Source organism: Lepisma saccharinum, chromosome 27 (assembly GCF_977018435.1).
Source record: "Lepisma saccharinum chromosome 27, izLepSacc3.1, whole genome shotgun sequence".
Lineage (NCBI taxonomy): Eukaryota > Metazoa > Arthropoda > Insecta > Zygentoma > Lepismatidae > Lepisma > Lepisma saccharinum.
Genome location: NC_139255.1, coordinates 54,100,014 through 54,172,102, shown reverse-complemented (window position 1 = coordinate 54,172,102; position 72,089 = coordinate 54,100,014). Strand labels below are relative to the sequence as shown.

At 38.1% G+C, this 72,089-nt stretch overlaps 1 protein-coding gene and 1 non-coding gene across 2 annotated transcripts; one reads left to right on the top strand and one right to left on the bottom strand.

Annotated features, from left to right (window-relative positions):
* Positions 1-36,602: 36,602 nt before the first annotated feature.
* Positions 36,603-62,557, bottom strand: LOC145980087 (serine hydrolase BPHL-like). Its single transcript, XM_083113085.1, has 6 exons — positions 62,282-62,557; positions 56,066-56,163; positions 51,719-51,885; positions 47,608-47,761; positions 46,086-46,341; positions 36,603-37,158 (listed from the first exon to the last, which is right to left on the bottom strand). The coding sequence occupies exons 1-6, from the start codon at positions 62,407-62,409 to the stop codon at positions 37,068-37,070; spliced, it is 894 nt and encodes a 297-aa protein (XP_082969211.1). The 5' UTR covers positions 62,410-62,557; the 3' UTR covers positions 36,603-37,067.
* Positions 62,558-65,853: 3,296 nt separating this feature from the next.
* TRNAT-GGU (transfer RNA threonine (anticodon GGU)) lies at positions 65,854-65,925 on the top strand. The gene has a single exon. It is a non-coding gene; the product is annotated as a tRNA-Thr (tRNA).
* The last annotated feature ends 6,164 nt before the right edge of the window (positions 65,926-72,089 follow it).

Genomic DNA, 72,089 nt, shown 5'->3' with positions numbered 1-72,089 from the left:
GATAATAAGGAGTACAAAGCCATATCCGTTTAACTGTGGGAAGAACGAAATGCGAGTATCAAGATAATTCTCAATCGTGCCGATTCGGAAGAAACTGGGACTCGAGGCGAGCCTAATTGCCAATGTTGCCAAGTCACGAACCTCAGAAATCCCTAAAACCTCAGTGATAAATAAACTCCAAAAAGGAAAGAAAGAAAAAAACGGAATGAGTGTGAAGCAGTGGCGGATTCAGGAATTGCACTTGAGAGGGGCGATTTTTCCGCGAAAGTCCACTCATTTACATTCCGTGGCCTACAGGGATTAACATGCACAGCTGGAAACAGAGACTGGGTCCGAATCTAGCATTAGTAAAGGATGTTTATTATTATTTTTGCCATCATTACTATGCCGCCCTCTGTGGGGGAGTGGTTAGCAGAGCGCGCTACGACGCTACGGGTCACAGGTTCGAATCCCGGCCTGGGTATGAATCCTATTCGTGAGTGTTCCTTCACCAATTTCATCATATCATCACTCATCCTCATCTTCGCGATTAGCCAAAAGTGGCAGAAAGCGAAGTAAAGAAAATCAATCCATCATTATTATATGTTTCCATTTCCGTGATATGCGAATAAAAAAGGGGAATGAAGGAACAAGGACCTTTTCTATAGAATCATATCGCCCCTGTTGTGTATATAGCATTAAGGGTCGTTTATTTATTTTTATAATTTTGATTTGGAATACATATTATTAGCAGACGACCTCAATACAGGCTTGGGAACAAATAATAATAATAATAATAATTATTATTAATAATAATAATTGAAGTTCGGTATTACTATATTTATAAAATATTCATAATAACCATCCATAATGATAACACCATTAAATAAAGCAGAACTTACATATATAATACTGATATGTAATTGAAATATGTAGTATTATATATAATGTATGCCTATATAGTCTAATCATTTGATATGGGAGGGGCCCCCATCGCTAGGCTTACCATATTTTTTTGGGTGCAACCCAGGACATATTCGCGATCAACTCGACTGCTGAATTTCAGTTGTTTTTTTTACAAAAATAAATTGAAATTACTTAAAAGCCTTAACATTTTATTGGAACATTAGACTATAAATTGTACAAGAAAAAATACTTATTAACGTTATTTTCTAAAATCAATCAATTAATTTTTAAATCTTTAATTGAATAATACATTTTCTGATGTTTAGGAAACCTCTGTTCTAGGTAGCATTATTTGTTAGTTGACTCAGCTGTAGTTTTCAGAAATGGCTTGTTTGTTTTAATAACATCATAAAATTCACAACATGAAAGTTCTGAATTAATTTTAAGATTCAGCAGATGTTTAACAGTGGATACTAGAAGTCTACCTCTTTCTGCAGACACACTTTTTTTGCCCATTGCCAAATGCAAAGCCCTTGTAAATAGTTATAATTATCAAAAACGTGTAGACGAGTTACTTCACACGCTTGCAAGACCAACAAGACGCTCACGGAAGTCGATTTCTCGAAGAAAGAAATGCTATAATCGATCCTTATAATCGATCGATCCTTGCCGGTCATAAATTCTGGTCGTGAATATTCAATACCGGTAGCTATTTTCATGTTCATATTCTCAAAACCCCGGACATAACCCCGGAGAGCACTAGAGAAACAGGACTGTCCGGGCTAATCCCGGACGTATGGTGGTAAGCCTACCCATCGCCCTCCCCGTGGATCCCCATCTGAGCTATGGAGAATGAGAATGTGAACAAAATATGATAACTGTCGTTACAAAGGGGTGAAAGAAATGAGCGCGAAACAAGAATAATCACTGAAACAATAACATCAAAATCGAATTAATCGCGAACGAATCTGCAAAGCGAGACACAAGATATAGTGACAAAGTTGCCGAGTTTGAAACTCTGATAATAACTTGGTTAATGTCAGCATTCGGGAATTCGCGTCACGAACAGTTTTCGGCCAACGTATGCATCACACCTGTGCACTAATTCGGACCGAATGCGAAGAGAATGCAAGGTTGGGAGGAAGGATGGGGGGTGATGGGAAGATGCTTCTATCTGATTACAGGCAATCCATACTCATTTATGAGTCTCTTGGAAAGAGGTCAGCAGAGAAACCGTTACGCCCACTTATTCGACCGTAAAATATCCACATGTGCAATGACTCCAAATTATCTTGGGAGTCCCAAACAAATCACCTATGTTCTAAACTTGCCAGGCTGGTATTTCTACTTAGAAAGCTTAGAACATGCATTAGCAAGGATTTGTTGGTGCAATCATATGCATTTTTTCATAGCCTTCTGACTTATGGAAGTCTCTTCTGGGGAAACTCATCTGGTGCTGCGGATGTATTTATCTGGCAGAAAAAAAATTTAAAAGTGTACTTCAACTTTGGTTAAAAGAAAAGGTCTTCTACAAACTAGAAGAATTCGAAATCCATCCCAAAAATGATTTAATATTCTAGAATGTATTGTATTATTTCCTATTTTATGTATATTATATATATATATATGCCATATTTATATTATTTCATCATCTTTAATATTATAATTGTCCTATGTCTACACACTCTTACTTTATATACGCATATACTCTTATCAGGAGCGTATATTCTAGGCTAACTAGGCTATTTGCGAAGCCTGGAGTCTGGAGAGGATACAGGAGAAAAATTGATCAGAAATTGTAAACAAAATTATTCATATCAGTGAGATTGATGGTGATTCTGGAGTTGGCAACCTGATTTCTTATGAGTTGGCAACCTGATTTCTTATGAGTTGGCAACCTGGTTTCCTATGAGTTGGCAACCTGATTTCTTATGAGTTGGCAACCTGATTTCCTATGAGTTGGCAACCTGATGTCCTATGAGTTGGCAACCTGGTTTCCTATGAGTTGGCAACCTGATTTCTTATGAGTTGGCAACCTGGTTTCCTATGAGTTGGCAACCTGATTTCCTATGAGTTGGCAACCTGATTTCTTATGAGTTGGCAACCTGATTTCTTATGAGTTGGCATCCTGATTTCCTATGAGTTGGCAACCTGATTTCCTATAAGTTGGCAACCTGATTTCCTATGAGTTGGCAACCTGATTTCTTATGAGTTGGCAACCTGGTTTCCTATGAGTTGGCATCCTGATTTCCTATGAGTTGGCAACCTGATTTCCTATGAGTTGGCAACCTGATCTCTTATGAGTTGGCAACCTGATTTCCTATGAGTTGGCAACCTGATTTCCTATGAGTTGGCAACCTGATTTCCTATGAGTTGGCAACCTGATTTCTTATGAGTTGGCAAATTGATTTCCTATGAGTTGGTAACCTGATTTCTTATGAGTTGGCAAATTGATTTCCTATGAGTTGGCAATCTGATTTCTTAGGAGTTTGTAAACTTATTTCTATTCATAGTCTAGGACCACGTGACAGTGAGATAGCCCAGATCTTGGACTCATAATACGCCACTGACTCTCATATTATCTATATCATATTGTAGTTCCATGTAATCCCTCTCTATATATGTAATTATATATTTACATATAACATGTAACCAATAACTGACGACATCTATTGCATTGTACAATGTCTAACGATGAATAAGTGTATTGTATTGAAGCGAACGCATATCCAGAGATATATGTAAGGGGCTGAATCAATCAATCTTTTTAGCTGTAATTTGTTTCCGGAATGTCGATACGTATTGCATTAATAATATTTTTTTAAGCAAGAAAGAACGACATGGAAACACATACGGAAAAATATAATTATAAAACAATAAAAAAGCTAGAGTACTGTAGTAGAGTACTCTAGAATAATAGAGTAGTAGAATAAATTGAAACAAGGTGAGAAAAAGAAAACAGCAAGAGAAATATATATATATATGAAAAGAGAGATAGCAAGAAAGTAAAAGAGAGTGAAAAGAAGTGGAGTTGAAAGACGGAAATAGACAAAATGAAAGAAATATGAAACATCAAAGAAGAAAACTGCGTGAGCACAGATGGAGAAAGAAAGGAAGGGAGGACGATAGAAATAGTTTAAGAGAGAGAAAGCAATAGAAAGGGAGAGAGAGAGAGAGACATATAGAGAGAGAAAGATATAGGAAACAGCAAGAAGGAGAGATATAGAGAAACAGATGGAGAAAGAAGTACGATGAACAATAAGGAAAGTCACAAGAGAGAGAGGAAGATGAAGGAAGATTAATGGAATAAATAGAGAAACAGAGAGATAAAGAAACCAGAAAGAAAGAAGGAAACAGTAAGTTAAAAGGCAGGAAGAAAGGAAGAGAGGTAGAGAAAGATAGAATATTAGCAGCCGAATGACAGTGAAGCCCATCTGAATCCAACCGAACAAAATCCTTTGGCGACGTAACTACATGTAAGACAGGCATAAGAACCATAAGCAAATGGTCGCTGCGAGGATGACCCCTTCAGAAATGCATTTCTAGAAAACGTCAACGTGCCTGAGTACAACGAGCACCCATTGCTGATAATTATCCAGATTCGTGTCCCAAGAGGCTGTGCGTGAGTGGGGCAGGAAGGACCAAGCGACGTGACCTTCTTCGAGCAGAAAAGCAGCCGCCATTAGCGCTAACCTTCAGAGACCATGCCATCCCTTTAAAGTCTCAATAGAATGATGGCCTCCGTGCATTGTGGTTGACATAATGCTGGTTTCGTACCACGCGCTGGAGGTTGCCTTGTAAAACGCTTCCCGTAACGCCTAAACGACCAACAAACGAGCCAAATTTCAACCAGATGCAAATCTTCATCCTGCGATGTCTTCGTTTCCTGCGGTGATTCTAGCTGACGTCATTCCCCCTTTATGGCCTAATGCAGGACGAGCGACCTCGGTCTGGGCGGAGGAAAACGTACACGTCACTTCTTGCAGCCTCTGCAAGACACCCACCGCCTTCTGGAAGCAGTACATGGCCGTTTTCTCTTCAGATACTACGAGGCAAGTGCTTCATTATCCAATAATAAGGGACTACTCCTCTCTTCCGTGTTGTTCATATTTAGGTTGAGCAATATCACTCGACCACACGGTATTGGTCAGAGGAAGGAGGCATGGTTTTCCATAAGATACAAGTCTATATTAGTGCTGTCAAATGTAGAAAAAAGTAGAAAAATCAGAAACAGAACATAGTAGTCATTTTACACTGTAATTGTCAATGACAAAATCAACAAATTACACAAAATATACAGATTAACAAAATTAAATCTAAGATGGCATGATATACCGTACTTAACTGAATATAATAGTACTTTTTTTTGGGTGCGGTGCGGAAATGGTTAACCTCTCTTCCACCCTGTGTTGTAGTACACCCTGAACTGCATTCTGTAGACTAACGAGGTTTTGGCGTCTTGACTCACAGCCAGTATAATTTTCTGACGTCCATGTGTGTTTGTGATTGTCCTTTCATCGTATCACCTTTCATCCTTATCTTCGCTATCAAGGGGTCCCAGGTTCGATACCCGCTGGAGGGACATAGTGGTTCGGATCCCTTTTAAACTGTAGATCCTATCTGTGCATAACTAACAAACTCTCTAGCCTTCTTAAACCCGAAGGTTTATGGCTGCAGCAACACAAGCCTTCCATCTGTCCCTCTCCTGGGCAAGATCAATCCACTCTTTTCCATCCTTTACCGATTTCCTTTAGGTTCATCTCAACATTATCCCTCCATCTTCGTCTTGACCGTCCTCACTCACTTAGTCAACACACTTGTAATGCCAAAAATTGATTATGCTTCCCCCGTATTTATAAACATCCACAGTGCTCTAAATTACAAGATACAAAAACTTCAAAACAGTTGCATAAGATTTATACTGAATGTCAAAAGAAGAGAACATATTTCCCCGTACTTACAGGAACTTAATTGGTTAAACGTTAAGAATAGGAGAAATTTTTTGGCGTTGTCTTTATTGTACAGGATCCTGAACAATAAGGAACCAAGATATTTATATGATCAAATTGCTCCGTACAGGAAGAGAGGAAAACAAATTAACCTTCGTCAAAAAACACACTTCACGATTCTTGCACACAGAACAACATTCTATGGGAATTCTTTCATAGTCACCGCAATAAAAGAATGGAATGACCTCCCCCCACCACTGACCTCAGGGGAGCTCCACCCTGCAACACTCAAAATACATCTAAAGAAGCATCTGCTGTCCAAACAATAGTGCCTGGCTTTGTCTTTTCTGTAATGAATGGGAATGAGGTATTGGTTGTAGTTTTAGCTGTAATAATTGTATTCTAATTGTGGTTTTAGATTTAACTCTGTACCTTCAGTACATTAATTGTTTACATTATAAGTAGGAATGTTTTTTTTTATTTCTTTTTCTTTTTTATTTTTTTTATTTTTATTCTTTCTACTGCAACAATGATTTTCAAGAAGTGGAAAGTGTCAATTGTAATATGTTTTTTAAAGGGTTTCTTGTAAGAACGGCCCGCGAGGCCGAAACACGCCCTCTCAATAAAGACGATATTATTATTATTATTATTATTATTATTATTATTATTATTATTATTATTATTATTACAGGTCTCTTACCATCAGGTTTCCCAACAAGAATCCTGTAAAGTCTTCTTTCCTCTCCTATTGGAGCCACATGGCCTGCCCACCTTGATTAAAATATTCTAATAATATCTGGACATCAATACAAATTATGTAGTTCTAAATTATGTAACCTTCTCCACTCACCAGTCTCTTCATCCCCTTTAGGTACAAATATTTTTATAAGGATTTTATTTTGTAAAAATATTATCTGTGCATAAAGTGGACTTAAAACTATAGATACATAAATTGAAACTCAGTGATGACAACATTTTTCTTAAAGACACGTTTCTTCATTCCCATTTTCTTCTGTACGATCAATCAATATTTTCAGATTCTTATGTATTAAAGTAAACGTCCGATTTAAATATTTTTGTCCAGTTAAGGTCATGCTCTCGTCCAAGATACTTTCAATATCAACCACTAGATGGTGCTAGTTGTGAGTTTTCGCTTTTCAACTTTTTTAAAATAACTTATTTCTCCTTTAATATTTCTTCATATACTATGAGTATAATAATGAACAACCCATGTAAGTTATTTAAGTGAACGGTATGTAACGTATGGTTGCTTGTTGCATTCTACATAACAGCAGAAGAAAAAAAGGGGAAGAATTCTTCGTCAGTATGTCGTAATGGGTTATGCACCAACCTATTTCCCCCTTGCTTATTGAACCTGGAGAATTACCGAAACGAAACCAGACGTTTCCTTTTCTTTAAAGTTAATTAATACCCAATCTACCACACTCTCAGCAAAACCACGAGGCGTCAACATGCAATGCGTTTACGCCTTCGCAGTCACCAGACAGGTAACGTCACATTCTCTGCCTCGGCTCTAAAAAAAATGAGGTGATGTGATTGGCAACGTGCTCCTAGCGTTATCTCCTCATACGAGTGCTAGAGCATGTGTGCAGCTATATTTGGAAGGGGGCGATGACGTCATTTAATATAGCCTAGCTGCCACGCAGGAGAACCAGATTCGATACATGGGATGGATGGTCCTAGGTAGAAATTTCTCATTAAATATCCCTCTACACACGAGCCTCCATATAGTAACGCCTCGTAATCATGTTCGATTTCTGGTTTTGTGGTTCTGATTAGCTTGAGGGTCACTCAACCTGTCTGGTAGTGAAAGCAGATGGAGCTTGTGCTGATAATATGGGCCGAGGTCGAGAATGCATAGAGCCGTACCTCCACATTCCATGTGCCTTCAAGGCAGGGTGAAATGGACGTGCAACAATTGTTATTTTTGTTATACGGGGTGTCCCAGAAGTCTTTCCCTGATTACAAACATTCATATCCGCTATATGCAATGTAGAGATGTGAAAGTGGTGCCATGATGTTGGAAAACTAACCAAGTTTATTTGTTGCAGGTTTCAGTAGTGTGGCTGTAGTGTAGAAGTGTCAGTGCCAAGGAATCCGGAATTAATGTTCTTCACATCGGGTGGCATCTTTCCATACAATGGACTTGACAGGATTTTGGAATGAAGATAAATTCCATTTTTTAAATACCAACTTATTGATGGCAGATATTCTAGATGAAATAATTCTGTACATTTGAAAGTTCCTCTACACTGTTATTGGTGACCGGGTCTCGTGATACCAGAGGACATGCTGAGCTTTTTCCTGATTTGTGAACATTTCTGGTTTTCTGTGCACTGACACTGCTACACTACAGCCACGTTACTCAAACCTGCAACAAAAAAAAACTTTGTCAGTTTTCCAACATCATGGCACCACTTTCACATCTCTACCTTGTATATAGCGGATATGAATAAAGTTTGTAATCAGGGAAAGACTTCTGGGACACCCGGTATTTGTACTTAACTTTTTTACTTTGCTTGACTATGGAAATGAGATCAGAAGTTTAGAGATTGCTACTCGGTCACTAAGGCGACTTATTGTTGTCACGAGCTGCATCATCATCATCATCATACCCTTGAGGCATTCTTTCTATTCAACCAAGAAAACTAACTAATTTTTTCTTCAGTTTTCCCACATTTCATAACTTCCGTTACGAATCTTACCCATTTGAATCAAGGAAAGTCTCCATCAAAGGAAAACTCTATTGTGGAACTATTTGTTTATTCCCGCCTGTATTTTGTTGCATATCATTTATATTTGTTTTATTCACAACATATATTCGTTTTATTTGTAACATATGGATGTTCTTTGTTATCAATTTTATCATATCATGACTCATCCTAATCTTCGCGATTAGCCAAAAGTGGCAGAAAAGCGAAGTAAAATAAACCAAATCAACCGTTGTACATCGTGCTTAGATCAGGAGTTCTAAAAATAATTCTGATGCAGCAGTACCACTTTAAAGGGCGGAAGTGCGGTAGATGCCGAATGACGTAACCGGAAGTGCACCGTGTACTTCGGCAAGCAGCAATGACGACGCCCATTTTTCTCTTTTTTCTTCTTTTCTCCCGCCGTCAATCTTCCATTTTTGTTTCTGCACTACAGTTACATTCTTTTTTTATTGTTTTATTAGCAAGAAAGGCCTTGGAGTGCAGGAAGCGCCTGTGCTTTCCTTGGAAGGAGGCGATTAGTGTGTCGGCACACGAAGACAGAAAAGCTTCTTTGGATGACATAATAGCGGACATACGTTATTCGCGCACAAGTTGTTTTACGTCAATTTCAGCCTGGATTCATTACATATTGCACGCATGAAATGCTTGTCTCTGCTTATTGGAGCATTCTCTGGAGTATGAGCATGCTCGCGGAATGGAACAGATTAAGTGTGATTGGGTACAAGTTACACTGTTAACGTAAAGGGGGCAGCACTCAGAAACGCGGATGCCTATACAATTAAACAAATAAACAATTTTGACTGTCAATTAATAATGACACTAGAGAGAACACACACACACACACACACACATACAGTAAAGACGGACTTGTTTCAATTAATAAAAGACGTTTAGATAAGCTTTTTAGCAACCTTAAACAAAATATTTGATAGCCTGTACTAAATTGGGGTAAATTGGACTAAATATTTGATAACTAAACAAATACGTATGCACGGTTAATTAAAGGAATAAACAATCATTGTCGACTATTTAAGCAAATTTTGTCACGAGAAACTATACTTTGGTTGTACCAAACATAGTTTTTTTCTGCGTGTAATTTTTTTACTTTTAGAAAATACTTATGAAGCAAACTAGAAATATAAGTTTCTGCACGTTAAACAATTTAGATAATCTACCTGTAAATTCAACTCAATTTGAATATCTGAATAAGTCGAAGATAAGTAAATAAATAACTCTTCTATTTAGGATGTATTTAAACGACTGCAATCAAATATTTAGCACATTTTGTTCTTCCAATATTCTCGTTTGAGTTCTCTTAACTTAATAAATAACAACGCAAACGTGACGTCATTTATTGACAGTAAATGTTGCTTCATTATCGTTTATTGGCCAACTTGTATGTAGCTACTTTGATTATAATGCGTAAATCTGGCAACATGGCCCTCGGTTGCCATGGCAAACGGTGCTGCCATCTGTTATCGAAAAATTATCACAAAATTGCCTTTAGTACGGCCTTAAGTCTAATTTACCAAAAATCTGAAAGAAGGTCTCGTTCTCTCTCGATTTCTGATCGATTGGCATACGCGATTGTCATCAGGTATCATTCAATGCTCCCCTACTGGCCCAGTTCTTATTAATAGTTGCGAAAACTGGAAACAGGAAAAAAAGAAAATGAAAATTTAGTGATGGTCTATGACATGGAAATACTGGAAACAGGAAAAAAAGAAAATTTTCATTCTCTTTTTGTCCTGTTTCCAGTATTTCCATGTCATAGACCATCACTAAACACACCTTTTGTTGCCTTCAAACATCAACAGTGTTGCCACCGTAACTCATATTTTTTTAAAACACCCATTTGGACCGGTACGCCTTTACGAGGCATTTCAGGATTGGCTATACGCGAAAACAATCGGTTTTCTTCTCTGAACTATAGATGGCGAAATAGTCCACCTACCCAAGGTGGAAATTGACGTTCAAATTTCCGTACGAATGTTTGACATGCAATTTTCCATGCTTTGTGGAAAAATAAATTTACACTTTCACTTACATTTGGCAACACTGCATGAACAACACTGCACCCCGTTTGTTGTTTCTATGTTTAAAAATATCTACTTGGACAAGGCTAACATTTGGTGTATGACTTATGTATGTACAGGTTTCGGTTACATAACGCCACTCTTAATTCCCAGTTGCGCCGTTCGTGGGACGCCCTGTATATGCACAGATAGGCTAATGGAGAATGGACCTACAGTTGAAAGTAGGATGTCGTCGACCTTTGTGGTGGAGTGATTAGCATCGATCCAGGGTTCGAATCCTGAACAAGGCATAGGTGTTCTCTGTGAGTGTCCCTTCATCAATTGCATCACTCATCCTCGTCGCGATTAGCCAAAATGCGAAGTAAAACAATCCGATTGAATCAGTTCTGTGACACCAAGTATAGGTTAAATCTACGTATATACTACCCTGACGGCTGGGTAAGCGTCTGGTTAGCTTTTATCTATGGTAATAAAACTAAAATTACCAAATATTGCAGTCTGCAGACTTATAGAGCTTACCTCTCTCCACAAACAACCCATTTATTTATTCAAGAACAAAATTGAAATTATTGCAAAAACTGAAGAAAAAAAAATGTCAAATTTATTCTCATAGGCTCACATTAAAGTGTTCGTAGTTCAAGGATCTGGCTCTCTGCCTTTGGGTACAGACCTGGTTGTCAGAGGAATTCCCCCGCCCCCCAATAGAAACTTTGTCAAATACCACACTGCGCAGGGAGGGGATTTGGCACTAGGCTATCCTCGGCTATTGCCTAGGGACCGCAAATCCAGGGGGCCGCACAAAAATGGGACGCTGAAGGGGCAGAAGTGCAAAATAAAACATTACTTGCTTATTACATGAAAGAAGGCTGCATTTCACAAATCTTGACAAAGCTTACAGAATTTTCGTGAGTCTTTCACCATCAAATGCCAGTGGGGAGCTGTCGTTCAGTATTCTAAAGAGAATTAAAACGGCCCTCAGAAATTCAGCGTCAGGTAGCAGACTTTCTAGTTCTGGCATTCTTCGCAGCCAATGATGTCCTGGAGTGAGTTTGCTGCCATGAAAGCCAGAAGGAAACACTTTTAGGTGAGGGTTCTCTTGTTAAATGTAAGTGTATTGTTTTATCGAAGATTAATGAATAATTTTTAATCAGATGTGTCTATAATTTAAAGCTTACAAGTGCTAATAATACAGAGCATGCAATTAGTGGAAGAAAACTGTTAATAGTAATTATGATAATGTCGGTAGGGCCCAGGGACGCTGCGAAATATTTCACTGAAATTTCACTTACATGTTAGTCAATGATCTCATTGTTCCAAATACGTATGTGCTTATTTAGTACTCCCTCTGTCCCATAATTATAGTCCGGTATGCGAAAATGGTAACTTTTTATTTATGTTCTTTTGGATACTTGATCGGCCAATTTGTACTGATCATGGAGTAATAACGTTGTATGACTCATTCCCGTGTTTCATTTTCTTCTTCTGTATACACCAATGTCACAGTTTGCATATCAGACAATTATTATCGGACACCAAACAAAAGTGTACCGGACAATAATTATGGGACAGAGGGAGTACATTTTTACACATAAAAAATGTTTCTGAATTTGAAATATGTGTTTATTTTGTAACTTAAGGCAAGCAACGTAACCGAACTAACTGAGCGTTGCAAGTTAGATAAGCATATATGTATTCTGACTTGGGTGCCGCCGAAAAATTTTGAAACACTAAGGGCGCCGTGAAACGAAGAAAAAAACTAGGGGTCCAAATTTTATAAATCCCACCCTGACACTGCATATAGACAATACACATATTCACGCAGACATATTGTCTTCTGCAATGCATCACTGGCCCAGTCCAGTCCAAGCCAGTGTTGCCACAGTATGAGGGTGTAATTTCCCTTTCCAAGGGTCAAAATTTCCCTTTTTGGACCAATTTTTCCCTTCACCTAAGCAAATTATATAATAATTAGTACTAGTAGTAGAACCAGCAGCATTATTAGTGGTGGTGGTGGAAGCAGTAGTAGTAAGTAGTTAAGTATTCCGTTGACTTCGTCATTCGTTAGAATACAAATTATTTTTTTTAAAAAAATCTCATTTCAGTTTCATCACTTCCTGGCCAGATGTCCCTGGTTTGAATCCTGGTTAGGAATCCATTTAATTGTGAATCCTCATCGTTACTATTCATCTAAAGATGCATAAAAGCAACGTACAATAAACTTAAAGGAGCAGAAACAAGTAGGAATAGTAAAATAAATAAATAAATAACATAAAAATGTGGATATGAAATTCGAAATTAACATAAACTGTAATAATGTAGTCACATGACCTTAACATTTCCCTGCAATTGTGGTATTTTTCATCAAAATTCCCTTTTCCCTTTTGGCTAAAATTTCGGTCCGAATTTCCCTGCAAAGGGGAAATTTCCCTTCATGTGGCAACACTGGTCCAGTCCAAGCAGCTTATCTGAGTTAAAGACTGACTCATTCCTTCCTGCTCCAAAAATCGTTGCGCGTTCCCGAAACCGATCACGTGATAGTGACTCATTCTGCTCCTCACCAATCGCCACCCTTTGCCCCATTAAGCTTAAATGCAGCTCTGTGATCATTCAGAACCCATTCATTATAACCCGCACGACGATTTGAGCCACCACTCTGTCAATTCTTCGAAGTTTTTGTCTTGGAAAAGAAAAAAAAACCTTGTTCAAGGCCCGACACGCTCTTTCCAAGCCTCCCTTCGCAGACTCTGAGGAGCCCACGAAATCGATCCCGAGTCCCCCTGAACCGTTTCCATGGCAACCGGAAATCCAATTTGACGTTGCCTGGGTCTGTGGCAGCAGACCCTGGACATTACCACTGCATTAATTCTTGTCTTTGCAGCTCCGATTGGCACGTCGATATCGCTCGAGTGTTCATTAGTTCGCCTCGTTGGTTAAGGTCACGTTCCGCCTTGCTGACTGCATTATCGTCGATATAAGGGGCTACAGATTCTGTCTCGAGTAAGGCTGATATGATAGCTAGCCTATCTGCAAAGCCTGAAGTCTAGAGAATAAAATACACGAGAAATATCGATCAGAAATTGTAAATAGTAATATTATTTATATCAGTGAGATGATGCTGATTCTGGAGTTGGCAACCTGCTTTAATGAGTTGGCAACCTGCTTTCCTATGAGTTGGCAACCTGATTTCTTATGAGTTGGCAACCTGCTTTCCTATGAGTTGGCAACCTGATCTCTTATGAGTTGGCAACCTGATTTCTTAGGAGTTGGTAAATGTATTTCTAATCATAGCCTGGGACCAGTGACATAGTGAGATAGCCCAAATATTGGACTCAGTATACGCTATTGAATCATGTGTGTGTGCGTGTGTGTGATGGTGTGTGTGTGTGTGTGTGTGTGTGTGTGTGTGTGTGTGTGTGTGTGTGTGTGTTTGTGTCTGCAAAAATTAGCAGAACACAATGACACAACCTAGCAAAGCTTACTGCAACCTAACGTTATGAAATCTCTAAAGAAACTGAAGCAACTTCTGATTTAATCCACGTGTAGTTCTTAAAACGGACGCTATTGATGGGAAAAGTTTGAGGGAAGGATATACTGGGCTCCACGTGGACTTGACATATGGTTGTCAGAGGGGAAACTGACTTTCGGAACTTTCTTTGAAGTAAAGTGACGTTCGAATCAGGACTTCAACTACAAGAACGAATTTGAGCCTCCCCGATGGCGCTGTGGTAAATTCGTCGCCTTGTAATCAAGGGGTCCCGGGTTTGATACCCGGTGGAGGCACATAATGCTTCGGATCCCACTTGAAACTGTTGGTCCAGTCCCAATTAGCCTTACTGTGCATAAAGTGGACTTAAAACAACAAATGAATCAATCAAAATCAACAAGAACGATTTTAATGTAAACAAAACCACGTGACTCCTAAGAAATAGTTGCTTTCCTATTTGATACTTGGAATCTATCTTGATTAAATATATTCGTCGCCCCCACCCCCCGTGGCGGAGTGGTTATCACATCACGCTACAACGCCAGGGGTCCCGGGTTAGAATTCCGGCCTCGGCATGGGTGTTCTCTGTGAGCGTCCCTTCATCAATTTTATCACACCATTACTCATCAATCATTTTCGTCACCGAAAGTGGCAGAAAAGCAACATAATATAATCTAATTCAAGTCAGTCTTCAGTACATCGTTGTGATTAACCTACAGAGAGGAAAACAAATCCGGCGATATTCAAAATAAAACAGAACTGAAGTGGTGCAAATAAACATTCGATAATATTAGATAAAGACAACACTTTTTACCGTTCCTTTCCGTTTGAGGGGACAGAATCAAGACGAGCCAAATCTTAAAGCAGAATTAAACTTGTACCTAATTTTGAGGGGCGGAATCAGACTGGGCCTATTAATTTTGAGGGTGTACAATCATACTGGGCCTATTAATTTTGAGGGTGTACAATCATACTGGGCCTATTAATTTTGAGGGTGTACAATCATACTGGGCCTATTAATTTTGAGGGTGTACAATCAAACTGGGCCTATTAATTTTGAGGGTGTACAATCAAACTGGGCCTATTAATTTTGAGGGTGTACAATCAAACTGGGCCTATTAATTTTGAGGGTGTACAATCAAACTGGGCCTATTAATTTTGAGGGTGTACAATCATACTGGGCCTATTAATTTTGAGGGTGTACAATCATACTGGGCCTATTAATTTTGAGGGTGTACAATCATACTGGGCCTATTAATTTTGAGGGTGTACAATCAAACTGGGCCTATTAATTTCGAGGGTGTACAATCGTATTGGGTCTATTAATTTTGAGGATGTACAATCAAAATGGGCCTATTAATTTTGAGGGTGTACAATCGTGTTGGGCCTATTAATTTTAAGGATGTACAATCAAAATGGGCCTATATTATAAATGGGTTATATTCAAAATAACACAGAACTGAAGTGGTGCAAATAAACATTCGATAATATTAGATAAAGACAACAATTTTTACCGTTCCTTTCCGTTTGAGGGGACAGAATCAAGCCGAGCCAAATCTTAAAGAAGAATTAAACTTGTGCCTAATTTTGAGGGGCCAGAATCAGACTTGCGGCCTAATTTTGAGGGGGTAGAAACAAACTTGGGACCTAATTTTGAGGTGGCAGTATCAAACTGGGCCTAATTTTGAGGGGGTAAAATCAAACTTCGGGCTTACGTTTGGGGGAAGAGACTCGAAAAGTTTTTCATCCAATAAAAACAGCATTCAGAATTTTTTGCAAAATAACTGTGACGTTTGCGAAATCAGAAATATTGTTATCTATTACTTTGCTCATCAGGTCCCCTAACTTGTAAATTTTAATAAATAAACCTAAAATTTTGGGGGGGCAAGTGCTCCTCCTAGCCCCCGCCAAGTTACGCCTGTGCCCAGCACTTTCCATTATTTTCCACAACCGAGGCCAAGCGAGAAACCACTCCTCTCGCTTCGAAATTTTTCGGTGTCACAGAACGAGAACTGCCCGCATGACGTCATCAACCACAACGGGGTACCGTATGGCCTGGGTTCAATGCCCTGGCAGCCCTGTGCCAGAATCCTCTATGGAGCCCAGACCGCCGTATCGATCTAACAGATGGAGACACTGCATGGCGCATTAAACCGACGTTGCCAACTTTACTCAAGCGTCTGCCAGAAATATTTGGGTTTGGTATTCTTGGTAACCTGATGATCACCGAAGGGGTATTCGGTAGGTCGTGGCTCCAGGTCAGTCATCTTGGGCAATGTTGCCAGGTTGGATCGTTTGTGCTCTTACTGGATTAATAAAATCCCTAAATGTTCCAAGGAGTTTTCTAGCTTCACGCATTGGAAGGAGCGTAGAATCAGGGATTTATCCAGAATTTTCAATCTTTTGGGGGTGTAAGTTCCTACATAGGAGGGTGTAAGTGTACATTTAGAGTCAAAATTACCACAAATTGTGCTTTTGTGTAAATTGATCGATTGTGCTTGCTTTTAAGTTCACTTTATGCACAGAAAGACTAATTGGGACTGGACCTACAAAGTGCGAGCGCCGGCCTGTAACGAAGTGGTTAGCACAGCGCAGTAGGGGTCACGGGTTCGAATCCCGGCCTGGGAGTGAGTATTCTTGGTGAGTGCCCCTTCATCAATTTCATCATATCGTCACTCATCCTCATTTCCGCGATTAGCCAAAGTGACAGAAAAGTGAAGTACAGTGGGTCCCTGACAACCACCGGGTGTCGAACGCGGGATCCCTTGATTACAAGGCGACGGTAATACTACGCCATCGTATAGGCCCCACTTTTGTGAACGCTTTTTCGTGGTTTGTTGTTGTTTTAAGTCCGCCTTATGGACAGAAAGGCTAATCGGGACTGGACATACAGTTTTAAAGTGGAATCCGAACCACTGTGCCATGTGCCTCCGCTGGGATCATTTGATTGCAAGGCGATGACGCTACCACTATGCTATCGGGGAGGCCCCGGTTTTTGGTGGTGTTTGGATAAAGGGTGTGTAAGGAATATTCTTCCAGGAGGGGCAAATTGGGAATGTTTCTCAATACAACGCTGCCCATTTAAAAGAGCACGGCTTCAGTTTGAAGTTGTAGCGTTCCTGACACAACCTTCTAACCTGTCTTATCAGTTCCTCATAACAATTAGCACAAATTGCAGCCACTGAAATGAAATTATACATGTGAAATACATAATTTTAGCTTTGCATTCACTTTCCAGGGGGCGTGGTCTCCCCTTGCCCCCTCTTCCGGACGCCCATGCCACTATAAATAATCTTCAAATAATTGATTTTCCTTCCATCTTGTTAACCACATCTAACCTTGGTTGGAAAGTTCCGCCTCACAACCAACAGGATGAAAAAGAACCAAGCATGATCCTAACATTAGTGCTGGTCTTTTAATATTTAAAACGCAACCTAGATAATAATTATTAGTATTAGTTGCTTAATTGTGCAAAAAACGCATCAATCTTGATATGCCCGTCCATTGAAATAACTACCTCGCAGTAGTTTTTGTGGAAGTGTTCAAAAGGTAATATTGTTTTTACAAAATTACATAACCACGCACATAACAGGTAAGGTTGGTTGCTGTGCTGCAACACTGATTGATGGATTTGATTGACGATGCTTATTTGTAATGTTATGTTAGGCCGTGTCCCAAAGGCGCAAGACCGTACTTGAAGCGAGCATCCTCCGAGTATGGTCTTGAGAGTGCTGTCTTGAAGTCGTGGACTGGAAGTACACGTCTTTCGAATTGCACTTCGACTGCAGCGCCAAATACGACCAGTAGATAAAACTGAGTACTCGTTGTTTTCCCCACGTTTTAAACACTTGTTTTTCACCATAGAAATCACTTTTCATTTTCAAATGTTCGTACACATACATTTCCACACATTAGAAGCACTTTAACCAACAACTTGCTGACCCATAATGTATATTTAACCCGTGTTGCTGGCTTTCTATCTCCGCGATTTTAAACAAACGAACAACGAGTGTGGAAATCACGTGACCGAGTCAGCTTCCATCTGCACTGCGAGCTATGCACTTGCGTATTCCTGTTCTTGGCGCTTTCGAACTGTACTAGGTGACGTCACTTCCGCCAAAACCATGCTTCAAGTACGTACTTCGTACCTTTCGGACAGAGCCTTAATTTAGACGACGAAGAGAGGCGGTTAAGGAAGGAAAAGGTCAAAGAAGTAGGAGGAGCCGTGTTTTTTTTTAAAGGTATCGTTCCGTACGGTATTTCATAACTAGAATTAATTAATTAATTTTCGGAACTTTGATGCAATGAATGAAAATATCAGACAGTGGTTCTCTAGGAACATCCTTTGTCAGTGCTCAGGTAAAATTTGGAAATTTTCTGTCGACTGGTTCTCGAGACAATCCTGACCAAAGTTATCCTGTAAGCTTACACACGGATTTATAGGCATTAAAAACCTCTCAACTCAACCTAAAATCCAAAATGATGAAAAGAGGCACTTAAAGGCACTAAAATAGGCATTGAACATGAACTTGCTTTTTCAATTTTCTTCTTCCGATGCACAGGTGTACTGTGTTTTGAATGAAATTCGCCTTTGCGGGGAATCGTCAGTTAAAAGTAATTCTAACAAAGAGCGCCAACGATTGCGCCAATGTGAACAAATACCCCAGTTGCGTGCACAACTGTTCACAAGTGATGAGAAAAATAGTTTGCAGTCTTTTATTATTACTCCTCCCTTCCCCCCTCCCCGGTGAGCACTCCTTGCGATGTCCTTTGGCATTGAAACACATGATATCTCCACAGATACAGTAATCACCTTACGTACTGATTGACTCTTACAAGCTTTCAGCTGGAAAGGAGAGAAGGGGTGGGTTGGCGCCGTTTTGTCCAAGTATGAGTCACCAACAAGTTGTTCAGTTTGCTCACACTGATTAAACGAGCCATGCGTCTCCTTGGTATTCTGTACAGGTTCCCTATGTTTTACTACGAAATGAACAAACAATGCAAATAGGCAAAAACTCGCATCCTACCGATGAATGTACGTAGATGTAAATTGAATTTTAAAGCGACTATCGCTACATCGGGATGAAAATCATACCACTGGTAGGTGAGGAATAACAACGGGAACTCTCATAATCACAGAATCCTCCCCAAAATTGCCCATAAAGACGAAGGCAGGGCACATTTTCTTGCGCTCTCATCGCGTCAGCAAGGCAGCAGTTGGTTAAAAAATATAGGTATATGACCTATAGAATGTCCTAAAAATAGGAAAAAATGACGTAAAAAAAATGCAAAAAATGACCATTAAATTTGTTAGTTTCAGGTTAAAAATTGAAATGAAAAGGAAATTAAACAAAATGCAATCTTGCTTGAAAAAAAAGGCGCCAAATGATACCACATGCAAATTCAATTAACATATGCAACGAGGAATTCCAATGGAATCAACTGAATAATTTTAAAACAATTTAATGAAAGGTTCGTATACACTGAATGAATTGGTGTAAAATGCATTAATTTCCCGCATCTATGCCTGGTGATGTAGTGTGGTGTGTTCCTGTGGCACTATAAAGGAAAGAAATTATCACGATCCACGTAAGACAATTTTTGTTTAGAAATTTAACAAATTGTATAAAAAATAGGGAAACCAAAATCAGGGACGCATCCGGGAAAGGGTTCATAGACACGCACACCCCTCCAGAAAAAAGTGCGTCGGAAAAGTAATTTCAGAAATTGTTTGAAATATCTGAGTTTGCCCCAGACGGGCACCTGGTGGTTTTCCTCGATACAACAAAGACTGTCACCAGTTCAGCATTTCTTTTGCTCGTAAATTGCAATCCTGGGAGATATATATAGGCCCATGTTCACCTTGGTGAAAAGACTCAAGAAGATTACCAAAATGACTGAAGTGACCAACTATGACGAAACTATACACTGAATATTGCGAAAAATGACTGAAAAATGCCGAAAATCGAAGAAAATTACCTAAAACATGAAAATTGGCACAAAAATGCACTTTAAAATTATCTTTTTTGGTTCTGGACGAAGTGTAACTTTGTATATTTAATGGGCATCGTGTCCAAGATGTCAGAAAAAAGATGACATTTCATGAACTTCCTCTCCCTAGTTATAAATGGCACAAGCACGCAACTTTCCTGCCTTTCTCAGATTTCCTGTGAATTATAAACCTCCTGGAGATAGTTTTCTTGTAAACAACATTTCACACATGATGACACAGGCACGTCTGTCATCGTGACAGTTCTGGTAAACCACTTGTTCGCACAAATCCCGAGAACAGGATTATGCAACGACGTTACATCATCGCTAAACTTGTTTCGGACACAGTTCTCTCAGCAACAAAACGAGTGGATGGGGTCAAACGTGCTACGAGGCAGTTCGAAGTCTGTCCTGACTTCCTTTGTATCTTTCTTCTCCCTCTGTTCTTATTTCACCTTATATTTTCTCTCTCTCTATTTTATTTACGACTTCGCTTCTTTCTCGTGCTAAGAGAGATGAGAGAGTGGAGAGAGAGAGAGAGAGAGAGAGAATAAATGAATAATTTACGCTTTTCTGTCACTTTTGGCTAATTGCGAAGATGAGGTTATGAACAGTAATATGGGTACAACGACCATCACAAACACACATGGTCAATACACGACACGAGCCTCACAGACATGGTGACCATACGTGCCGTTTTGACCGGGACAGTCCCATTTTAGAAGCGTGTCCCGGTCGTCCTGTTGATATTATTAAAAACCACTATTTGTCCCGTTTTAAGTTAAGTTGAAAACCAACTTTAAATTTGAGAGATACTTCGTGCTAAAAAAAATGTATTGCTTCGTGCGTGTTCCGTTATTTGTACAGCAGTGAATAAGGCCAAGAAGCGTACATGCACTTTCAATACGGAATTGCAACAATAATTTAGATTCCTGCGTCTTGACACAAGCTCACAAGACAAATCTCGCGTTGTGTGTCTGATATGTGGGGTAAGGTTTTAACTGTTCGTGAAGGATAACAGTGCTCTCAAGATGATTGGTACAGTGGGATCCATGATTATTACCGTGCAAATTGTCCATGACTATTTTCATTAATTTTTTTCTTACATCGTATGTGTTTTTAAGCGATGGACTTTTATGTATGCTGGTGCAGAAGTTGTCAACATCTTGTTTGGAGTTTCCTTTTAATTCAGCTCTTGTTGGGTCAAATAAAGTGCACGAACATGGTGATGGACAATTTGCACGGTAATACTCATAGATTCCACTGTACTTCTGATACTCTTCAATTTCAGTGAAGGACTAACGCCAAAGGTTGGTCAGAAGGGACCACAAACACTGTGTAAGTCATTAACACCTTTTGACAATGGGTGATCATATTTCACTTATTGTTTATGATGCATCAGGATCACTTATGTGATCCATTCTTTTAGGGTACGGGACTTTATGTCCTATAAAACTGTAAAATATGTATGTAATTATGTCATATAAATTGGAAAATATGTCATGAAAATTTACAAATATGTCAGAAAAATGCAGAAATATTCTCAGTAAAGCCAAAAATATGCACAACAGTACTCTCGAATTTCTCCCATACCCGATAGAGTAGAGTAGGGGCTGTAATGTACCGAATGTTATTTTTATTTTTGACTGATTTTTGTGAAAAGCGAAAAAGGCAAAGAAATGAGAACGAAACTTCTTTACTTCCCGTGCAACAATGAAAGAGAACATTTTGCCTCAATAATGTTTGCATGGCTATCAATTGTCGGCGGGATAAAAAAGTGGGGTATTATTGTTTTGTACTAAGAAAAGACGGCATCTTTCTTCCTAACGTAATTTCCAGATCCTGCCATCGACAATATGAACTATCCGTTGTGCTAAAGCTACGAAGAAAAAAATGAAATAACCGATTATGTGCGAGAGAATTACGAAATTATACAGAAATATGTCTTATTACAATAAAATTGAAGAAACATGTAAAAACGCGAAATTGGTGAAATATGTCAAAATATGCTTTGTCAAGTTTGTCTATTTCGGCTGATTTTCATCAGATATGTAAAGATCTCACCCCAATATTAGATCCGAAGCCAATTGAAAAATATGTTATAACATAAAGTCCCGGGCCCTAATTATAATAATACTTTAATTACTACCAATTTTTAATTAGGCCTAACCGATTTTTTCAGGAAAGGAGGGGGGTTTAAACTGATCTTCTTGAGATATCCTGTTTTTTGGGTCAAAATATTATGGTCACCCTACTCGCAGAGCATTATACTGACTGTAAGTCGAGACGCCAGAGTATGCATAATGAGGCCCAATGTATACTATGGAATGAGGTTGACATTCGGTGACCCCTTGCACTCCGAGATAGAGAGAGGAAACAGTGAGGGAGATAGTGAAAGATGAAAATACAAGACAGAAAGAGGAGAGAAAAAGAGAGAAAGAGAGGGAGAGATATGCCAAATTTGTTTCTTAGCTTTCTGTTTAAAGGATTTCAGGGCGTTGCGGACGGTTGACATGTCCAAATGGCAACACGTGAAATAAAGTACGGATGAGCCTAACATGGTGTCACAGCACAGCTAGCCTGTTACGTAAATTGGATGTACAGGGTCCTTTCGTGATCATCCCGTTTACGAGCATGGGAGTCCAAGGTTTTTTGCGGCGGTGACAGCACGCAGTCAGTGTATCCATATTCTGAAAGCATAATTCCCCGATAAGACGTAAAATATTTCCCTTCTAGAGGTTTTTGTAATCAACCGGATTCATGCTGATTAAAATAGGTACTGGCAACAGTGGAAATGTTTCTTCCGGGGAAATGAAATAGAAGGAATCTGTGTAACAGCACACACTGAAGGGAAAGTGGCCAATTTTATGACAAAGATGAAGACGATACATGATTTGATGAGAAAAGGGTGCGAAATTGTGTTGTATGTACAGTGGGATCCATGAGTATTACCGTGCAAATTGTCCATGACTATTTTCATTAATTGTTCTCTCACATCCTATGTGTTTTAAAGCGATGCATTTTTATATACTGTGGTGCAGATGATGTCAACAGCTTGTCTTGAGTTTTATATTAATTCTTGAAGCTGTTATTGGGTCAAATAAAGTGCACGAACATGGTGATGGACAATTTACACGATAATACTCATGGATCACACTGTACCTGACTGGCACACGAGACTCGGGTTCGATTTTCGGGGTGAGTGATTTTGATATGGAAATCATCTTTCGATGCCTATGTCTACCAACACAGGCTGGGTATCTCAGCAATAACACGGTATTCCAGAGACAGGGGTTCGAGTCCTGATTGAGCCTGTATTTTTCGCTGAAATATCTACATAGGTAAGAAAGAACATAATAATACATTACTTTCATGCGTGAGCTTTTATCTTAAATATTGAACAGTGTATACATTATTTTTTGCACTAAACTCATGCACCAGTAAGCATAAAATTCAAATGCTCTTATAATGCGGTCCTATGCAAAGCAATGAGGACAAGAATTTTAGAATGATGCGAATTCTCCAGGCCATCACCCTGCATAGTACGCCCATACAGTAGGGCCAACTTTTGAGAAACATTTGCTGGCTGAACTTGAGATTTGTTTTATAATTTTATGCAATAATATTTTTCATAAGCTGAGGATTTGCCCTATCCTATAATGCCTCTTTTTTCTTGTTCCTTGGCCAGAAAATGTAGGCTTTTATATAAAAGAGAACCTTTCAGACCATTTCTGAAGAGAGCCTACTATTTTTTTCTATTTCACTCATAGGTGCCTATTTCGAAGATAACTGCCTTTTTGGTGCCTAATCCGGGAAAATGATAAAAAATCTGTCAATTTTCATCAATTTTAGTGTCTATTTTGTATTTTCGGTGCTTTTTGCCGATCTATTTTTAGACTTTTAAGTGCCTATAGGTAAGGATGTGAAGTTTTCGTTTTAACGATAACATCGAAAATTTGAGGAAAGCAAAATAAAGAGTTTATTTATTATTATTATTATTCATTTATTATTTGGGTAGGTTAAGGAGGCAAGTTTTAGGCGTTTCGGAATTGCGAAAAAACGCGAATTATGCCATTTTTCAGAATAACACCGAATTTTACATTTTATTGCGAAAAACGCCGCGAAATATGCAATATAAACTGGGAATACCACATCTTTTGTTAAAAAAGCAACTACCTGAAGCGTTATTCTGTTATTTGTAGTCTAGCTGGTGACAGTTCGATCCAAAAAAGATTATCACGGTTCATTTATTGCAGTTCGGTGCAGACTTGACTAACTGTGTTTAGCAGGAGCGTATATTCTAGGATATCTGCGAAGCCTGAAGTCTAGAGAATAAAATACGGGAGAAAAATCGATTAGAAATTGTAAATAATATTATTCATATCAGTGAAATGATGATGGTGATTCTGGAGTTGGCAACCTGATTTCTTGTGAGTTGGCAACCTGATTTCCTATGAGTTGGCAACCTGATTTCCTATAAGTTGGCAACCTGATTTCCTATGAGTTGACTACCTGATTTCCTATGAGTTGGCTACCTGATTTCCTATGAGTTGGCAACCTGATTTCCTATGAGATGGCAACATTTCTTATGAGTTAGCAACCTGATTTGAAGGAAAATTTCGTAGGAACCGGAAAATTATTATCAGGGAGAAACCTGTTGTGTTTCAGAGAGGAGGGGGGGGGGGCGGTATTTTGTGGTCGCAAAAGGATTTTTTGGCATTGTTAGGGGAATGTTATGTGTATGATTATGTTCAAAGATTTGGGTGTTATCATTCAATAAACATGTCATTGCATATTTAGTGGTTGATGAGATGAAATATTTTTCCAAATGGAAGCAATTTGGGCATTTCTCACAAAGGTAAGCCATATAAAACTAAAATTTTGTCTCAATTTTCTAGAACTAGAACAATGTGAAAATCTTAAGCATAGAAGGGACAGTATAAATGCATGTAAAAATAACAGATTATAAATTAATAATACAGAATTTTACCCTAAAATGCGAAAAATAATACCAAAATTTAGTTAAAAATAAAACGAAAACTTCCTCATCCTGGTTTTAAGTCCTTTTCCCCCTTACTTTCATAATAACGATGTGATCACAGATAATGTAAATAATATAGGACACTGAAGAGTATCACACTGAATATGTATCAAATTATTAAGTTGTGAGAATGCTTTAAATGTGTAATAATGGAATATTTTGATTTTATTTCTAAAATAAGATCTAATAAGATCCCATGTAATGGATGGGCTTGAGCCTCAATTTCCCAAGGTATACCGCGTTTGGTAGAACCTGTCCCGCTTCCCGTGCTAGGGAGCGCTCAACAGTTTCGGTGCCAATGAGAAACGAGGAAAAAATCGTCTGCTGGGCAGCGAGGAGCGAATGAAAGCCAGAAGAGAGGTGCTTACGTAGACGCTGTTGCGACGTTGCGTATTTTAATTGGCTGCCTGGCTTTGACTTTCCCCAGCACCGAGAAAAGACAGGGAGCAACTAGCGCGGGAACCGGGACAGGTTGTAACAAACGCGGTATAGATAAGGTTTAGCATAGTGTCGGGGTAAAGGTGGCAAGAAGTGGAGGGGGGGCAATTGTCCCCTTCACCGCCACTGTGCGAATGTATTTGCGTTTTGCCGAAAGACTTGGTTTTAAAACCGATATAATCAATATATTTACCGGCGGATGAATAGGTAATTAGGTCATGCAGGAATAGGATAATAGGTAAACGAACTTACAGCTGGTTTATAACCAAATTGTCCATGACTATTTTCATTAATTTTTTTCTTACATTCTGTGTGTTTTTAAGCGATTGATTTGTATGGATGCTGGTGCAGAAGTTGTCAACAGCTTGTTTTGAGTTTTCTTTTAATTCATGAAGCTCTTTTTGGATCAAATTAAGCGCACGAACATGGTGATGGACAATTTGCACGGTAATACTCATGGATCCCACTGTACGTATTTACCCCGACTGCGATAACAGGAAATGCTTTCGTTGTAATCGGGGGATCGACTTTTAAGAATGGAATTTACCTGGTCGCAGACTGAGAAACAAATGCTGTAGAGAAAAAGAGAAAAGGAAAAGAAATCCAGACGGGAGAATTTCCCTGACTCACTCATCTCTTCAATTTCAACACTGAGCACAACTCTATTTCTTTAATGATAGATCGATTTTTTCCTAAGAATTCCCTTTTCCCTCTGAAGAAAACAGTGTGATTTATCTTTATATGGAAACACTGCACCCAATACGAGGAATCACGGGCACCTCCTATGCAATACAATGAGTCACTTCGCCTACTGCAGGGCGTGACAACACTTGGAACTTCTCTGCAGCCGTGCACAGCTTTTAAAAAGCAACCTTCCAAAATAGGCAGTTAAATATCTATCTCCAAGTGTACGGCCTACGCAAGGCAACCTGTGATGTATGTCGTCTGGGTGGACTCAAGGATGGCCTTTTAAAGAGACCCCGACGTGGCTTTTCTCTTTCGCCCCGGGGAGAAAAAACGCCTATGTACCATGACGATGATTGTTCCAGTCTGATGGCAGAAAAAATGGCCGTAATTGTGTAAAGCAGGATTGGCTTTCACGGGAGGGGCTCGCAAGTAGACGGCTTTGATTTCAAATCAATTGATTACACCTTGTATTTCCACCTGTCTAACTTCTGCGATCGGTACTTGACTGTTGTTGCTAAGCAGGTGTTGCATATTACCCATGCAATGGTTGGGATTTAAAAAGAAAAGAACAAATTTCTCTTGAAGCCTTGTTCCATTCCCTTATTTGTCGCCTAAAGTGCCACCTGGACGTTTTGTACTTAAAGTGGGATGCAAAGTGACACAGGAACAGGCAGTGTTCGAAGTATGTGTGGGTGTTGGCCGAGGGGGAAGGGGCTTCTGTAGTCAAATTATTTTCGCAACATCTCCACCTGGTCGTACAGTGTGATGCAAAAGTATTGCTCGGCAAATTGTGCATTACTATTTTGTATTTTTTCTTTCATCCTAGGTATGTTAAAAGATTTCGAAGTATGCTGGTGCAGAGGCTATCAGTAGTTTGTTTGGCGTTTTGTTTCAGTTCTTTAAACTCTCATTGGGTTAAACAAAGTACGTGAACATGATAATGGACAATTTGCTTGGTAATGCTTATGCATCCCACTGTACAAGTCTAGCCAGCGAGCCTACCAACAGTGAAAAACTCGAGAGGATTAGTGATAGGCGCAGGGTTGAGATGACGTCATCGGCTTACTTGTTGATTGGATGGATTCTTCAGTTATGACTCCCTCCCAAGCTGTAAAAGCAGAACAACCAAAAAAGTACGGCACACTGTCCCAAAATGTAGGACTTGAAGTCAAAATGTAGAACACAAATAATGTGAACCTATTTCACATTTTCAGTTAAAAATAATAATTTTTTAAATGAACTCCTAAGTACAACACGATAATTACAAAAAAGAAAAATATTATTGCACGTTTTGAAGTATGCCTTTCAAGGAAGCAAATTTTTAGCAACTGTTCAGTTTTAGTCAAAATACAGTGTGTTTCAGAAGTCGTGACACCCTAACTTTGATCGTTTGTAACATGAAAATTAGGAAAGATAGGCCTATTGGCACGAAGTTTTCTCATTATGAAGCCTCATCCATTGAAATATATTTTAATACTTTTGGCTGCTAGTTCATTCCATACAGAAAATTCTAGAAACCAATATGATTTTGAATATATTCATGTATCAGTGAATATTAATATAAATATAATAATAATTTAGTTAATATAATTTTAATATATGATTAAATAGATGCAGGAAAACATATTGCAACGCCAATGCCTCACCCAGGATTCGAACCTAAAACCCCGGTTTCGTATCCCATTCAAACAATATTAAAAAAAGTCAAATTTGCACATTTTAACAACTTTCCTCTGGAAATGCTGAGAACATTTTCACTAACAATAAGACTCTTGGAATAAAGTTACTTCAAATGGGCCACCATCTTCATTTCGGTTAAGTAATTATTTATTATTATTATCTAATTTTAAACAGAGAAAGATGATGTTTGCAAGGCATGCACTGTCATTCTGTATTTCACCATACAGTGTTTACAGTTTCGCAACCTTGAATCAAGAAGGCGAAATACTAACGTAGAAAATAACTCGTGAAATTAGTTTGCATGAGTGTAAATACGACCGCTCATAATTTTATTGGCTACACATTCACGAACTGTATAGATTTCTAGCAAGGAACGGTGTAATTTAAAGACAGCCAACGGCTTTCGTGTTACCTTTATGATGTGTTCAATACAAGCGCTGCCTCAAGGATGTATGGTTGCGTTAAATCGTAGGTTACTGCTAAATCGAGCAATAACAAGAAGGCATTTCGGGCAAGTATGGCGATTGTTCTTGGCATGCAAGAACTTCTTCAAGGTTTCACGAGAGCTAATTTGAGAAAGATGTCAGCACGCGAAATTATACACGAACTGTCTCTTTACTTTGAGCATGTTAACTCAATGTCATCCCTGCAACGCCAGGTAGACATCAAACACGGCAACTCCCTCAAATCTGGAAGTGCGATCAAACAGTATTTCCTTTTTCTGTGGTGGGATCAGTGATGTGCCGTAGACTATAAGTTTACGTCTACATGCGTTGTCTATACGTAATCTACGCGTAGATTACATTGGGTTGTAGTTTACATAGACTGCGTAGACAATCTAAAGTGCATTAAAGTTAATTTTCAAGGGCTCCATGAAAGGAAAGTGACATTTTCAACTATATTGGTTCCTAACGAAATGAAAAGAATCCTATTTACAACAAAATTTATCTTCTCTTCTATCATCAACTATGGAAGAAGATAAATACGTAGTATGCAAAAAACAATAACAGATAGCAGTCGTGAGGCAAGAGTGGTATTTTTCCCATAAAACAATAGAATATTTCCTTTATTAGGTTTCTTTCTAGATGAGAAATTGTTCGAATTTGGAAGAAAGAGTATAAATAGTTCTCTTCACACATCAGCAACTGATACGCAGTATAATTTTCTGTTAATTCCGCAGCGCCCTTTGCTAAGTTATCACCTTTCGCCATGTTGTTCACATAGATTACGTAATCTAGGTGTATAAAATAGTCTGCGTGTAGAATGTAGACTATAGTCTATAGACTATAGTCTGCATTCTACAAGGATAGCTATCCTTGTTTACGCGTAGACGCACATCACTGGGTGGGATGCATGGGCATTAGGAAACAAATTGCCCACCACCATTTTTTATTCTCTTTGTTTGACGCAACGAGAGCGTTAAGGATTGAAACATAACGCCAAACAAACTCCTGGCCAGTGATGTGCGTCTACGCGTAAACAAGGATAGTCTACATTCTACACGTAGACTATTTTATACACGTAGACGACGTAATCTATGTAAACAACATGGCGAAAGGTGATGACTTAGCAAAGGGCGCCGTGGAATAAAAAGAATATTATACTGCCTATCAGTTGCTGATGTGTGAGAAGAACTTTTCATACTCTTTCTTCCAAATTCGAACAATTTCTCACCTAGGAAGAAACCTAATATAGGAAATATTCTAGTGTTTTATGGGGAAAAGACCACTATTGCCACACGACTGTCATCTGTTGTTGTTTTTTGCATACTACTTATCTTCTTCCATAGTTCATGAGAGAAGAGACGAGAAATTTTGTTGTAAATAGGATTCTTTTCAGTTTGTTAGGAACCAACATAGTTGAAAATGTCACTTTCCTTTCATGAAACCCTTGAAAATTAATTTTAATGCACTTTAGATTGTCTACGTAGTCTATGTAAACTACAACCCAATGTAATCTACGCGTAGATTACGTGTAGACAACGCATGTAGACGTAAACTTATAGTTTACGGCACATCACTGCTCCTGGCTGATAACCTTTGCACCAGCATACCTAAAAATCCATTTTAAGAAAAGAACACGTAGGATACAAGAGAAAAATGAATGAAAATAGTCCTGGACAATTTGCCTAACACTACTTGTTTCATCCCACTGTACAGTGAGATGCGTAAATATTGCTCAGCAAATTGTTCATGACTATTTCTGTTTATTTTTCTCTTGCATTCTTCGTGTTTTTAAAGAATTGATTTTTACGTATGCTGGTGTGGGTTGTCAGCAGCATGTTTGGCGTTTCGTTTTAATTACTGAAGCGCTCATTGCGTAAGACAAATAAAATAAAAATGGTGATGGACTGTACTATCTCTCTCTGAATAAAGTAGGGATGGGACAGATTAAGTATTTTTTGTTTTTTAACATGAAATTCATATGCAGTTATCTGTTACCTATGGCGCTTTTGCTCGGTTTCGGGCTCTGGCCTCCCCAACTTTCTTCCTCCAGAGCGTCCTGTCTTGGGCTGCTCTTGTGAAGGATGGAGTCTGCCATTCGTTTTCGGTTGCTTGCATCATTCCGGGCTCCTGTTGGGGTTTATGGGGTAGGATTGTCAGCAGTGGCGTAAATAACACCCCCGCAACCCCTGCCGTGCGGGAGGCGCCCGAGTTTCACAGATAGTTCACAAAAGTTTTTATTTTCGGCGTTAAAATATATTTTCAACCAAACATATATGTTTATGCCTCTACAACTGCAAACAGAAAATGTTAATCACTAGAAAAGTAGAAAGTGATTTACCAGATTCGAAGAAAACCTTCATTAGCTGAATATTTCAACCTCCGATTATTATTATTACGCAAGGACTAAATTAGGATAGAAAATAGACAGATTTTGGTTATGCTACTAATCTATTTTAGACGCTGTTTATTGTGAACCGTGTTGGTTGTTTGCTGCTAGGTTCGATAAGCACTTTAATGATGCATGGTGTAGAGGGAAAATTAACGTTTGGAAAGATTTGAGTAAAAAAAAATCAGAGAACACGAATGTAATGTGCTGAATTCACTTCAATGCATGTATGGCATATAGTGCTTGGAAAACAATCATAAAGATATCCAAACAGTGTTGCAACAAGGTCTGGATAAGTGGCACGAAATCATGAAAAGAATTTTAGATGCAACAATAACATTATCATAGGCGTAGCTACGGGGTGTGCCGGGTGTGTCTAGGCACACCCTAATGGGCTGCTTTATCAAAGAGAATTAAAGACAGATATTTCAATAAGAGCGGCAGTTTGTAAGAAGTTGAAAATGTCATTACTTGGTACAAACGTGTGCATTATCGCTGATGAAACGGGTGTCTATAGATTTTCGATTTTTTGATGTCATTGGAGAAAGAAGATATTTACTGCATTCTACTCTGTACTACACCGCCTTTCTTCTATACCTGTCACAGCAAGCTGCACGTGTGAGAGAGCTTTCTCCAAGCTTACCAAAGTTAAAACTAAATTAAGAGCAACTCAGAAGCAAGATAGATTGGAAGCCCTGCTCTTGCTATTTGTGGAACAGGAAAAAGCTTCGTCTATTGATGAGTTTAACATTGTACCTTTTGACAGACGTCTCTTGTTATAGATCACGTGTATTTTGATGTATTTGTTTGTAACATTTATGAACATTTTGTGTGTGTGTTTGTAATTTCTATGCAATTTGATTTTTTTTCTACTACATATATTCAGAAATTTTCAACACTGTCATTTAGTGAATTTATATTTCTTTACAAACATCAGTGCAGTTAAGGAGCCAAGTGATTGTGTTGCAAAATATGCTATTAAAAAGGTACAAGACCTCATTTTTTCTTTGTGCACACCCAAATATAAAGTTCTAGCTATGCCTATGAACATTATCCACCAATGATTTGGCTCTCAGGGGACATCGACATCATAGACTTGATAACAAGGTGACCAATTTCTTAAAACTCATGTATTTTCATATATAAGTATAATATATAATTTTTTAGTGTCTGTTGTCTTAACCTTCTGTGCAAGTTTTTACATTGTTTCAAATTACATGTATGTATTTTCAAATTTGTATATACCTAATATAAATTTAGGCGTGAATTAATATTTTAAAAAGGAAAGATTAAGAAAACAAACCTTTTTTTTTGGGGGGGGGGTTGTCCCCTAGGATGGTTGCTTTTCATAGCTCCAGAGTCCATCCTACCCCTGGTTTTACATCAGAGTTTCCCTCTCCTAGCCTTTGGGTAACCAAACCCCTCAGTGCAACACAGTCTACCCCCAGCAATCCTGGAGGGCCGATCGGTTGGGAGGGGAGGCCCTCTTTGACCCTACCGGTAGCTAGCTACTTGAATGCTACCGCCGGTATAGCCTGGCCTGGGGGATGGATCATTGAAGCACACAAAGCCCCACCACCAACTACAAGGTCATGCAAGTTGGGTAATTCAGATGTAGTTGATTTTTAAAAGTACATGTCTAAATATGGTTTATTTTATAAAGCAAAAACTATTGGTTACATACATATATGAATTGAGAAGGTTAATAAACCATTATTACTCCCCAAATGGCGTAGTGGTAATGTCGCCTTGCTTGTAATCAAGAGGTCCCAGGTTCGATAACCGGTGGAGGCACATAGTGGTTCGGATCTCACTTTAAACTGTAGGACCAATCCCAATGAACCTTTCTGTGTTTTGAGTCCACTTTATGCACAGTGTCACGTGCCAGTTCCGATGACACAATGAAAAACACAAGGAAGAAATGTTTCCCGAAAGCGACGAGAGATGGCAGCATGCCATATAAAGAAGAGCAGAGTTCGTTGTAGAAAATAGGAGAGGACAAGAGCAATTATATATATATTATAGTAAATGAAAAATACATAAAGGAAGAGTATAAAAATTATAGAAGGAGTGAATAAAATGTTGTATATAGCAAATTAAGATAATTAATAATATGCTCGTATATGAAACAATTAGGAAAGTTAATAAGTGAGCAAATGAATTCAGAAATGTATCTCGCTCTCTTTTTGATCCTAGTGATCAAAATTTGATTGAATACCTCTGGCGAGGAGAACATCGTCAGCTTTTGTGTTTGTCCATCCCTCCGTGGTGCTGTGGACAAATTAGATGCCCCGAAGTACTTACGTTCGCGCTTCTTATTAGACGCACTGGGCCATTACTGTTAGCGATGCTGGGCTATTCCCCTTTTGGTTGTTACATAGGAGGTGGCGCTACTGTGAGTTTAGTCGACCCTACTCTTTCTATAAGTATAGCTTGTATCGTTTGCCAAAGAAGCGGGGAAAGCGAGCGCATATATGTAATAAATAAGATTACGCTTCAAAAGGAAAGACAATAAATCAGAAGAAAGAAAAGAAGAATAAGGCTTCTCAAAAATTAGAAAGAAGAAGCCTTTTCCTAAATAGAAAGAAGAAAAGAAAAAGAAGAAGTCTTTTCCAAAAAGAAAAGAAAGAAAAGAAAGAAAAGAAGAATAAGCCTTCTCCAAAATTAGAAAGAAGAAGCCTTTTCCTAAATAGAAAGAAGAAAATAAGAAGTCTTTTCCAAAAATAGAAAGAAGAAATGAAGAAGTCTTTTCCCAGATCAAAGATAGGAAGGAAGAAGAAGCCTTTTCCCAGAAATTACGAGAAGAAAGAAGAAGATTTCCTTTCAATTATTCATATATGTATAAGAATAATATAACCGACGTAAATTTGGAATCAGTATATATATATGCTATATATATATATTATATATATATATTTCAATGTATATACAAGCTTCGCTATATATTTTCTCTGTATTGTGTATAGTTTTCAGAATATAGATCCGCATTTAACTATATCCTCTCGGCTATAAAACACTTTCTTATTTGGAATTCTCGAATAAAGAACCTATCCCCTGAGATTAAGATATCTGTAGCCATGGTATAAGTTTATTTTAAGAAGTGCACTAGAGGGACGTTGCACAAGTGGCGTTCCTAACGTGGGGTTATGGCCCTGAAAGGTACTTTTAAAGCCTTTGCTGATTAGTATCCTAATAGCAGTAACCATGGGCGTCGGGAGGTAGGGGGGTTGAACGGGTTCGTAGACCCCCTGGAAATTGACATTGTTCGTTTAAAGATACAAGAAAGCCGAAAGTTTGTTACTCTTAATGTTAGAACAGAATTAAAGTTCATTTAGTTAGTATTCAAACAGAATAATCAAAGAAAAAATGCATTGGATCGAAAACGTTGAGTGAAAAATACAGGAACACTGTTATATTCTATCATTTCATCCAAAGAACAAATGGTTCCACAGTTTTCAAAATTCTAATAATTACAGTTGTTGGTGAGAGGTCATACAACAAACTTTATAAAAGAAATAATCCCCCTAACATTTAAAGCCTTTTCTTGAACGAGATGTGCAAAGGTTAATACCCAAATGCATTCAGATACTAACTGCATAAAATGCAAAAGAAATAATGAAAATAGTTGTGCTCATGTTCACTCGTTTTGTGGATCGAGTCTCCCCATTTATATAATAATAATTATTATTATTATTGTATAAAAACATTTATAACCATGGTAATAATACTTATTATTTACCTACAATTCAACTTTTATCATTTGCCCGCCCCCCCTGGAAAATTTCTCGCGACGCCTATGGCAGTAACATGCTAAAAGAAAAGAAAATACTTACTTTCTCTCTAAATATATTATTACGGTATTCTATTTTGAAATTTATTGCTTCTCTCAAATTCACCAACATTTTTTCTCAAACTAACATAATTTTTCTTTCTACACATGAAATCACTACTATTATAATTCAATAAATATGGTGTCTCCTTTTGATATGTTTTTAGCAGTATCATAACTAATAACCCCACAGGCTTCCAGCAAAACAAAATACCAGAAAAAATTAACAATAAACGAAAAAAAATCTTTCATCAATTTTTTTCCACCTTATTTAACTACAATGTTATGAATTTTGCGTGTCTGTTTTAATTTCCTTTGTTATGTTCATGAAATTGTATTTTGTAAATGTAGCGTTTTATGTACATGAGCGCATAAAATATCTGAAAAATGTACAAACACTATTTCAAATGATCAGGCTGCGGCTTCAACAAATAAGAAGAAGCAGGTGAGGGAAAGTTGGCTTTTTAGTTGCAAAGTTTTGATCATTGAAAAAAAAGTGGACCGATTTAAATTGAGACTTAAATCAGGTGATTTTTTTTTAAAAAAAATCACTGATTTAAATCACTTTAAATAAATGATTTATAGAATAATGTACGTAAGGATTTTGTAGATATCAAAATCACTTTTGGTGAAAGTACATTAATCTAGTAATAATTTTATGGTGTTTATTACGCTCTAAGATAGGAAAATAAAGGAAACAAAATATATGTAGTGATGGGGTGAAGCTCATACGAAAGGAAATATAATATGTAAACGTACTTAATTTTTTCTCTATTAAAAATTCAACAATTTTTATAGGCAAAAATAGGAAACATTTTGTATGGAAAAAAATACAAAATACTAATGTTAAACCGTAAATAGTGTCATTATCATTAAACTGTAAATAAACATGGACACTGATATTTTGCATACTACCATTAAAAAAAATCCAAAATTCAGCTACAAAGACTTTAAAAAATGTTTTAAGTTTCAATTATAGAGTACATCCAGAATGTTTTATTTTAACTGCAAAAAAAGTTACTGAAATTTTTATAGTTTCATTAACACACTGAACAAACATTTCCATAGTAGGTTCATATATACAGTATCAGAAACAGAAAAATGTATATTTATATATATGAATGGCTTATTGCAGAAAGGGACCTCAAGTCACTTTTGCACAATTCTGAGAAAAAAACAAGAAAAATCGTATAATATTGATAGTGTAAGAAAGAAATGTGCCGTTGTTGGCTCACATTTTCAGCATAATGAATAGTTAATTTTGCAACCCTCAATGCGCCCCCCTGCAGTATGCTGCTAGCGACAGTGGAGATGAAAAGGTTGTAACTCCGATACCTCAAAAATGTGACTCAGGTCCCTTTCTGCAATAAGCCATTCATATATATATTTATTTGTTTTAATTAAACTGTTCACATATTTTTTGGGTTGTTTACTAAAAAAAAGCCTATCTATATATATAAAAAAACCATGTATGGATGTATGGTGCCAAAAAAAGCAATTTTAATGTTTTTTTTTTAAAAAAAATTGATTTAAATAAAAAAAAATTATCAAAAAGATTTTTTACAAATAAAAATCATGACTTTTATCCACCCTGATTGAAAAGAAACGAATATCTTCAGTAATTCTAAAAATAATGTTAGGATCTATCTAAAAAGTCTAGTTACAGAGGAAATTTTATATATTGTTTCAGGTGTCAACTGCAGTGCTGTATGAATGTTTGGGTTCTTCAGTTGCAGTTCATGGTTTTCTCATGAAACCAAGTGTGTCTGAGGGGCGTGAAGGAGTGCAAAAGCAAGCAGAGTTTAGCATCAATGTGGTGAGTTATGATACAGTTTCTAGACACAGAACTATGACTGTGTGAAATTAGTTTTGAGCACCATGACAGTTCTTCCATTTCATGACAACTTTTTTTAAAATTTAAGCAACCAATGGTCTGTAAGGGAGAATTTGCACAGATCAGAACGAGAACGAGCCAATGAGCAGCAGCGTTTCACACCATAGCAGCGTGACAAGCCTACATTTGACTGGTGAAATTCTCAAGCGACACGTGTCACCTGAATTCTCCCTAAGTTGAGAACCTGGACAGAACCACATGAGAAGCCAGTAAGTGCTGCTTCTGAAATCAATTTTTTATTTGCATTATATTGAACAAACTTGCAGGTTTAAAACATATAATTTTATTACATTTTGTTTGTATTTTATATACAAATAAGAAAATATAATCGTCCAAAAACGAATTATAATATTTTACATAATCACTGTTAAATAACAGTTAAACAACCTATGTGCCACAAATCATAAAGACCACAGACTTTCTTACATTCATTAATTTAGTCCGACGTACTACGTTCATATGTTTACATTACTATTAAGTGATTTTCAGGTATAGTGCACAAAACAGTCTTAAGTTTTACTCAACTCACTATTGCAGTGTGCATTCATAAGAAGCAAAATCTTAGTCAATCTATGACAATTTTCTTCTATTCGGTGAGGAAGTCTTCAACAAGTTTGTTAAAATCATCAGCATACTTCACATGCAGATTATGTTTTCCTTCTTCCATTACATGGAGCCTACAACATTTAGAAAATTACAAATAAATAAATTTACACACATACACACTCAAAACGAAATCACAAATTAAAATATACAACATGTTTTTATTTTTATCTTCATGGCAAAAAGTAGGTTGAAAATTTAGTTCCTTACATTAAATCATAAGAATTTTGTGTCATCTGTGAAACAGCAGTGATCGAATTCGAATTCGGCCGGTATGGCATACCAGTAGTAATTTAAGATGCAAAAAAGCATTCCGGCAGTATTTTTTAAAAATGGCACTTATTTATTGGAGCTGATCCCACGAGTAGCTTCGCAATGGCCAACAGTGTACTCACTCATTTCTCTCTCTCTCTCTCTCTCTCTCTCTGTTTCTTTCTTTCTTTCTTGCACGTTTTTGTACTGTACAGCACAGATTAGGTACATGAATACCTATTTACTAAAATATGACATGTCCGTCACTCATATTATGCAGCTTGTCTTAGGAACATCTGCAGTAGTGAGGGGTAAATGCGTGACAAAAATAAAGTAGGAGTGCACTTTGTGGTGATAAAAGAGGGGTCTCCTTTATCACACAACGCAAGGACAACCTTGCATTCTGTTGTCAGATTAAAAGTTCAAAGCAACTACGGGGAAAGGGAATGCAGTGGCGCAACTACAGGGGGGTGGAATGGGCATTGCCCATCACCAACCTTGGATGGAAATTAATTCTGGGGAGAGAGGGGCAAGGGAAGCAAACACTGAGATAAAATAAATCAAGACTAGTAGAATCTAAGAGTAGCAGGACAAATGGATACACAAGATGGAATTTACTTTTCACGTCTTTCTTGCATTATTTCTTCCAGATGGGTAAGAGGACCTGCAGGGCAATTTCCCCCTCGATATCAAACTTTGTACAAAAAAAAATTCATTTCGTAAAATTTTCTTGATCGTTTCGCTCGCAATTTCTCCTTTCTTACAGTCTTGTTACTTTCAGAACAGTAACTAGGGGGCAGCAGGAGTTGGCCCTGGGCGCCAAACTATTTAAATGAAAAAAAAAATTGTAAATGAGAATGCCATAGCATCCCATGAAATACTTGGTGCCATAATAAGTCAATATTATTTTCAGTTTGCAAAAATTTGGATCTAAAAATTTTCTTGCTTGCTTCGCTCGCAATTTTATTGTTTTCTGAAATGCATTTTAAATTACGAGAGAGAGAAGTTATAAGTACTAAGTACTTCAGACTTTTGCTGCTAAACAGTTTTGCCTTGAATGGATGAACACAATTGTTTGGAGGAAAAGGAGCACGACATATTCGTTATGGTGCACCTTTGTTGCCGCATTATATATACACACATATATACGTATATATACACCCTCGTCAATACAATGAAACTAAGAACAGTGATATAAAGCAGTGACGTGCACTGAGGAGTAGCTAGTCTAGCAGAGATAGATCAATCTATCTCACATCTTGAATTATATTCAAATCACAATATTTATTGTCTTGTTAAAGCCACAGTTCATATGCAGCACTTTCTTATCCATGCGCTTCTCGTTCATCAATGTGATCCGCGGGCAAAGCTGGCTGGATACCTTAGATCGCTCTTCCACCGCCTGACCAGTTTCCAGGTAGAAACAGCCGCTCGAAGGAAATGGAAGATTTCTACCTCTACCTCCCTTGCCCCCTCACCCCCCGCTGCAATGGTTGAAAGCCCAGGCTTTCAGGTCCCCCAGTCTATCTCCTATAGGACAGATAGGAGATTGGTTTGTCATAGATTTTTTTGTAAATCCTCTAAATAACTCAGGGTAAAATTTTCGGCAGTACTTATGTTCTCTGTATTTACACAACCTTTTACACGTTGTACAATATGTATGTATAACATGGGATGTAGTTTTATTATTTATGAAATGGGAACATGTTATGTGCAGACAATGTTATGCTTTTTTTACCGATATGGAATATATAATGATTAAATTACAAATATGTTCTCAGGCTCTCTCTCACTCTCGTTTTAGTAGTGTTTTATTTAAATATACTACTCTTGGCCTCTAACAGTCATAAGTACAGATGTATTTATTTGGGCAAGAGAACACGCGTTCATATTGTTGTTGGTTTGGTATATTTTACTTCGCTTTTCTGATACATTTGGTTATCGCGAAAATGAGGATGAGTGATGATATGAAATTGATGAAGGGACCTCATATGAACAATCCAGGCCAGGATTCGAACCCGTGATGAGTGCGCATTCTTGTCCTATGTGTTGCAGTGAATAATGAAATAATTTGGAATGAAAAATGTATCTCAGAACTCAAAAAGTCAAATGAATATCATTGAAGAAACTGCCAAAAGGAGTGTTGTGTTTTGTTACCTGTTTTGTTTCTGTGCACAAAGTGTACTTAAAACACCAAATCAACCAACCGTGGGGGAGTCGTTATCACAGCTCGCTACGACACCAGGAGTTCAGGGTTCGAACCCTGACTGAACATGGGTGTTCTTTGTGTTTGTCCCTTCATTAATTTTATCGCATCATCTTCGCAATTAACCAAATGTGACAAAAAAGCGATGCTAAGTAACAAAAATCAAATCAAATCATTGATTGATTGCTCGATTTGGTTTATTTTACTTCGCTTTTCTGCCACTTTTGGTACGATAAAATTGATGAAGGGGGACAAAGAATCCCCATGGCCAAGCCGAGATTCGAACCCAGGATCTCTGGCTTAGAGTCAAATCAAATCTTTTTTTATTTTCGAATGTGAGTGGGGGTTACGTGTACTTTTTTTTAGTACTCATTCATCATTTTGCAATCTTTTCCTCTTATTGACATTCTTCTCTTTTTTAGGAATACTGGGCCCTAAAGGGGAGAGGGGTTTGACTCACACCAACCCCCCCCCCCCCTTGAGCACGCCACTGACTGCTACCCCAAGTGTCGACGTCACTGCACGTCACTGATATAGAGTGAGGGTCTGCGCACGCACACCTATGCTGTAAATGTATTATTTATGCTAACAGAAGTAAACCTAACAACTTAGTCATTTAGCCTAACAATGAAAGTATTCCCCGGTGACATCAGAATGCAAGGTTGTCCTCACGTTGTGCAATAAGGGAGACCCGTAAAAGAGAGAGAATTAGAATCGATGTATTATTTAAGCAATCACACACAAAAAACGATTGTGTCGAAAGATAGGTCTGTGAATTCGAGCATACTGGTAGTAATTTATTTCCAATTCGGCCACTGGTGAACAGTATATACAGGGTTTTATCAAACAATACCAACAAACACCAACTTCCGTGACAGAGTGGTTATTACAGTGTTCTATGATACCAGAGGTTCTGGGTTTGAATCCTGGCCTGAGCATGGGTGTTCTTCTTCAATTTCATCATATCATCGCTCATCATCATCTTCGCAATTAGCAGAAAAGTGAAGTAAAATAAACCAACGCAATACATCAAACACCAACAAACATGCACAGCCTGCAGAGGACATCAGGACTAAACTTTTCTTTGTAACATTAGCTCACTGAGGCTTCATTCCAACCCTTCGGACCCTTCAAAGACACTACTATTTATCTTGTATGTATACAGCTTTGCTTGCAACCATTGGAGGTTAATGGTGTGAGCCTATGGGTGTGCATCTCAGCCTCTAATCAATGTCTTGTGTTCTAGTGACAATGCCAAGGGGTTCAGTGGCACCAACTTAGGACCTATGGGTCTCAAGCCTATCCAATAATTTGTCTGTTATGTATATTCTTTTTAAAATAAAGTACCTGTGCTTAAGAAAAGAAAATGTTTCATCATGATGCACCTAAAGAATTCTCACAACTTAACTACTGACTGAGTGTTAACAAAATATTTGTTAAAGATGTGTTATCTTTCTAATATGATACATTTCAGTGTCCTATACTAAAGTCGGGCCACGATAAGAAGAGGTGTGCAATCAGAACGCAGAACGTGACCAAATTCTGTCTCCTCGTTGGCTGCCATGTGGCTGGGGGTTTTCTGCGTTGCCACATTCGCACAAACAGGTGGGCAGGCTAATCAGCTGTTGGCAAGCCCAGGAAAAAATAAAACGTCATGCGAAATTAAGCACGTACGTATCAGTATGCTAATATATGTTATTTCCGTCATAAAGTGATAAATTAACGAATCTAGAAGTTTGAATCTGAAGTTTCTTGTAGGTTAACGTTAACTTCCTGTGTGAATTTTATTTTCTGGCAAGAATGAAATATTTTCTCTTCCTGCCCTACACAGCAACCAAAAACCTTCACTGAAAGAACCTCTGTTGTGTTTTTATTATGGTACATTGCAAGCATCAGCTACCGGAATCTTTTTACTTATGTTGTATTGTATTACAATTACCTACAAAAGAAAATGTGTCTTGTGTTACAAACAACTGTGGCAAATCGTTCTCCTTTGATTACATGCCGCCTCTCTTTGCCTTCTTTGTCACACCGCGGCATTCATCTTTTTCGCAACTCGATACGACCGCAGCTATGCCCGCCTATTGTTTTTGTATACGAAACTCACCCTTTGTTTTGTAAAGACATGGAATTTATACTTCTGTGACATTGAAGGGGTCCGCCGTATAACGTTGTAAGCGCCAACTTTTCCAATGTGGAGATTTTGTGGCAAAAACGGAGTATGCGACATTCCCCACCATGTGGTAAATTTAGATTGATGATATATTAGGTTGGTAGCACTGCAAACCTAAGTGAGAAGCGCGGGAATTCGGCTCTTGTCGCCGGAAGAACGTTGTATGCGCCAAACCGAGCCAAACAATGGACGCTGTGTCGGGCGTTACTCTGTCACCGGGTGATCAAAAACTCATAAATAATGGTAAAAAACGGAAAGTTAATGTTTCGCATTGGGAGGATAAGAAGAGGAAAGCTTTGAGAGATGCTGGCATGCCATATGTAACAAAGAAGAAAAAAACTGTACCCGGAAAACTGCCGCCAGAAGAGGTGAGTAGAATAACGTTGTAACCACCACTTGTTGCAATACGTTTACGTATTGCGGGGTTCTGATCGTATTTGTCAGTGTTACCCTTGAATAATGTAGAGTCCGTAGACAAAATTGTAAGTATGCCTGTCTGTCGGCATCCCATTTTTTATTCCGGAACCATACAACCGAGCAAGCCTAAAATTGCCACGATTCTTATTTGTACCTGCCTACAACCAGGGAAAACTTGTTTGGGCAAAATATTTTTGCACCAATTTTGTATGTCATTTTTGTTTTATGGCTTTGGATGTCCAAGTGAAAGGGTAACGCTCCTTATTACGAATATGTATTTATATTTTGGTTCAAATTTCAACGTTACATTTTAGTGAAGATTAGTAGTTATATTGAAATATAAATAGCAGTATGTTGATTTAGAAATCGTTATCAGGCCAAATAATGTGAATACGCCTTTGTGTCTATTTAAATACTACCATCACTGCTTACTCTAATATTATAATATTGTATTTGTTTTTCAGGGGAGAGTTTGCTCTTGTCAATTCGAATGTGAAGACGTTGATCATGCGGAAATGTTGCAGCACTTTCACGACTTCTATAAACTGGATTACAACAAGCAAACAACATTTTTGGCTCAATCATGCATCAAGGTAGTCGATATTACTCGCAGACGGGTAAGTGAAGATATTTCTAGAAGACATTGCACTGTAGAGTATTATCTTCCAAGGAAGGAAAGTAATGTACGAATATGTCAAAAAATGTTATGCAACATTTTAAAGATCACACCTCGCCGTGTACAGATACTTCTTGATAAAATAAAGTTTGATAAAGCTTTGACTGATAACCGAGGGTTACACGGGAAACAAGCAAAGACATCGGATGAGACTAGGGAGCTTATTAAACATCATATTTCCTCATTCCCACGGCAGGAAAATCATTATTCAAGGCATGAGAGTAAAATACAATGTTTGGATGCAGGGCTAAATGTAAGGAAAATGTGGGAACTTTTTTGCATTAAACATCCTGAAGTTAAAGTAAAGCTTCATCTGTACCGTGACATTTTCAATTCTGATTTTAAACTAAGATTTGGTCTGCCCCGGTCCGATACTTGTGCATATTGTGACCGCTTGCACGTTCGTATGATTTCAACCAACAATGAAGCGGAAATGAGACAAATTGCAAATGAAAGTAACCTTCATCACATGAGGGCAGATCTTGCTTATAAGTCACTGTCAGAAGACACGAAAAATGCCAAGGAACATGCAGAAAACATTGTTTTATGTGTTGACCTGCAGCAGGTTTTATTTTGTCCAAATCTGACCCATAATAACGTATTTTATCAAAGGCAGTTGACCTGTTTCAATCTTGCTGTCCACAATCAGGGTAACAATAAAGCTATGATGTTTTTTTGGGACGAGACCATAGCCAAGCGAGGGTCAGCAGAGATATCATCATGTATCCTGAAGTATATACAACTACATTTTTCCATACTGAGAAAAGGTGAAACACGCAAATTGACGTTGTGGTCTGACAGATGTGTTGGGCAAAACAACAACTGGCGCATGATAGCTTTAATGCAACACGTGGTAGTAAATGAGTACTTTTCGACTGTTGAGCAAAAGTTTATGACTACTGGCCACAGTTTTCTCCCCTGTGATAGGGATTTTGCCGTTATTGAAAGAGCAAAAAAGGGGAAAAAAGTGTATGTCCCATTTCAATGGGTAGAAGTTATTGCTAATGCTAGGAGTTCCAACCCGTTCGACGTATATGTCATGTGTACAGATGATTTCAAAAACTTGGACATCGTTTTGCATTCATTGGTCACCAAATCATATAATATTACAGACCATGTATGGTACCAAATCGTCAATGATAACCCGACAACATTACGTGGAAGAACATCCCACAACGTTCTACAACCATGGAAAACACACTGTTTGACCAAACAATCCAAAGGGCCAGCCAAGAGAAATCTTCCCCCAGTAAAAGTGGCTGCTTTTCCCAACCTGTACGAAGGTCGTCTCCCTATAAAGGCTGCCAAAAAGAAAGATTTGGATGATATGTGTCAGTATCTTCCACGAGAATTTGTTTCCTTTTACCAAGAACTTGAAGTTGAGTAATGGAAATGTTAACCCACAAGAAAATGTATTATCCTCATTTAACATTATGTTATACTTTTGTAAACCATTTTTGTACTTTTATCTACTATTGCTTTACTTGTATCATAAAATGAGGTATTGACAGGAACACTGTGGTACGTTTTTCATTCCTGCCCCGTCCCTAGTTAAGCGACACAAGCTAGTTCGGGGTATAACGTTGTAAGTGCCAGTCGCTTACAACGTTGTTACCTCATTACATGGTGTAAAAAGCTCTCTAACGCATTAATGGCTTATTGCAATGAATTTTTCTTTTGGTTTTATGTTTATTTCAATACGAACTATACATTCTAGCTGAAAAAAGTTCGAAACAAACGCCCATGTATTCTACAAATGTTTTTGCTCATTTCTGAAAAATCACTTTTTTGTCACTTACAACGTTATACGGCGGACCCCTTCGACATTGTTGAGCTTCAGAACGTACAAATGAAATGTATTTCTTAAAAATTAGGGTGAATTAAGTATAAACAAAAAAACAGAATTTCCAGACCTGAGTTACTGTATTATGGAGAAGAACTTATCAAGAACAAATCAATTGTGTGTGAATGATTGATTGAGTTGGTGTTTTAAAGTGCACTTTATGCACACTACAACTAATCTGGAATGGACCTACAGTTGGAAATGGGATCCGAACCACTATGTGCCTTGACAGGGTATTGAACCCAGGACTACTTGATTAAAAGGCGACGGTGCTTACCCTACCAGTGTACCATCGGGGAGGCACATGTGGGTGTGTGAGGTGAGATAATTTGGGAAGCTACCAATTACTTTCTTTCTTCTTTCCGACATTGCAGTGCAATTTCTCCAAACAACTCTTACAAACATACACACAAACCCCCGCTCACGCACAAAAGTATTCAATACAGAAATCGGACTGAATATTAAAAAAATGCACTTCACTCAGCCAAAAGCTCTCCACCTATTAACGTTGTTCCTTCAAATATGAACAGAGTTGGACTGAGAACAATGGAAGTGTCCCGTTGTTATATGTTTAACCAGATGTTTAATCCTACACGTGTTTCTGTGGGCTCGCGAAAATCCTGAAGTAAGTCAATCCGGCAACAGCGTGTCGCTACCAGAGCGGGTGGTTCCACGCCGGTTGCTAGCGAGTCCCAACTGTAATCCATAGTCAAATATTTCCTTAGGAAAGTATGGAAGGAAAGGGCTAATAATCAGTAGCTACTAAAAACCCTCAAAATAGGCAACAAAAAAATCACCAAAAAGTTCAATAGGCACTAAAAGTCAGATTTTCCATAATTTTCCTGAAATAGGCTGAAAAAGGAGTTGTCTTCGAAATAGGCACTTATGACTAAATTAGGCAAAAAAACACTATAAAATTCATGTATTCCTTTCAGAAATGGCCTGAAGTGTATTTTAAATGTAAATGGCTGACCAAAGAACAAAATAAGAATTTTAGGGCAAAATCCATGGTGCAACAGCCAATGAGGGCAGGGCCTACCTACCAACTGCCAGCCTCGTTCCCACCAGATGTGGGCGATCATCAAACCAGTTACAGGGTGACGTGTTGACAGCATGTAGAATACCAAGTCGTCGTCGTGGTAGGTTTCTGTGACCAGGTTACGGAAGTTATTCGTAGCTCCACAATTTCCTCACGATGGTGAGTGGCCATTGGTCCCATACATAGGTCAAAATCTCAGGAGAAAAGTTGTTATGCTTTCCCCAGGAGACTCGGACCTGCGCATGTTCCATAGCTGAAGCCCTTAGAGCGCACAGCTACGGTGTGGGACTATTGCATACAATAAAACAAATCTCTGAGTTAACCCACACAACACTTTTCAAAAGTTGGCACCACTGAAAAGGTTTACTCTCTTGTTTCTCACGCACACAACCTACCTAGAATTCTTAATATTCTTATGAAGATAGTGTGGGTGCTCATTTGCAACCATTGCATCTTTCTTCCCATGGATTATGAAGGTCGGACAAGTTATTTTGGCTAGTTCCCCTTTGCAGATGTCTCCGTCGTGGGTGTGGTACAGCCTCAGGAAGGCATCTACCCAGTCGCTCCATGTCTTCCTGAAGTACTCTTCTCCGTATAAAGCGATCATCGGAGCCCTCATCCTCTCTGACCAGTTGCTTATGTCCCTGATTTCTAGAAGAAAAAAAAACACATTATGAACGAGACACAAACCTTCTCTCAACTTAAGATAATCTACACCATGGATTTATCCAAATTTTTCATCTTGGAAGGAGGCATATTTAAAGACGTGTAAGGGTAAATTTAGAGCTAAAATGATCCTTAACACGTTAAATGCAATGCGAGTTGTATTTAACTCATGCTAGTTTTATCCCGGGGCCTCATGAAGCATATTTAACTCACATGTCTCTATACTTTGGGAGCCTCATGGTGCACAGGCAACTCTCACTACTATGCTATAACATGCATGTTACATGAAGAGTGGCCCCGTGGACAAAATTTTGCAGATGGTTCATGAAATCTTATTTAGTGATGGTGTTATTGTTACAATTAATACAAACAATTTAAAAAGCGTGAATAGATATACATTAACTTAATTTATATTTGGGTATTTTTGCCTTTAAATTTCACTAAAATCTGAGAAGTAAACAAAAAAAATATTTCACTCATGATCTGTTTTCAGGTTTTTCCGACTATGCATTTGGCCTTGAATTATTGCTGGCCAGCTCCTCGAACAATATTGATATAATAGTATATGGCAGTGTCATGTTTGAAAAAAAAAAACAATAACAATGCTACGAGCCAAATATAACTCATGTGGTATGCAGCATAAAAACTGATTCTAGCAGTGCAAGATTTACATACGACTCGTGCACATAAAATAATTAAAAATAACAATTTTTCATCTAATCATGAAGAAAGAAACATATTGCTTTCAACATTTTTATTATATTCTCACAATAAAACTTTTTTTTTCTATTGTGACAATCAAGGTGTTAACTATACCTTATGTGAAAAATTTCAGGAAATTTCAGAGAGGGTGGTAATTTTCAAATTTCAGAGGGGGTGGAAATTATTTTACAACTTCTGAATTTATTCCAAGACACCCTCCTCCTCTCTCAACTAATGCCATTGAACAAGCAAATAAACCGTGTCAAATTTCAATGCAATCCAACAATTGAAAGGCGAAGTGCAGAACACTTGAAGGTTTAAAATTCTTATTTCTTTCAAAGAAGTAATTCCGATACACGAACATGATTAAGTATTTATTTTTACTAAAAAAATAATTGAAAATCCATTACACGAAAAGCTAGCTAATTTTTCCTCCAGTTGTTTCAATCACACACAGAGAAAATGTATTCGGATATCAAAATAATTTTTTGGAGCATGCAGTTTTATCTACTTCTATATACTTTCATCAAATGAAAATTAATCACATACTTTCATAGATTTCTAACTCTTCTTTAATTATATAGGCATTCGATCCCCATACAACAAGCTTATGAACCAAGGATGGATACTTTGCAGCTAAGATGGTTGCTGTTATGCCACCATCACTCCAACCCAGCAGAGAAAACTTTTTGAAATCCAAAGCCTGTAAAGAGGAAAAAAAAAAAGAACATCTGTTTGCAACACTTTCACATAATGCACTATTTTCACTTAATAACGAATCAAACCCATCCGCATACCTAGCCGTCAAATCATTGGTACGATTGAAAATTCACTTGCAATACATAGCTGTCATTTTAACAGGTTTCGGAATTCATCTCTATAACTCCTTTCTTTCTTGCCAATAGATGGCATAGGTTGTATGATCTGTCGAATGTGTGACCTGTAAGAATGCGCTGATATACCGTATATCTCTGAATGCAAGACGACTCCGAAACCAAAGAGACCCCCCTTTTTTTTTCAACAAGGGATTACAGAAAAACTATTTTCAAAACTTACAAATGGTTACCTTATTACAAGTAACTGAAGGGGACAATGAAAATACAGGTTCACACGAAATAAAATCAGATACAGACATCCCACATCCACACAACAATGCTGGTGTGGCAGAGGTAGAGTTGGAGCTTAATGAAAGTTCGTGGTTCTGTTCAGCAAAGAAAAGAAGATGCTGCGAAAGCAAGACGACCCCATACTTCTGGGCACGAAATTGCAGCAAAAAAACTCATCTTGGATAAAGAAATATACGGTATATTTCATACCCATGTAAGCTGTTATTCTTCAGTAAACAAACCTTTTGTTAAGTCTTGCGAATATGTCTGGGAAAACAGTTTCATACAAAGCAGGTCTATTAGGTGACTTTCTATTCGTTTTTCAGTGTCTATGTTGACAAATGCTAATAGTCTTCCACTGTAACATCCTAAATTTAATTTAAATCAGTTGAATAGTTAAGGAATTTAAAGTATAAAAAAAAAGGAATTTAAATGGTTAATAGAATTTACCACATCCTTGAAGAGAGACAGTTTGAAGTTCTAGTTCTTTCAACTTTTTTATCTCCATTCATATAAAATCTAATTTGCCCAAGTTCTAAGCAGGCCCGTAGCCAGGCAGGGGCCAGGGGGGCTGAGCCCCTCCTCCCCCTGGAACTACCGTCAGCCCCCCTGGAACTGCCATCAGCCCCCCTTTACATTAGGTAAACTACAGGGTGTCCCACAAACGGTGCAACTGGGAATTAAGAGTGGCGTTACTTTGTAACCGAAACCTGTACATACATAAGTCATACACCAAATGTTAGCCCTGTCCAAGTAGATATTTTTAAACATAGAAACAACAAACGGGGTGCAGTGTTGTTAATGCAGTGTTGCCAAATGTAAGTGAAAGTGTAAATTTATTTTTCCACAAAGCATGGAAAATTGCATGTCAAACATTTGTACGGAAATTTGGATGTCAATTTCCACCTTGGGTAGGTGGACTATTTCGCCATCTATAGTTCAGAGAAGAAAACCGATCGTTTTCGCGTATAGCCAATCCTGAAATGCCTCGTAAAGGCGCATTGGTCCAAATGGGTGTTTTAAAAAAATTATGAGGTACAGTGGCAACATTGTTGATGTTTGAAGGCAACAAAAGGTGTGTTTAGTGATGGTCTATGACATGGAAATACTGAAAACGGGAAAAAAAGAAAATGAAAATTATGGTGAAAAAAGTGTTACTTACCTACTCCTGGCAACCATGCAATGCGATAAGAGCGCCCACCGAACGAGAACAAAAGAATCAGTTAGTTGTGTACTCAGAACTGTTTGAGCCGTGCATTTCGCATTGTTCGTAGGGGAAGATTAGAATTGTTCTGTGAAATGAAGTGCTCTTTGGAAGAGGGGGTGTTCATTGTGGAACATTATTTTTGTTCAAAATCGTACGCTAGTGTAAAAACTGTGTTTCGCGAGAAATATCCGAATAACAGTGTTCCAGAAAATTCGACGATATATCGACTTGTTTCCAGATTTCATGAAACAGGATCAGTTAATGACAAACCCTACCACAGACAACCACCAGTTTTGACACAAGGTGTGCTGCAGGATGTGGAGCAGAGAATATCACAATCTCCCAGGAAATCTGTTCGTAAACTTGCTGCACAGTCAGGTGTATCAAAAACAACAACTCACCGAGCGTTAAAACAATTGCACCTACGTGCATATAAGGTACAGGCTGCGCAAGAACTGAAGGAAGCAGACAAAGGTGCACGTGTAAGATACTGCCAGTGGTTTAGAAATTTTATTAGAGACAATGGTGTGAATATTTTGGATAAGGTTTTTGGTTTATGGCCCAGTCGCTCCCCGGATCTGACGTCCCCAGATTTTTTTCTGTGGGGTTATTTGAAACAAACAGTTTACATTAATAACCCAAGAACACTTGATGATCTAAAAATAAACATTTGCACAGCCATCAACAATATAAACCAATCAACCTTGCATAAAGTTGCTTCCAACATGATAAAACGTGTTGATGAATGCCTCAGGGAAAATGGTTGTCATTTTCAACATCTTTTGTAAAGCTACACTGCCTGTTACGCACATTGCATGGTTGCCAGGAGTAGGTAAGTAACACTTTTTTCACCATAATTTTCATTTTCTTTTTTTCCTGTTTCCAGTATTTCCATGTCATAGACCATCACTAAACACACCTTTTGTTGCCTTCAAACATCAACAGTGTTGCCACTGTACCTCATACTTTTTTAAAACACCCATTTAGACCGGTACGCCTTTACGAGGCATTTCAGGATTGGCTATACGCGAAAACGATCGGTTTTCTTCTCTGAACTATAGATGGCGAAATAGTCCACCTACCCAAGGCGGAAATTGACGTCCAAATTTCCGTACAAATGTTTGACATGCAATTTTCCATGCCTTGTGGAAAAATAAAACTGCATGAACAACACTGCACCCCGTTTGTTGTTTCTATGTTAAAAATATCTACTTGGACAGGGCTAACATTTGGTGTATGACTTATGTATGTACAGGTTTTGGTTACAAAGTAACGCCACTCTTAATTCCCAGTTGCGCCGTTCGTGGGACACCCTGTATTTTGCATAATTTGTTTGCAGTGAAGAATGAAAATGTAGACAACTTTAAGGATAAATCCACAGAATATGAACAGTACCTATTACATTCGCTCATTTTGTTTATGAGCAGAAGTAGCTGCAAGTATTTAGAATATTCTCTAGACTTCAGAAAGTTTTTCATAGGGGAGCTTCTTTATCTGTACCTCCCATTCAGACAGAAATCTGTGACTTTGATGTCCTCATGCAAGTTCCCTCCGCATGTGCGTCAAAGGTCAACAACAGCTAAGTTTTAGGAAGGAAGGGGAGTTAATGGCTTCGGCCAGGGGTGGAATATACTGTAGGCACTGTGATTAAATATTGTGCGTTTTTTGTGTGTGATATACATATCTGTATCATCTAAAATAGTATGGGGTGTGTAAGGGATAATTTCAGTATCAGTCAATTAACACTTCAAGAGATGTTTTAAAAGATGTAGAAAAATGTAGTATTTGTGTAGGATATGATATTTATAACTATATGAGAACCCCCCCCCCACACACACACATAAAATTTACGTAATTTAATTTTTGTTTAAAAAATGGACTTGGTTTACAAAGCCCCCCTGATAACCCCTGAGCCCCCCCCCCCTCCCTGGAGATCAATTCTAGCTCCGGGTGGTTTAAAGTGATATAATTAACCTTTGGAGGATGGCTGATTTCAAACAAAACCACCACCACGTGGCAGCATTGAACATGCCATTTCTTGAAAACTACATACAATACTTCAGTTCTGTGTTTTTTTTTGTCATTTATATTTCAGCCAATCCATGAGTTCCGGGTGCGACAATCACACACACTTCAAGTCTACGTATTTGAAAAACATGAATGATGAACTTATAGTGGGACAAACATAATGATACACATTTGCTCGATCAAGGTTTGAACCTGGAACCTTTGGCTTCACATGCCTTGAAAGTTTTTCAGTGCACACCTTGTACATTTACAGCCAAAGTTTTAAACTCATACATTTACCAGTGTTACAGATATTTTGAATCCCACTTACAAACCGTACCTGCATTAATTCAGCTGCGTACTTTGCATCCTGGTGGAAAAAGTCATCAGGAAACTGACGATCGGGTGGGCGACTTCTCCCATATCCTGGTGGGTCCCAGGCTACTACCGTGAACTTCTCTCGATTCAATTTCTCTACCTGAGGTTGAAAATCAGTCCAGATGGATCCTGAAAAATCAAATGGGAGGGTGTATGAACCTAGGCTGTGCCAGAATTTCAAATCTTGGGATACATAAATTACTGCAAGATGTGCAACATTTATATCAAAATAACAGGGTCTTTTATATATTTATGTTTATACCAAGTGATTCAGATTATTACTAAAAAACCTAAACTCTATGGCACAACAGCACTTTGAGAGTCAAGTTTGGTACCCTTGACCCTCTGTACCCCCTAGATAAAGTGAAATATCTTGCATGGTTTATGAAGATTTTGTTGTTTATGAATGTTCTCAGTTGATTTTAGCTCTTGGAAATGTGTTATTGTGAAGTAAAGTATGTCTGTTACCTTAGCATTTTACTTTACTGTGAACCAGAAATGATAAATAGTGATAAACTATGCACCAGTAAAACAGAAAGTAAAATTCGTGTGGGTATTTATGTGTCTGACAAATTTACAATTCATGTTGGGTTAAAACAAGGAGATGCATTATCTCTATTGCTCTTTAATTTTGCCTTAGAATATGCTGTTAGGAAGGTAAAAGAAACTAAAGAAGGACTAAAATTAAATGGTGTGACTCAGTTGTTAGCATATGCAGATGATGTAGACATATTACGCGATGATATAAATACAATTAAGAATAATGCTAAAATATTTTTCAAAACTCCTAAAGAGATAGGTTTTGAAGTTTACAAAGAGAAAACTAAATATATGCTTACAGGCAGAAACCAAGTGTTAGGTAATAATCAAAATACTTAGGAGTAATATTAACAAATGGAAATTATATTAAAGAGGAAATAAAAAGTAGGCTTAATTCAGGAAATGCATGTTACTTCTCTCTTCATAAACTTTTGTCTTCTCGTTTAATATCTAAGAAACTAAAAGTTAAAATATACAAAACAGTAATTTTGCCTGTAGTATTATATGGGTGTGAAACTTGGTCCCTTACATTGAAAGAGGAACATAAATTGAGAGTATTTGAAAATAACATCCTTAGGAAAATCTTTGGACCTAAAAGGGATGAGGAGACAGGTGAGTGGAGAAGGTTACATAATTTAGAACTACATAATTTGTATTCATGTCCAGATATTATTAGAATAATTAAATCAAGAAGACTTAGGTTGGCATGCCATTTGGCAAGAATGGGAGAGGATAGAGGATTTTTCAGGATTCTTGTTGGGAAACCTGATGGTAAGGGACCTGTAGGAAGGCCAAGACGAAGATGGAGGGACAACGTTGAGATGGACCTAAAGGAAATCGGTAGGGATGGAAAAGAGTATATATATCTTGCTCAGGATAGGGACAGATGGAACGCCTGTGTTGCTGCAGCCATGAACCTTCGGGTTTAAGAAGGCTAGAGAGTTAGTTAGTTAGTGAACTAGAACAGCCCGAAGGCTTCGTGCAAGTGAATATAGCACCCAAAACGACTTTTCACAACAGCAGCTATAATTTTATGTAGTTAGGTTAGGATTGTTAGGTTTGGTACTGACTGTTATTTTCCGCGTGTTCTTTCGCTATTTTAGTATACATACAAACAGTTTTTACTAACAAAAAGCAGCGACAGTACTCCGAATTTGCAGGTTCTAACTTATGTGGGCCATTCTTTGGCATCAATATATCCGTTACTAACTCTGGAACATCTTTTTCATTACGTAAAACATTGAAATCTGTCGATTAAAAGAAAATTTAACATAATTCTCAAGGGGGTACAGTGGGTAAATGGGCCCCCAAGTTCTATCAAGTCCTATTGCTACTGTTTTTTGGCTTTCAAGACCACAGTATGCTACTTTTTCTTTTCCACATTCTCCTCACGATGCTGGGTCAACGCTGAAATGTTTTGACTTCCCATTGGGAATTGAACCTGGGACTGCTCACACCAAAGGCAAAAGTGCTAACCATTTGGCCACATGGGAGCGATTTCATATTATTATTACTATAGTGGAATCTTTTTGCAGTTAAAAATTACACTTACATTTGCTGTCACACCTACACACAATAACAATGTATTGTTAATATGATAATAGTGTATAACTAAAAATGTTTATAATGAAAAAGAGTATAATATAGGCATACATCATAGATATGCCTGTCTGCTAATTGAGCTGGACTGACACAATTTTACACTTTGGATATGTTTATTGCCACAGACAGTGGTGTCCTCAAGGGGGGGTTGGTGGGGGTCACAACCAGGGCTCGAAAAATCTTCTTCAGAGCTAGGCGCCAGCTCTGAATATCAGGTGCCAGGAAACTACCTACTAGCAATTGTGCATACTACGGTGTTTCAAAAATCGCGCAACCCAAACTTTAAAAATATATATCTTGAAATCCGTAAGAGTTTTCTGCATTATAAAGCCTCATCCATTGAGATATTTTTCAATGCTAAAAAATTATCAGTTTACGTCACACAGAAAATTAGATAAATTAATAACTGGCAGAAGGCAGCGTTAAATTTTTTCCACAAATGCATTTTTGAGTGAGAAAAATATGTAAGAAATTATCAAAGGGTCATAATTAGATGTCTGATGCCATGTCAATCTGTCATTTGCGACCAATATTGATCATGTGCAGCATTTGATTAATTTTTGACTAGCGATTTTATGGGTTGAATGAAAAGTGCCATTTATGGGGCATATCCTCCGTAAATGGCAACACTAGCAGGTTAAAATTTTGTCAACAGACGCACGCAACATGTCCTTAAATATTGACCATACTCCATGACACAGGTTAGGTGGCAGAACAGCCTCAGGCTGAATCTCGCACGCAAATAAAGAATCTTCAAAATTTCGTATATGTTACAGCAAAAGATCACAGTCACCGGGTTGAAAATTTTAGTTGCCATGGCGACCGGGATTTTTCGAGCCCTGGTCATAACCTTCCCCCATTTTAGTCCTAAAAAAAAGAACATCAAAGATAGGAAAATATGCCAATATTAAGGCTGAACTACCAAAAAAGTGTAAGAAACCCCTACCTTTTGAAAATCCTGGGCATGCCACTGGATATTAAATAAATGGTAAATGTCTGTTATATCGGAGACACATTTATATCGGATATTTTCAGTTTTAAATGGTTCGAACTTACCAATTGTGTATTGCGGAACATAGTTGAAGGTGCCATTATGCTTTTTACACGAAAATAACTTCGATTTTTCACATTACGAGTAATTCTTTTGGGTCCTTTCTTCCGTTGCGGAACATACAATATGGTGCGCACAGCTGTGGATTACCGCACGTCGTGCTTGTGTTTTGTTGATTTGGAGTGGGTATGCAGTGTTTCAACCTTCTTAACCGAAAAATACCTATTTTCGTGTTCATTATGTCATCACAAACCATTGACGGATAGCCCCAAAGACCATTCACTATAGCCCAAAAACCATTGGCGGATAGCCCCAAAAACCATTCATGATAGCCCCAAAGACTATTCACGATAGCCCCACGAACCATTTTCGGCAAGGTTAGGTTGGGTTAGGTTAGGGAAGCATAGTTAAAAAAATAAAAAAAAATCTGGTAAAAAATGCACGTTTGGAAACACTGTCAAGACCGCGTGACTTTCGACGCTCGCGCCATCTGCAGGTACATAATGGAAACAACGGCATAATGTTGTCGCTTTGCACAAAATGCAAGTTTATTATATTAGAAGTGCTTATTTTTTGGTGTGCAGCTTTCTACGGTGAGAAAATGCCTCCACGAACTTTCAAACTACTACAGAAACTCATTTCCGTAAGTAGTTTCTTCTGTAAAAATGAAGAAATGTGTCTCCGATATAACAGACATTTACCAAATAAATTAAACAAACAAGTAAACTGTTGCAATGACACTGAGCCAACATAAATAAATCTTAGATTCTACCAGAAAGACATTATAAAATCCTTCTTAAAAACCACACAAAAATGATGAGACACTCTTTGTGTGTTTTTTTTTTATCAAGAATGTTGCTGGCACATGACATAAAAAGTTTTTTGATGTCATTACAAAATATGTAAGTGAGCAACCACTGATAAGAAAATGTTCAAAAACTTTTTTTGTTATAAAGACCACCAACCATTTTTAGCTCATTTCGAAACTTATGAAAAAATCAGAGTAGCTTACACTAAAAATCATAGCCTGAGATTATTTCTAATCCTGTTTGATCTGGTATATTTTAACAGCAGCTCTATTTCCTATGGCTTGACTGCATGGATATTTCTCCTTACCTAAAGCACCCGGTAGACAGAGGACAGCATGAGGACCATTTCCAACTTTAACGTAATTCAGTTTCACGCCAGCAACATTGGCTTTTTGTTCTTGAACACTGAAAGCAAACAGAAGTAATTATTTATTGTTAAAATTCACTAGTAATGGAGTGCAAGCAGGGTGTGAAATCACTGCAGATTGGTGGGGGGAAGAAGCAGAAAGAGACACACAAACACACAATATATACATATATTAAATATATGTCAATTATTAAATTATCAAATTATATTATAAAATATACAATATATTATATCGATTGTCTTTCATTCAAAATGTAATTGCAAATTGAAGATTTTAATGTACTACTGATGCTATGAACAATGATTTGCGTAAGGGAAGAGGGGTAAAAATTAAGAGACATTAAGAAGATAATAGTTTTCTGCATAAAATTCACATATAAATGCTATTATGTGTTTTATTAATACATTTATATACTTTGTGGTTGCTAATGAAAGGTGATGAGAAATGGAGAAGAAATAACAAGTCGGTCTACGAGGGTGAATCAAATATCAACGAGCCTTGATTGGCTAAGCGTCGGAATGGGTAGAAGGGTGTGATTGGGCATGTGCGGCCGGTAGGTGGGGCTGTCGTGAGTCAGGAACCAGAACAGCTGGCGTGTCGCATGCTTCGTTTAGTAGCTCTCACGATGAGTGAGCAGTGTGTGCCAGTGTCTGTTGCGCAATGCATAATCATCAAGTTCCTCACCCAGGAAAACGTCAAACCGGCCGAAATTTGCCGGAGACTGCAGGCCCAGTTTGGGAATGGTACCCTCTCGTGGGCAAGAGTGAAGGTGTGGTGTAAGGAATTCTAGCAAGGTTGTGAACGTGTTGCAAAAGAAGTGCACCCCCATCGTCCTCGCACCAGTGTGACGAATGACAACATGGCTCGTGTTTGTGAGCTTGTCGAACAGGATCGCCGAGTCACTGTGAAGCAAATTGTGGCAGAACTTGGTGTGAGCTATGGAAGTGTCCAATCAATCATCACAAAGCACTTGGGCTTCCGCAAAATCACAGCTCAGTGGGTTCCCAAGCTGCTGAATGTTGCTCAAAAAGATGACCGAGTTTGCATTGCTCGCAAGCTTCACACTCATTTTGACATGGAAGGGGAAGCATTTTTGCATCGCATCATTACCTGTGACGAGACATGGGTGCATCATTACACCCCTGCATCCAAGCATGCCAGCATGGAGTGGAGGAGGAAAGGCGAAGGAAACCCCGTGAAGGCCAAAGTTCGGTTGTCTGCGGGGAAGGTGTTGGCCACGGTGTTTTGGGACTGGAGGGGGATCCTACTGGTGGGTTTCTTACACGAACGTCGGACCATCAATGCACCCTACTACTGCAGCCTCCTGGATCAAGTTAAGGTGCAGTATCAACACAAACGACGAGGCTGTCCCATCCGCCAGGTCTTGTTCCTCCACGACAACGCCAGACCCCATACAGCAGGTGTTACGTGGCAGAAACTGGTGGAAATGCACTGGGAACTGCTTCCGCATCCACCATACAGCCCAGACCTTTCACCATGTGATTTTCACCTGTTCGGACCCCTCAAAGAAGCACTTGGGGGCGAGCGATTTGCGACCAAGGACCAGGTGGAAACCTTTGTGTGCAACTGGTTGGCTACCCGCCCAGCTTCATTCTACGAGAACGGCATCAAGAACCTACCACAACGATGGGAAAAATGTATCACTAAGGGTGGAGACTATGTAGAAAAATAGGATGTGTTTCCTTCAATACATTTTGTTTTTCCGCACAAGGCTCGTTCATATTTGATTCACCCTCGTAATTACTGTGTTCTGGGGATTGATGGGTTTAGTGTTCTAAGAGATGAGGCTCTTAGTTGTCCGTTTTTTTCTTTTTGTATGTTTTCAATATTATTCCAGTCAAATATATTTGAATCCCAAACTAATTGTTTATGTTCGATGTTAAAACAAAAACTCTCCCCCCCAGAACAATTTGGTGGTGGTGGTGGGGTGGATTTCAAGACAAGAACGTTGGTGCCATACTTAATGTGTGGGTATATAAGACCATAATATATGCTTGTTTTGATTTCTGGTATGTTATATTTTGAGAGAAATTTAAGTAAGAAGGAAATTTGACGATATTTTGTTACAGATACTGTCTATATGTTCATCCCATGCAAGTTTACTATATATTGTTACCCCTAGAAATTTCACTGAATGTTCTGATTCAAGATTTACATCATGTATGCAAGTTGTCTGTGCTTCATATTCAACTTTAGATCCAGAATTAAAGGTTAAAAATTTAGTCTTGCCATTATTTGTCAGTAGTTCATTAGAATGGAGATACTGCACTAGCTTTTGACAGATCTAGAAAGATTGTATTTGCCACTTCACGCCTTTCTAATAATTCCGTTACATACTCAATAAATTGACCTAAAGCCGCATTTACTGATTTATTCTTTTGGAATCCATGTTGAGAATTGTTTATTATGTCATATTTATTACAGAATTTTATTATATTATTTGAGACAATTTTCTCTATAATTTTTTAATGTCGATGTCAAGGTTATAGGCCTATAATTTTTTTCATCTGTTTTTGAGTCTTTTTTATGTATGGGTATTATCAAACTATTTTTTTAGTACATTTGGAAATATTCCAGTTCTAATAGATGTATTTACCGCATGCAATAACAGTTCAACTATGCATGGGGCACAGTATTTTACTAGTTGTGGTGACCATTCATCAGGCCCAGCAGATTGTTTGCTCTTTATGCTTTTTATAACATACTGTAGTTCACTTATGTTTACTTCTGGTAGATATATACGGTTTGTAATATATTTACACAATGTTTTTGAAACATTATTTGAGAATTGATTTATATTAGGCTCTGTTTTAGTTGAGTTTATGAAGTAGTTATTGAATATATTACAAATATCCACTGGATTTGATACTTCCACTCCTTCTTTTTCTAGTATTATATTTTCATTATTATTTTTTGTGTTTGCATTCCTCTGTTGGTTCACAATATTCCATATTGTTTTCTGCATTTACAATCTGTTTACAAAGAATATTTGTTTTGTTTAGTTTAACCTCATTTTTGTACTTTTTGTTTAATTATTTATATTTCTGTGAATGAATTACTAATTTTGCTTTCTTAAATTTGTCATATTCTTCTCTCATTTTTTTTAATTCTATAAGTTCGTTACTTACAGGCATTTTGTTATTTCTATAGTTTTGTTTCACTTTTACTATTGGGCAAGCTATATTAAGGTAGTGTGTCAGGTGGGAAATTTACCAATATACCTCTTTCTGTAATAAAAACATTAAATGCTGTAGATTTTGTTCCTTCATTTGTCTTTTTTCCCTTACAAAGCTATAATTGTCCTTCATTATATTTGTATTAATTTGGACTATCTGGCCAGCATGATCTGAGATTAAGGTGTGTAATACTTCAGCATTAATACTATTAGTTTAGAGGTTTCTATAAAATTAAAACTATACTTGTTCAGTTGTAGGAAGCGGCAACAGTGGCTAAACCTAGTGAAATGCTGACTCCACAAGTAGTCTCACTTGAAAATCTTTTTTGAAAACCATGTATGCACATGCAAAGAAAGAACATACTTCAGAAATACCATGGAAAGCTAACATATTTATGCAAACAAGCATTTCTGAAGGAAACTGATATTTCTTTGGTTTGAAAATTATGTGTGTGTACGTGTAAAGATGAAAGGAAGAGTGGAGAAAAGCTGAGGTAACATTACTTAACCTACCTAACATGTAAATATATTAGCAGGGGAATATATATATAAAAAATTAAATACATTTCAACCTTGCAGAAAACATGAACATACTTGGGTACCCATACTTGTGTAGATCTCAGCAGATTTAATCAGTATCCTAGTCAAAAAAAATATCACTTATTGTAAAACAGACACCTGGAAAAAAAAACAAAAAACATTTGGTATCCCTTGGCCTTCTGCACCACCTTGAGAGAGTGAAATATCTTGCATGGTTCATGTTTTCAGTTGCTTTTGGCTCCCGGAGATGTGTTATTGTGAAGCAAAGTATGTATGTTACGTTACCCAGAACCAGAATAGGCTGAAGGCTTCGCAAAAGTGAATACAGAACATAACATGACATTCCACAAAGGCACCTATAATTTTACGCCGTTACGTTAGGAATGTTAGGTTTGGACATGATAGCAATGTCTGATATGTTTTTTCGCTATTTTAGTTTTCATACAAACTTATTTTACAGAAAGCGGCGAAAGAACTCCGATCGTACATTGGAATCAAATATCTCCGTTATTACTATTTTCCGCGCGCTAGAACCAATTTTATATTACGTAAAACATCGAAATCTGCCGATTAGAAAAAATCGATGTAATTGTCAAGGGCCGACAATGATGACTGGTAATTACATAAGATTGATAAATTTACGGTAACTGTCTGGTATAGCCTGAACGGATTTCTTCAAATTTACAGGAGAAACTACTTACTGAAATCACTTTCTGTATCATTGTCGAGGTTCTTCAAGGTATTTTCTTTCGCGGAGACTAAAAACTTCACCATAGAATGCTGCAGAACAATAAACAATCAGTTGTTACGTAAGGAACTTGCATCGGTACCACTTTACTATACCTGAGACGGATTCCTTCAAATTTACAGGAGAAAGTACTTACGGAATTAATTTTCTGGAGTGTTGTTGATGTTCCGGAATGTAGTTTTGGTCCATTTTAATGCGAATCCATGTGGTTTTATACGAAAATCTATTTCCGACGCGCTATTGCTGCTGCCGTCATTTGCTTTCTGCAAGAGAGCACAATACGCGATATTGCTGCTGCTACAAGCCGATGTTGTCCGTATATGCTAAACTGAACGAAAGGAGTGTTAATGGAACCTAACCTAACAGGCCTAACCTAACGTAGTAGGCATACCTCGTCCCCGAAAGTAAGTAAAAAAGTCAATTTAAAATTCCTAAAGTGTTTTTAATTTTTAAAAGATTATTTCCGATGCGCTATTGCTGCTGCTAAAAGCCGATGTTGTCCGTATATGCTAAATTGAATGAAAGGAGTGCTAATGGAACCTAACCTAACAGGCCTAACCTAACCTAGTAGGCATACCTCGTCCCCGTAAGTAAGTAAAAGAGTCAATTTAAAATTCCTAATGTGCTTTCAATCTTTTTAAAAAAATTTAAACTGCTTGCCTTACCTAACCTAACATAACATCAATCGTTTGTTCCTGAGGAGTTTTTTTTTAAATTTTGTAATTTTTTTTTATTTGAGCATACTAGAAATCCGGCTCGATAGTAGGTATTTTTCGGTAAAGGAGCTTGCGAACGATCAACGTTAAGCTATCCCCATGTTGTGTGTGGAAATAAACAAGAACAGTAAGTACTCGTAAATGTAAGAAATATACATTATTTTGGTTACAACTTCCATTATTTCACCTAAATAAGTGTTCCGGAATGCAGAATAGTACGTTAGCAATGTAAAAAAGTGTGAAAGAAATCATTCCAAGGTGTCTCAGGTATAGTAAAGTAGTACCCTTGCATCTTCTGTAACATTAGGCTGTTGTTTCCATTATGTTCGTGCAAATGGTACGAGCGTCAAAAGTCACGCGGTCTCGGCAGTGTTTCCAAACGTGCCCTTTTTTTACGAGAATTTTTAAATTTTTTTTTTAACTATGCTTACCTAACCTAAACAAACCTAACCTAACCTTGCCGGGAATGGTCCGTGGGGCTATCGTGGATGGTTTTTGGGGCTATCGTGAATGGTTTTTGGGGTCATCCATCAATGGTTTATGATGACATAATAAACACGAAAGTAGATATTTTTCGGTTAAGAAGGTTGAAACACTCCATACCCACTCCAAATCGACAAAACACAAGCACGACTGCACGCCATATTGTCTGTTAAGGAAGACAAATAATGATTGTAATATGAAAAGTTGACATTATTTTATGGGAAAAGACATAACTTCACCTTAAAGAATTTTCCGCAATGCAGAATATGTAAGTATCAATGCTAAAATTAAGGAAATAAACGAGTGAGAGGTGTTCGGGCCTTATTGAAGAAGTACCAAATTTACAATCAAAATTATACATATGTTCGGACTCGAACACGGTGATTTCCTGAGTCGACCACTCAACGTGCTCGTCCTCCGAGAAGGCTTTTACGTGTTCAACTATTGCAATTATGCACTTTTTATAGCTAACCTCGGTGTCATTACTGTCCTTAATTGAAGCGAATAACATTTCACAACAAGTGCTCGACTTCTAGCAGTGAATATATGCCTTCCTGTGGATGTTACCAATGAACTGGCCAGCTTCACACAAATAGTCATTTTCTTTAATTAAAAAAAAAAAAAAGAGACAGGGAGAGACGAAAGTTTCGTGGGTATCAAATTATTGGTTGCGAACTTGCGATTATCACCGAAAAGCAAAGAGAATGGGATTCCGCAAAGCTGGCCGTCAGGCCATGATACAACCACATAAAACTCTTATAACGTTACATCATATGGTTACATTACACTTACAGTGTATATAGAATATAATTGATCGTAATGGACCTACAGGTGAGGGCGTTTAGAGCCTGCCTTTCAGATTTATTAACTTGTATCTTGTTTTGCTGCATTTTCTTTTTGTGGTGGCGAGATGTTATATGTAAAATAAACTATTCAACATGGAGGTGCAGTGATAAAAGAAGAACAATTTTCTTTTTGTATTGTCATTTTATCGAGTGTTGAACAATTTCCGGTCATGGTTGAATCGACAGAACCGAATCAAAACTATCGAGTAACAGCATATATTTTTTACAGTGTATTACCAAGCAGTCGTAAAGCCGCAAATATGCTGTATAAAGGAACGATGCCACTGGTATCTGGCGCCTGGACGCGAATTTAGATGTTTCTGGTGTGCGAAGATATTGTTTTTGCACATTTTTTTATGTTTATTCAGAGTGGGAAAGAATAGAAAAGTGACAGAACTTGATGTCACGTGGCTCAAGTGTGTCGCCCGCAGATTTATAAAACTCGAATAGTGAAAATAACAATTATAACTACTTTGATGTAGTCAAAACACCTATAACTCATTTATTTCGTCCTTTTTAACATTGCTACTTACTTATTGTGCATTGTGGAACATTCTATAAGGTGTAATTATTAATTTCTCACGAAGATAACTTCAATTTCATGTTACGGGTAATTATTATTGTTCCTTTTCTTCGCTTGCGTGACACAATATGGCGCGAACAGACCTACTTACTGTGTGTGAAGGTGTTGGAACTGTAAGTGAATTTTCTTCTGTCCATCAATCAAGTGCTAGAATTATAGGTGATAGGATTTTCAGTAAAAACTGTGTAAGTGTAGTTAAATCACCCAATATATCTAAGTGTATAGCATGTAAGTACACAAGAAAGCTAATGTTGAACATGAAATCACGGGGAAAAAACAAACTTGAAGGTAAGAAGATATGCATAAGGAGAAGACTAAAAACAAATTATCATTCAGCCAATAAGCTCCGGGCAAAAGTTCACAAAATGAACAGCGAAATTCAAAAGTTAAAAGATATGAACCAGAAAATTGAACTTTCTAAATTTGATGACAAGATAAAAACATTGCCCAAGAAACAACAATTGTGTGTTAAACACTGTTTCAATGCAGCAAGACGACGAGGTGTCACTGGCATGATTTTTGATAAGATTTGGGTATTAGAGTGTATTATTATGAGGATGAAAAGCCCCGAGCTGTATGAACACGTACGTAGATACAAAATAATGGTTGTACCCAGCAGTAGGACATTATACAAATATTTTAAAATGTACAAGAGTGGTTTTGGGTTCAATCCAAAAATATTCACAGGCATAAAGGAGAAGGTCAGATCTATGGATGACTTCAAAAAGCATGGGGGGTTACTAATAGATGAAATGAAGTTGACTCAAAAATTGCACGTACGTGATGATGGAAATATTGAGGGCTTTGTAGACTATGGAGTATTTCAGGAGGAAGGGTCAGGTAGTGCTTTGAGTGATCATGGCATGGTTATTCTCTTTCAGCCATTATCTGTGGATTGGAAACAGATAATTGGGGTATTTACGACATCAATTAATATGAACGGAAACGTACTAGCAAAGGTAATCACTGAATCTATTATCTTGGTAGAGAATGCTGGCTTATTTGTGGATTTTATTACATGTGATGGAGCTACCTGGAATTGGAAAATGTGGCACATTTTTGGAATTGGAAGCACTACACCACACCCTATCAATCCCACAAGGAATCTACACTTTGTGTCAGACTTCCCACATCTACTGAAATGTTTACGGAATTCCTTTATAAAGAGGGGATTTGACACATACAAAAGAGAGGTTCGGATGGAACATGTTAGAGCAGCCTGGATAATTGATTCAGAAAACATAACACTCAAGGCAATGCCTAAAATAACAAGATCCCATATCAATCCAAATAACTTTGAAAAGATGCGAGTAGGCTTAGCGTTCCAAATATTTGGCGACGATGTACTCAAAGCACTTTCCCTGTACAAGGACAATATTGAATCACAATATGGAAGCATATCAGCTATTGTGTATTTTATAACTTTGATAAATGCGATCATAGTTATAATGACTTCAAGAACACCAGACAAGGCTTTAAGGCCCAATTCAAAAGAATATGCTAAACTTCTTTCGTTTCTGGATTTCCTTGACGATTGGGAGAAGTATAGTTGCTCAAATAAGGGAGGGTTTTTAAGTGCAAGTACAGCTACGGGCTTTCGAGTAACAATGAAAAGTACACTCTCTCTCTCTCTGTTACAGTACTTGCATACACTCGGATATAAATACATCATGACATCAAGACTAAGCCAGGATGCTATTGAATGCCTGTTCGGAATAGTTAGGCAGTCGCCAGCCTGTAATGACCACCCTACACCAACAGAATTCCTCCACATTCTTCAGTGTCTTTCCTTTTATAATTTAGCCCGTCCCCCCAAAAATGGAAATTGTCCTCCAGAAGTCATAAATTCCTTGCTAAGTGCAGATAATTTTGATCCAAATTTCATAAAAGAGCAGTTGGAGGAAAGAAAAGAAGATGAAACAGAATTGCACAGACTGACACACACAGATATTGGAAAAGGTCATGAAAGTTATGTACAGAAAAACAGTGATACAAGGTTAATTTTTCACATAGGAGGCTATGTTGCCAAAAAATTTAAAGACAAACAACAACAATGTCAACTCTTCATCGAAAACATCACAACAAGAGAGAAAGTTGTAGCATCTTCATCCTGCCACAGGAAGGAATTTGATAGAGGTGGTTTATGTTGCCACTCGGATCACCTCCTGCAGCTTGTAAGATACCTAGAACAAACATTCACATCTTCTTGATCAACGCACAGACTCCACAGTGGCATCATCAATGATATTATGTGTGTCTTCAAATGTGAACATGCAGGATATGTAGGGTGTACCAGTCATAGAGAAACTGTCACTGTAAAACTGGTCAAATTCTACTTTGTAATGAGACTTCGGTTCTATGTAAAAGCACTGAACAAATCAACCAATCCTCAGGCAGAAAAAATGAAATACTTAAAACTAAGACGTTGCAAATGAACTTCCGATGTTACCATTCAAGTAGTTGGCATAATCAAAGTCTTTAATTCAATGAGTAACAGTACCTACAAATTACTTCCAAAAATAAATTGTCAGCGAAAAATGCAGGCTCGACCAGGACTTGAACCCTGGATCCACGCAGGTAATACAGCGATAGTGAAAGATGAGGCGAGGTCAGGCTGGTTCGGTAGCTCAGTGGTAAGAGCAATGGCACGGTATGCCAGAGACCCGGGTTCGAGTCCTGGTCGAGCCTATATTTTTCGCTGAAAATTTCTACGTAGTACATCTCCTGTGTGTACCTAATGTACAATATTTCCAAAAAGTGTTAACAATTTTAATTCACATACTTCCTTATAGTTTTCTTGTATGTACGTATTGCTTGCATTCTAGAATTATTTCTCTTGTAGTCTACTGTTATTACAAGCATAAAATTACTTTAAAAAAATGTATTAAAAAATAATGTGATCAAAATGTTTATCTGAAATAAAAATAAAACAGACTGCTTGTTTTCACAGTTAAGTTGCTATATTTCAACAATGTAACATGACAACATCCATTGTATAACCGATAAGGACAGTTTAATTTCCCTTGATACATGAGGTTAGCGTGGTGCAAAAGTTTCAAAATGTCGGGGGTGGGGGGAAAGGCAACTGCACTCTCTCGGCCCCGCCCCTAATTGCCGCCACTGCTGACACCTGTAAAGGAGTACGAACCAAGTTTTGTAAAAAGTGCCATCGTAAATATTTTGGACTTTGTGTTACTGGTGGTTGTTCTACATTATACTTTTGCGGGGGGGGGGGGGGGGGGGTGTGCTCCCCCATAGCTCAGTGGTAGTGTCGTCGCCTTGTAATCAAGAGGTACCGGGTTCGATACCCGGTGGAGGCACATGGTGGTTCGATTCCCACTTTAAACTGTAGGTCCAGTCCCGATTAGCCTTATTGTGCATAAATTGACCAAATAAATGAATCAATCAATCAAACAGTTTGTCTCTCTGGTGTAATTTTGCCAATGCTGATATCTACAAATTTCTTGTGTACATTATTCTGTAATTTTATTTAAAGTGATTTCAATAAGTGATTTTTTTAAAAATAGAATTCCCCAATTTAAATTTTGATTTAAATCAAACCACCTTGCTTAACAGAAAGCTGGCTTCTGGGCAGCGAAAGATACTTTTACATTAGATCTTGTCCTTTCTCGTTCAAGAGTGAGATTGCTGAGTCCGGTAAATTTGGGCTGAATCATGCCATTCGACACTACCTTCCAGAAGTTTTTCCTAAGTTTCAATTTTGAGAAAGTTCCTTTTTCGTGGTTGTTACTTGAAGAGTAGGAAAAAAAAACCAGAAGGCGGTACAGGATACAGAGAACACTGGAAGCTAGTGTAGAGCTATCAGGAGAATAAACTTTGCCAAAGCACTTGATTTCAGATTTAAGCACATTCCTGAAACGTAAAACTTTATCAGGATATTCTGAAGATAAATCATCTTCGTGCCCGTTACAGAGGGCAATAGCTGCATCTGTAGGAAGGAAGGAAGAACTACAAATATTATCCTTACCCTTCCTCAGTTTAAAACACCGGGAGCATTTAAATGCCCCATACTTTGCTCCGTGGCAGTTTGAGGTGCTTTATCATTAACATATTAAAATCGTGTAGGCTATGCAAGGTCACGAGACAGAAGAAAAGCCAAGACAAAGCGCTTTCTATTCAAGAAAATAATAATTGGATAAAATTGTCCAAGCAATTTTTGCGTTAATGTTTCACATGAGAAATGAGAATTGTTTTGACTTTTTTGGGACCCCTTAGGCTTAGAGCTCCCGCCCGCCTCTGATTTGACGTATTCATTCAAATTATAATGTTAAACTAGAATATAAAGCCAGATAAAAAAAAGTTTTAATTTTATTGCCCAAAAAAAATTAGCCTTTTCTATCTTTCTCACTTCCATTTATTACGTTTTTCGTATCAACCTCATAGGACGCGAGGCCCCTATATGCGCGAGGCCCAGGGTGGTCGCCCACTTCGCTCACCCCTTGCTACGCCAATGGTTATACAACCTCAAGGCACCTGCGCCTAGCAGAAATTCAAATATTTCCATGCGTAGTGAAATATAATGGCCGTTGGCAACACTGACAGTAGTGCTCGCCGTCTACCTGCAAGAACTACATCGAGTCTCACGGGTCTTCTTAAGACCCGGGTAATAGAAAACCCTGGCAGGCATCGATGCCTGTGCACAACTGTGATGTGAAGCTCGCTTGCGCGATTTCGAACACATGGGCTTGACGTGCGTGTTGCATATTATTGTAGGCGCGCCTCCTTGCAGACGGGTTTTTTCCGGGTCTTGTGCAGGTCTCTAAATGCTAAGCCTGTGTGCATCTTCTCATAGCAGTTTCAATTTGTATTGGATTTATGCGATGCATACTTCTAAAGTGCAGAGTAATTAGTCATGTAACATTGTGTGTCTGTTTATCTTGGCGTAAGCTTGAAGAAGTCCTGGGAAAACAGGATGAAACCTCGCAGAAAAAAAACACTAGCCACTAGAAATAACTATACATCTACAAGAGTGATTATGCGAACCTTACTAAGAACATAGATGTAAAAGGTATTTTAAATATCCATGTGATTTGCATTAGCGTGCAATATATGTCAATGGCATATTCTATCTCTGATTGGTTAATTTATGTACAGGTTTTGAAAGTTAATTACACATATTATTCTAGATGTTTACTTGGAAAATGAGGAAGGTAAAAGATTTCAAAGTAATTGTTGTAACAGTAACAGTACTTATTTCATCTTGAGTGTCATGTCCTGGTGCCTTTTTATTTTGTGAAATTCCTGTTCTGCATGGTACTGTGTGATATGTGGTTATGGTTGAAGATAATAATTTCTCCTCTAAAATGCATTTAATTACTCGAAAGTACTTGTAAATGTCTCTTATCATTTTCTAAGCAGTGTCTTTGCTTCACTTGGACCTGGAAGGCACCATATAAACCAATAGGCTATATTATATAGTTGTATCCAAATCCTGATGCATGTGCAAGTTTTGCAATATGTTCAAGTGTTTTCAGCATTATTAATATATAAAGAAAAAACAACATGATGACGTTATGAAACTGCAGAGTTAAAGAAGCAAGATATCAATCAACTAAAGTGCATATTATATTTTCTCACACTACCATGATGGAATTTGTGAGAGCTTCATCAACTAAAGGTTAAAAGATTAAAAATCAGTAACTTACACGTGTGAGCATGAGATTGGTCAAACAACGTTTTGAAGGTTATTCTACCTCCTTCTTCAGGTTAATGTGATGTTTTCAGACACCTGACTTGGTGCCTCGTCGAGAAAGTGTTGGTTGAGGATTTAGGTCAAAAGGTATAGGAAAGAACACTTACCAAAAAGATGATGTAAAATATACATAATCAAATTGGGGGATCGGGCCGCCTCTGCCAATCCATATCTTTGGCTATTTTTCATCCAGCCACTGTCGGACGCCCAGGCAGAAGTATGGATGGGCGTCATCAACAATCATTTGATCGAGCCATTTTTCCTGCCCCAAATCTTAAATGGCATCACTTATGAACATTTTTTGAGGAACGGGATGGCAATGTTGTTGGAGGATGTGCCTCTAGCTACAAGACGTGACATGATTTACCAGCATGATGGCTGTCCAGCTCGATATGACGCCTTGCGACTTGTATATTTGGAGCCACATGAAAGACCTAGTTTACAAGACACCGGTAAACTTGCAAGAAGAGACTCAGGGAGAGGATCTTAACAGCTGGCCAACACATCAAGGACACCATCACATCACGAGTTACGAGACCAAATGTCCATAAAAACCTGTGTGCCTGCATTTGTAATGGAGGTGCCCACTTTGAGCAAGACGTGTAATGTTCTTTAATTGTATTGTTCATTGATTCCATTCACATGAAGATGAATGAAGTATTATTTCTTGTACACAAATGTGAATGTTAGCAACATTTGTACCTTGTTGGATAGCTGATGACACAAGGAAGTAATTTGTATGCTTTGTATCATACCATTTTTGTTATTAATACGTTGCCAAGTAAATTAAGAGTGCATTTTTTTATCATCACTTGTAAGTTTAGACCCACCCGTTACTTACATGTGATTGTTATTTGGGACAAACTTTTTTTCAACCAACCACTTATTTGCTAGCTATCAGAAAATATGTACCATACAATGAACTGTTTTTTCTCAATTTGCATTTTTATGTGGAAAATTGTCATTTTTAAAAAAAAAACAACAATAGACATTCGATTATCTCAAACTACTAATTTTCGGACGGGGTATCATATGGTCAAATTTATTGCAAATTGCCTCTACTTTAACCCCTTTCAGGGAATGCATCTAATTAAGGTCACCCTGTATATTTCTTTCGTAGTTTATACTCAATTACATACAGGGGATGGACAAAAATATGGAAACACCTGCAGGAATGCACATTACCTTTATTAATATCGAGTAGGACCACCTTTGGCACGCAGAACGGCCTGCAGTCGTTGTGGAATGGACAAATACAGGTTGCGTATTGTTGTCAAAGGGATGTTGTACCATTCTTCCTCCAAAGCAGCTGCAAGTTGTTGTAGAGATGATGGTGGTGGGTAGCGGGCTCGCACCTTGGTCTCCAAAACCGATCACAGGGGCTCAATAATATTGAGGTCTGGTGATTGTGGAGCCCATGGCAGATGTGACACTTCATCTTTGTGCTTTGTGTATGAACAGGGGCTCTGTCATCTTGAAACATGGCATCAGCATCTGGGAACAAAGTTTGCACCATGGGATGCAGCTGGTCACTCAAAATGGTTACGTAGTCCCTGGCAGTGACATGTCCATGCAGGGTGATGATGGGTCCGGCAGAATACCAGGAGATGGCTGCCCAAATCATCACTGAACCACCGCCATGCTTCACTCTCGGTAACAGACAGTCTGTATTGTATGCATGTGCTGGCGTTCTCCACACGTACACTCGGCCAGCAGAAGTAAACAATGTAAAGGATGACTCATCCGACCAGATTACAGTCTTCCACTGCTCCATTGTCCAGTTTTTATGGGCGTTGCACCACTGACTTCGTCTAGCAGCATGGTTAACAGTCACGAGTGGTTTGGGAATTGCAGATCTGCCATGAATACCATGCTTGTGGAGTTCTCTTCTGACTGTTTGGACGCTAACAGGGTTTGTAAGCACTGTATTCAGCTCAGCAGTGACTTTTGGAGCCGTGGTGATCTTCTGCGTGGTCACTCACATTCCTACCTAATGTTCGTCTGTCTCTGTCATGCCACACACACTTGCGTCCACGCTGGTGCTTCGCTGATGCGGTTTTTCCGGAAGTCTCATAGGTAGTCATAATCTTCGAGACTGTGCCTCTTGATACACAAAACATTTCCGCTACTTTCATCATGGAAGCTCCCACCATACACGCACCCACAATTTGCCGTTTGAAACTCTGTCAGCTCAAACATGATTCACGATAACCTGCACGGACTGGTCGCTGAATTGTAACTGGCCCATGTCAGGTTGGGCAGGGTGTATACCTCGCAGGAAGTGCCAGTGACCACAGCGCCACCTACCATTCAGACGCAAATCGTGTTTGAAATGGCTACCTGTTTTATACCAGGTGTTTCCATATTTTATTTAACTTATATTATATTAGTATCTCCTTTTATATATGCCCGACCCTGTGGCCGAGTGGTTAGCACATCGCGCTGCGATGCCAAGGGTCCCGGGTTCGAATCCCGGTCGGGCTTGGTTGTTTGTGAATGTCCATTCATCAAATTCATCATTTCATCACTCATCCCCATCTTCGCAAATTAGCCACGAGGCACAAAACTCGAAGTAAAATAAACTAAATCAATCAATCAATCAATCCTTTTATATATACTGCGTGAGGCACCTAAAAGTACCACCTGAAATAGCGAAGAAACCAGAAACAGTAGCGATGTGAGGTTTGCGGGAAACAATAATATCAAATGGGGCTCGTAAATCGGAGGTATGGGGTGGGTCGAAAAATATCGACAAATGGGGCATCTGGAGCAAAGTCATATTTTTTTAAATGGAATGATATACAATAACATGCATAATATAAAAGAGCACACGCAGAGAAACACAACGCCGTTGGTCTCATGCATCTACTGCACATAGGAACGAAGATATGGCCATGTGAAAATATGTAAACAAACTAACAAGTGGCCCACTTGACCGTCAGTACCACGGCATGTAAGACTTCTCAGGTGCCTGACAGAACTGCCTTTACGCAGAGCAAGTTTTGATAGCAGGTCCACGAGATTGTGTTAGTTCATAGCAAGCAGTCGTAGTGGTAAGAGCGAAGATTATGGTGTTCACAAACATAGAAAAAGCGGACATGATCCTGATTTATGGGGAATGCCGAAAGAATGCCTCAGA

What these genes read in the sequence shown, in the direction of transcription:
- LOC145980087 (XM_083113085.1), bottom strand. Translation starts at nt 62,409, where the DNA reads ATGACTATTTGTGTGAAGCTGGCCAGTTCATTGGTAACATCCACAGGA. An exon ending in ACGCAGCTGAATTAATGCAG is followed by an intron (nt 47,762 to 51,718) that starts GTACGGTTTGTA and finishes TCCTCTTTACAG; the next exon opens with GCTTTGGATTTCAAAAAGTT. An exon ending in AAGAATATTAAGAATTCTAG is followed by an intron (nt 37,159 to 46,085) that starts GTAGGTTGTGTG and finishes TAAATGTTGTAG; the next exon opens with GCTCCATGTAATGGAAGAAG.